The sequence below is a fragment of the Mercenaria mercenaria genome, chromosome 1, assembly GCF_021730395.1.
Source record: "Mercenaria mercenaria strain notata chromosome 1, MADL_Memer_1, whole genome shotgun sequence".
NCBI classification, from domain to species: domain Eukaryota; kingdom Metazoa; phylum Mollusca; class Bivalvia; order Venerida; family Veneridae; genus Mercenaria; species Mercenaria mercenaria.
The window spans coordinates 79,738,742-79,810,830 of record NC_069361.1 but is presented as its reverse complement, the minus strand read 5'-3'; the positions used below and the strand labels follow the sequence as shown (position 1 = coordinate 79,810,830).

The window sequence follows — 72,089 nt, the reverse complement described above, 5'->3', positions numbered from 1 at the left end:
TCAAATTCTATAGTAATGACTCACGGACTTTTTTCCAACGAATTCCTTTTTGCTCTTATAGGAATCTTTTGCTGTTTATCCATGTTTTCGGTTTGATAAAATATACGTGTTAATTGTTGATTTTTTTCAACGCAAAGAAAGCATCAGCTGTTTTATGTGAAAACGTTTTCTTAAAGTACTCTATAACCCCTTTTTATTTACAATTAAAAAAACAAAACATCCCTACTTGCAGTAATTTTCATTTTTATTTATCCGCAACATTGTTCAATATATACATTATCTCACATGCTTTCTTAACAAATATGACGCAAAATAAGTATTTGAATTACCCTTCTTATCAATATATTATTATTATCGTCATTTGTTATTATCGTTTATAATAATGATAATTATAATAATAATATTATTATTATTATTAATTATTGTTATTATTATTAATATTATTATTGTGGTTGTTGTTGATGTTGTTGTGATCATCATCATTATCATTTTATCACTCTTCTTATGAACAAAACTCGTTCAAAAGAGTGTTACATATACCAACGATTATGCATAGATGGCATATGGATATAGATGTAAAAAGTAATAAAATACAACTAAAATGCATAGATGCAATTTCTTTATATAAACAGCAAAATAAACGGTTGTAAAATGTTTTAACAGACTTTTGAAAGCAGCTAGAGTATCAGCATAGAGCGGCAAATTCCTATTTGAATATAAATGAGTTGAATTTTACTACGAGTTAAATATACAGGTCCAGCAACGGAGTAATATATAAGACTTGTGTTGCAGTTTCGTGTGTTTCTATTTTCTAGCTATATTTGTTTTTTTTTATTTTGTGTGTTTTCTGTTTGTTTGTTTTTTCTTTGTCCGCTTACTAATACGGACCAACCGTTCTAAAATACTCACGGACGGTTTGAATTCGCACATGCGCAACAGATAGGCTGAGTTCATTCAGGTATACACAACCACGTGTTAGAACATAATATAAGGTCAGTAACTTTTTTTGCAAATTGATTTACTTATTTATTTGTACACCTTTGTGTGTCCGGAAGAGTAAGGCTGGTACCATATTTTCAACAGTTTCACCTGAAATCTGCTAATCTATACGCCACCAGGATAAATATAGTTCACCAGGGGAAGGGAAACAACTCGTTTTATTTGTTTCATGCTAATACCCACTGGATAGCATTTTTAATAATATGTGTAGTGTGAATCAAAAGAGATTGTGATATTACACATATGTGTACGTATAGGATCTATTTCTTTATGAGGTGTCAAAGTTCAGGAAATTGCACTTTCAATTTATCAACAATTTGCATATTATAGGCTGCCTGGGACGGATCCAGGATTTGAGTGAGAGGGGGTTTAGGGAGAAGATGTCTTTTCGCAAGTATACCTCATAATGGTGCAATCTGGCGTGTATTTGATAACGTACGACACAATATCATTTTAGTGAAAATTGTATAAGTTTGTAAAAAACGTAAATTGCCAAAATTAATACCTGACTGTCGGCCGGCCTCGCCCCTTCAGTAGTTATACGCATTGCTGACAAAAAGTTTTGCGAGCGCAGCGAGGGGAAAATTTGCCTAAATTGACTGATGTGACTGTCTCAGTTTTTGGCCATGTCTCTTCAGCAATTATTAGTATTGCTGACATTAATAATAAAATCTATATGAAGATCCTTTAGAATATCAGCAGACTCGGTTTGATTGAGTCTGTACATGGGAAGTAGCGGAAAGTGCAGCAAGTGTTGCGAGCGAAGCGAGGCGAAAAATTGACTAAAATGACTGATGTCTCAATTTTAGGCTGTCGAAAAATGTTTGCTCACCAGAATATTAAAGAGGGAGGGGCGCGCCGGTTATGCTCATCCATCCGTGGCTGCTTTCTTTGAATAGTTTTTTTTGACAGACGCTTATTATTTTGTAATGTGATTTGCTACATGATTTAAAACAGAAACGGATATGTGTAGCTCTGTCAAATGTCCTGTCTGTTAAGTTACCTAATATCTTTATATATTACTAACTCGGTTCCATTAAAAGGACGCGTTTTTAGCCTAAATAAGGTAAAATCATAGATATTTATTTACTATCATATTTCGTAATGCATCAATTTTATAAAAAAAAAACTTGAGTGCTCAATACATGTTGTCAAAATATCTTTGAAAGAGTTTTTGATAAATGTTATTATATATATGAAGAAAAACAGTAAAACTTTAAAATGCAGCGTAACAAAATAACTACAATTGCAGGGCACTCCAGACGACTGCTTATGAAAAGAATGGGTGATATTTTAATGCCTCGAGATGCCGGAAAGTTCATCTCGGGGGAAAGTAAAGACGTGAAAATAAATGACAGTGGTGTGCTTAAAGTGGCAAAATTCATGGCGGACTGTGTAAAATCTGGCACATATAGTATCAAAAGCTGGAAGCAGCATGACCTGAACCCCAAAACTATGGACGAAAATGCACTTAACTGGATTTTTGTTGCTGACACACTTAATTTTTCGTTCTGGTCAGATGACGAGACCAAAAAGTATATGGTGAGATATAAAGGAAAAGAATATACGGGTTACTGGTCACTTTGTGCTGCAATGAATAGAGCCCTAGATGAAGGTAAACTTTTCATTTTGAAACTTAATTCAGTTAATATTCAGTAGGAGTTTTTCGCAAAACGTGTACAAGCAACCGTTTTAGAATTACCAAAAATACACGATGGCCTCAAAACTGATACGATGGTACGTTTTTAATTAACAGTTTGGATCAAATGTTTGAATACCGGCCTGGTACAACTAGCTTATGAGTCCAACTGAACACTTTAGCCAATATTGTATTCAACCTTTAGTCAGGATGGAAATTGTCCATAAAATTGGGACATTGAAAATATGTTGAGCAACTTTTAAAATATTCCAGTTTGGAGTTAACGTTAATTACTGCAGTATACAGCAAGAATAAAGCTTTTTTTGTTGCAAGATGAAATAACTGAAATTCACTTTTTACGATTATCACCTTTGATTTTTTTTCAGGCATAAAACTGACCGAACCAAAGTACTTTGCAAACATAACCAAGAAAAAGTTGTCTGAAATTTTACGTTCTGACTCCGATTACGACATTCCATTGATTGAAGAACGATTTACGGTGCTAAGGGAGGCTGGTCAAGTGTTGATGGAAAAGTACGATGGAAGTGTTGTCGAACTGGTGCAACAATGTAACAAGAGCGCTCAGACTATGATGAAGCAAGTGGTCAAAGATTTCACTTCCTACAGGTTTGATCATTATCATGTTACAAAATCACGATACATAGAAACAACAGCTCGTCCGACTCAGCATATGCAATCCAAGTATACAGATAGTTTCAAATTGATTTCAAATTTCTTCAACGTTTCAGTACATTAATACAAATGTAGTTTTATCATCAAACTTGCAGAACAAACAAAATGTGAAGGCAATAGTGTTGACCATTCTCGTAAGCAAGTCTCAAGTCCAAGGCAAGGACAAAGAATATGAATGTTTGCGAATTTGGTTTCAGAGACGAAACTGAGTTTGCAGGAAAGCATGTAGCCATCTACAAGAGAGTCCAGATTCTAATAGCCGATATCTGGGCGTGTTTTGAAGGTCAAGGTTATGGAGAATTTAACGATATAGACACGATCACAATGTTCGCCGACTACAGAATCCCCCAGGCTTTGCTATACTTTGGGGCCTTGCAGTATTCTGATGAGCTGTCAGAATTCCTGAGAAAAGAACACCGTTTGAACTCTGGTATGTTCAACTACATATTGCTCTTTATAGTTTGTAGAGCCTAACCAAACAAAATGTCGCCGTTTTAGGGCGGTAACCGTATTTTCAATATGTACGTTTCGAGAACCAGTTTTAAAGTAGTCCGGGTTTTCGGTCTGCGTTACTACGTGGAATTTTAAAGCTTGCATCTCTTCTTTATTCATTTTGGGTAGAGCCTTGTTTGTCCTTTGATTGTATTAAATAAAAGAAATAATTATATAAACACTGTTTTACTTCTGTGACACATGCCAGTACCTGAACATAACAAGTTGGATGTATGGACTGAAAAGAAATTCATACTAGAATTATTAATGGTTACACAAGTTATTTTTTTCCCAGGTGAAAGATACGAGGTAGAAATCCGTGGCTGCAGTGTATGGGCGACTGAACTGATCAACCAAGAGACCAGAAAAATTATGGATGCCGACGCTGACGGGAAGAAGCTGTTAGTCAACTCGATTCTAATTGACCATTATTTATGGGATTACAGGCGAGACAATGCTGACAAAATGACAGACCTGCCATTCCATAAAATTAGATGTATTTATTATTAAATCCTTGCAAGCTGGCACTTGTAACCCTGGTCTTTCACTACCTATTGTAGTATATCCAATAGATAAGAAAGGACTAGTTTGTGCCGATTGTTTAACTGCATAGTTCATTTTTCATACGCATTTGTAACTTACTTCCGAAAGAAGTAGTCAGAAATAAAACTTACAAACCTTGTCAAAGTCTTTATTTTTAATAATAAATGCACAGCAAGTAAGAGTTCCCAACAGCATGTTTGCCATTTACTTGTTACCAGAAAAATTTGGTATTCACAAAAATAAAAAGCAAACAGTTATAGACAAGACCAACTACATAAAGATTAAACAAGAGCACCGCAATGTGGAGCAGTATACGCCCGAAGGTATGACCTTTGACCCCCTAAATGTGACCTTGACCTTGAAGCGAGCCATCCAAAACATGCGCTCTGCACGTCGTCTCTATGTGGTGAACATTTGTGCCAAGTTTCTTTAAAATCCTTCAAGCAGTTCAAAGTAACAGAGCTGACACAAAACAAACCCTCAGTGTGACCTTGACCTTGAAGTCAGCCATCCAAAACGTGCCCTGCAAGTCGTCTCGATGTGGTGAACATTTGTGTCAAGTTTCTTCGAAATCCTTCCAGGGGTTTAAGAGTTACAGAGCGGACGCGAAATTGCTAATGGACGGACAGACAGACATGGACACCACGTCATAACATAATATGTCTCTTCGGGCATATAAAAATAAAACCAGCATTTTAGCAACAAATTCCATTCCAAGTGCTCTGGCATATAAAAATAAAACCAGCATTTTAGCAACAAATTCCATTCGAAGTATTCTATCGTACCCAAATACCTCTCATTTTTAAAAGCCTTTCAGTAACAAGAGCTGTCTGATGACAGCGCGCTCGACTATTCGAAGAATTGATTTAAGAATGGGGTCAAAATATTTCCAAGGATATTCAGACAAAAGAAATAAATAGATTAGACAAACAATGTTCTTGTATTACTATGATTTCGACAAGTCTTGCACTAAATGGCAATATATGAGCCAATTTCAAAGTCCAAAAACGGCCATAATTCAGTCAAAATAGTTATGTACTCTTGCCTACAGATGGAAATCATAATGATAAACAAGTGTTCAAAGTTTAAAAGCCATATGTCAAATAGTTTTGACAAAACATGGACTTGTATGAAAACAGAACTAATTTCAAAGTCCAAAAAGGGCCATAATTCAGCCAAAATAGATTACAGAGTTATTTTCTCTTTCCTACAGATTGAGACTATTATACTAAACAAGTGATAAAAGTTTCAAAGCCATATGTCAAACACTTTACAAAAAATATAAACTGGTACGAAAAACTTAACCAAGATTTCTAAGTCAAAAGGGGCCATAATTCAGCCAAAATCCTTGATGGAGTTATGTACTCCTGCCTATAACTGGACATGGTGATGGTAAACAGGTGTTGAAAGTTTCAAAGCTTTATCTCAAAAGACTTTGTCAAAATATGAACTGGTACGAAATATTAACCAAGATTTCTAAGTCGAAAGGGGTCATAATTCAGCCAAAATCCCTGATGGAGTTATGTACTCTTGCCTATAACTGGACATGGTGATGGTAAACAGGTGGTGAAAGTTTCAAAGCTTTATCTCAAAAGACTTTGTCAAAATATGAACTGGTACGAAATATTAACCAAGATTTCTAAGTCGAAAGGGGCCATAATTCAGCCAAAATCCCTTATGGAGTTATGTGCTCTTGCCTATAACTGGCCATGATGATGGTAAACAAGTGTTGAAAGTTTCAAAGCTTTATCTCAAAAGACTTTGTCAAAATATGAACTGGTACGAAAAACTTAACCATGATTTCTAAGTCAAAAGGGGCCATAATTCAGCCAAAATCCCTTATGGAGTTATGTGCTCTTGCCTATAACTGGCCATGATGATGGTAAACAAGAGTTGAAAGTTTCAAAGCTTTATCTTAAAAGACTTTGTCAAAATATGAACTGGTACGAAAAACTTAACCATGATTTCTAAGTCAAAAGGGGCCATAATTCAGCCAAAATCCTTGATGGAGTTACGTGCTCTTGCCTATAACTGGCCATGATGATGGTAAACAAGTGTTGAAAGGTTCAAAGCTTTATCTCAAAAGACTTTGTCAAAATATGAACTGGTACGAAAAACTTAACCATGATTTCTAAGTCAAAAGGGACCATAATTCAGCCAAAATCCCTTATGGAGTTATGTGCTCTTGCCTATAACTGGCCATGATGATGGTAAACAAGTGTTGAAAGTTTCAAAGCTTTATCTTAAAAGACTTTGTCAAAATATGAACTGGTACGAAAAACTTAACCATGATTTCTAAGTCAAAAGGGGCCATAATTCAGCCAAAATCCTTGATGGAGTTACGTGCTCTTGCCTATAACTGGCCATGATGATGGTAAACAAGTGTTGAAAGTTTCAAAGCTTTATCTCAAAAGACTTTGTCAAAATGTGGACTGGTACGAAAAACTTAACCAAGGTGTGACGCCGACACCGACGCCGTGGTGAGTAGGATAGCTCTACTTATTCTTCGAATAGTCGAGCTAAAAATAAAACATGGTTATGATATAGGTATACTGCATAGAATGTTCTACACCTTTTGTTTATCCTTGTGCGCCAAGTGGGTTTATATGTTACTGAAAATTTCAATAACAAGAGCTGTCCGTAAGAAAGCCAAAGCTCGACTATTCAAATTGTTGTCCCAGAAGCAGGAATATTACCCTAAATAGTTTCAGTCCAGTATCTACATTAGTTTGGGAGATAGTAAATTGTATGCAACACTTTTTAACCAGAAGTTTTAAATTCAAAAGGGGACAGTATTTTGTAAAGTACATGTCAGAGTTATATGACTTGATGCTAAGACAAAGTTTTATAAATCCGAAGACACACGAAGTTTCTATTCAATATCTGCATTAGTTTTGGAGACAGTAACTTGCATGCATTTTCTAAGTCCAAAAGGGGCCATATTTGGCCAGATTGCATGTCAGTTTTATGGGACTTGAGGCTATCACCTAGTTTTATAACCCCGAAGACACCTGTGAAGTTTCAATTCAATATCTGCATTAGTTTTGGAGATAGTAACTTGCATGTAAAACTTTAACCAGGATTTTCTAAGTCCAAAAAGGGGGCATAGTTTGGCCAAAATACATGTCAGAGATTGAGACTTGACCCAGTGAGGTTGGTAGTTGACCTACTAAAAGAAAAAGTAAGTTTCAAAGCTTTATGCCTTTAAATGAAAGCCGTATGTCCTGGCATGCAAAACTTTAACCAAGGTGCGACACTGACTCCGATGCCAGGGTGAGTAGAATAGCTAGTCTATCCTTTGAATAGTCCAGCTAAAAATGTGACAAGAAGAGATTTAGGACCAAAATAGCTCAATGGCCATAATTGAAAGTCTAGGTTTATGCACTGACAGGAAATTTTCAGGAATCTATATGTTGGAATATGTACATGATCTGTACTGGAAGCCTTAAATTCCTATCAAAATATCTTGGATATAAGACAACACAATGTTTAGTTCTATCATTTTTCTTCACTGATAAACACAGTTAATACACATAAATAATAACATAACATATCTTAAACTTTGACAAGCAAGAATAAGAATCTTTCATTGATTGAAGGTACAGATTGAAATATCTGACTTGAGGGTAACAGTTTAGGCAGTAACGAGGCTAAGCCGAGTTGCCACAAAAATAATTACCTAAGCCCGATTTTTCCATCCACACCTTCTACAAGGTGACAGACTTTTTTTCTTGCACACCATATTCTTCAAATCACTCGAGAAATAAAATAAACTTAATGCTGTTCTTTTAAGCACTTTTTTTTTTATTTTAACAGCATGTGAATCAGTGCATTTGTTCTTAAATTACAGCATGGGAGTCATCTTAAAGCCGGTGTGAAAGACGAGTTTTTTTCCAATACCGGAGATAACACAGGGAAATCTTGTCTGGTATGAAAAAATCATATCCACACCAGACAGCTGCTGCATTCAAAACATAAATACAAATACAATTAGAGACAAAAATATGAAACAGTAAATGCATTGCTATATAACTAAAGTAGAAGTGAAAGAAAAAAATATGAGCCGCGCCATGAGAAAACCAACATAGTGGCTTTGCGACCAGCATGGATCCAGACCAGCCTGCGCATCCGCGCAGTCTGGTCAGGACCCATGCTGTTCGCTAACAGCTTCTCTAATTGCAATAGACTTTGAAAGCGAACAGCATGGATCCTGACCAGACTGCACAGATGCGCAGGCTGGTCTGGATCCATGCTGGTCGCAAACCCACTATGTTGGTTTTCTCATGGCACGGCTCATAATTTATTATGTTTAGTACAATAGAAGTTATCCCATATCATTGATTCTTGGTATTTTGACTTGATACTTATCTACACAATTCAAAAACATCTGAATAATTCTTAACATTTTTCCAATTATTGTATGTCTAAGTTAATAGAAGTCACAAAATATACAAAACCATGTTAAGTAGAAATATTGCACTTTAATCAGTCCCACTCCACCAACTCTGTTGTACCAGCTTCACAAGAAACTTTATTATCATTATAGTGACATTAATGCACAATTATTATGGTGACAACAATGCACAATCAACTTAATAATCACAGATACTTTCGGAAACCTGCACACCAGTCTGTCAAGTCCTTTGTAACTGTATTTGGAATTTACCTGTAATTTAACATGAAAACAAACTATATTTCTTGTACATTTCAATGATAAATCTGGAGCTAAATACAGACACAGTTTAACTATTTTGTGTGAAATTTTCATCCTCTGACCAAAACTAGAAAATGCTTTTGTAAAAAAGCGCATGTCTCCCCCAATGCAAAGTCCTATAGGCACGAAGTCAATAGGGGTCAGGAGCGAAAGTCAAAGAGACACTGATGGTTGGCTGCAATAGGGATCATCTACTTGGCATGTCCAGTCATCCTGCTAAATTTCAACACTAGTGGCCTAGTGGATTCTACAAGTCACATGTCAGGCTCCTGTGACCTGACCTTTGATCAAGTGACTCAAATAAATAGGTCACAACTACCAGCATGCCAACAAATCACTTTTAAGTTTCATACATCCGTAGGTCAAGTGGTTCTCAAGTTATTTCCAAAAATAATTTACATGAACAGGCCACCTGTGCCTTGACCTTTATGGATGACCCCAAAATCAATAGGGTCATTACTCGCATGTTCAATCATCCTATGAAGTTTCAACATTCTGGGTCAAGTGTTCTCAAGTTATTGATCGAACTGGTTATCCAATGTTCAGGCCCCTGTGAGCTTGACCTTTTAACGGGTGACCCAAAACAATAGGGTCATTTACTCTCATGAACAATCATCCTATGAAGTTTCAACATTCTGGTCGAGAGGTTCTCAAGTTATTGATTGAAATGGTTTTTCCCATGTTTCAGGCCCTGTGGCTTGACCTTTAACAGAGTGACCCCTAAAAAATCGTTAGGGTTCATCTACTCTGCGGACCAATCATCCTTGAAGTTTCATCCATTCGGGTCAATGGTTCTCAAGTTACTGCTCGGAATGGTTTTCAATGTTCAGGCCTTTGACCTTACCTTTGACGGAGTGACCCCAAAACATAGGGGTGTCACTCTTTATGACCAATCATCCTATCAAGTTTCAACATTCTAGGGTCAGGTGTTCTTAGTTATTGATTGGAAATGGTTTCAATGTTCAGGGCCCCTGTGACCTTGACCTTTGCGACTGAGAGTCACCCAAAATCAATAGGGGTCATCTACTCTTCATGACCAATCATCCTATGAAGTTTACAACATTCTGGGTCAAGTGGTTCTCTAGTTATTGATCGGAAGTGGTTTTTCAAATGTCAGGCCCTGTGACCTTGACCTTTGAAGGAGTGACCCCAAAATCAATAGGGGTCATCTACTCTTCATGACCAATCATCCTATGAAGTTTTCAACATATCTGGGTCAAGTGGTTCTCTAGTTACTGATCGGAAATGGTTTTCAATGTTGCAGGCCCCTGTGACCTTGACCTTTGATGGAGTGCCCCAAAAACAATAGGATCGTCTACTCCAGCAGCCCTACAACCCTATGAAGTTTGAAGGTTCTAGGTCAAATGGTTCTCCAGTTATTGCTCGGAAATGAAGTGTGACGTACGGAAGGACGGATGGACGGACAGGGCAAAAACAATATGTCTCCTGGGGGAGACATAATTATTATCAAAGCACTAACTGCATAAAAAAATATTAAAGACAGATGGATTTTCTCACACATGGGTGATCACTGTGAAATTATTTATTTTTGTTTTTCTTTCAGGAGGCAGGGATGGAGCACCATATTTCAACATATTTCATTTACTTAACAGCATGCAGTTAACCTGATAAATGTTCCTGGGCTCAGTACCAGGACTAATGTGTTCTCCACTAGTAACTGACAACTTGTCTACATGGCTCAGAAGTGGAGGATAATTTGTTTTAGACACGTTGACCAAATAATCACTGAGACAATACGCCTCACCAGGGATAAAACTCTAGACCCAGCATACTCTCCCTACTGAGATAAGAGGGTGGGAACGAAATATCTTGGTTTTTGGCGAAACGTCTGCTTCACGGTTATATTAATTTGTGGTTTCAGCTATACAAAATGAAATGAATCTAAGACGTGAAAATAAGTATGCTATCAGTATCAATGATTCCACAATATTCAGTTAAAAATTATTTGCAACTCTTAACAGTATCTTGCTGGTCTTCTTGTGAATTATTTTATGGAAAGCAGTAGAATTTTTAACACAAGACTACTTTCCTAACAGTATCAGCAACATTTGTGAGGGAATTACAATCAACTTACAAGCAGGCATAGCACTAACTTCAGCTGTTACCACAGAGTTTATACCAATGTTAGCCAGGGATCCTCGTATTATACCGCATGCCATTGCTAAATACTGAAAAACATACAAACAAGAAAGATGAAGTATTTGATTCCTTTTCACTCACATCTACACATTTAAAGTTGAATGATAAAGAAAGACCCAACATGTCCCAAGACATTAACTGCAGATTTATAATCAGCAGTTAGCATAATATTCATACTAACACTTTAAATTAATCTTGAAAACAAAACAATAAGATCCCAGACGTACACTGACGAGATATGAAAACGCAACAAACAAATGCATGAATATATTTTTCACTACAAAAAGCACCACCTTGAAATGTTCAACACATACACATCTCGATACTTTATACCCATTGTGTTCAAATTTAATAATCACAACAGACCATAAAATTAACACAATGGGTATAAAGTATCGAGATATGTATGTGTTGAACATTTCAAGGTGATGCCTTTTGTAGTAACAAGTGGGCCATGAAGGCCCTGTAACGCTCACCTGACATACTGACCTAAAGATCATCAAGATTAACTACCTTTTCCTTTGATTTGACCCAGTGACCTAGTTTTTGGGCCCACATGACCTAGATTCGAACTTCACCTAAAGATCATCAAGTTTAACATTCTGACTAAGTTTCATGAAGATACAGTCATAAATGTGGCCTCTAGAGTGTTAACAAGCTTTTCCTTTGATTTGACCCAGTGACCTACCGGTAGTTTTTGACCCCACCTGACCCAGATTTGAACATGACCTACAGATCATCAAGATCAACATTCTGACCAAGGTTCATATAGATATGGTCATAAATGTGGCCTCTACAGTGTTAACTAGCTTTTCCTTTGATTTGACCTGGTGATCTAGTTTTTGATCCTACATGACCAAGATTCAAATTGGACCATGAAACTATCAATATTAACATTCTGACCAAGATTCATGAAGATACAGTCATAAATGTGGCCTCTACAGTGTTAACAAGCTTTTCCTTCGATTAGACCTGGTGACCTAGTTTTTGATCCCGGATGACCCAATAGCAAATTCGTTCAAGATTTTATTGAGGGTAACATTCTGACCAAGTTTCATTAAGACTGGGCCAAAATTGTGACCTCTAGAGTGTTAACAAGCTTTTCCTTTGATCTGACCTGGTGACCTAGTTTTTGACCCAAGATTACCTAATATTGAACTCGTCCAAGATTTTATTGAGGGTAACTTTCTGACCAAGTTTCATTAAGATTGGGCCAGAATTGTGACCTCTAGAGTGTTAACAAGCTTTTCCTTTGATTTGACCTGGTGACCTAGTTTTTGACCCTAGATGACCCAATATCGAAATCGTCCAAGATTTTATTGAGAGTAACATTCTGATTAAGATTCATTAAGATTGGGCCAAAATTGTGATCTCTAGAGTGTTAACAAGCTTTTCCTTTGATTTGACCTGGTGACCGAGTTTCTGACCCCAGTTGACCCAATATCAAACTCGTCCAAGATTTTATTGAGGGTAACATTCTGACCAAATTTCATTAAGATAAGGTCAAAACCGTGACCTCTAGAGTGTTAACAGTCAAGTTGTTGACGACGGACGGACGACGGACACAGGGTGATCACAAAAGCTCACCTTGCATTTCGTGCTCAGGTGAGCTAAAAAGTCATGCGTCACAAAGAAAGACCAATTTTTATCTGTCCCATAGCCTGTAAACTAACCAGAGTAAAGATGTAATTACATGACTTTTTAACCTTTACCATGCTGGACACGACTGATTCTGCCTTTGCGACCAGAGTAAATCATGATCTGCACTGTTCGCTATTCAGTCAGTATCTTTTTGGTAAGCACCCCTTTTAACAGCTAATGGTACTGTCCAAATTGGAAGATGGACCAGTCCATTACAGAAATTTAGCAGGGTAAGGGTTAAAACTAGTCTAAGAATGCAACAATGCCATTTGGTTAATTTCTAGTATGTGCCCAGATTATAATCTGCTTGAGTTTTGAGACTTGTCCACAAGCTAAGTTTTATAAACATCAACCCTTTTTTCAGACAGTCCTACTAAAGAGCTGACTAGATTATATACATTTAACCTTTACGACTAGTGCAGACCACGATCAGCCTGCATGAACATGCAGGATGATCATGGTCTGCACTGTTCACTGATCAGTCAATAAATTTTCAGTGAACATCCCTTTGAATAATAAGTGGTACTGCCCAATCTGAATGATTGACCAGTCCATTTTAGAAATTTAGCAGCGTAAGGTTAAGTACCAGTACTCGGTTTTCATCTTACTTCAACAATTTTACCTTTGGAGCAGCATCCATAAACTGTTTACCATTTGAAATTTGTGTAAGGAATCTAAACCTGTTGTCTTGTAGCACATACACACCCTGAGTAAAGGAAGAATTAAATATGTGCAAATGAACTGATTAAACATCAAACTATAAAAGTGCAATCAGGAGTCAAGATAAACTGAGACATTTATGTAAGGCACTGTGAAACAATTCATTTTTAAATAATTACACGATGACGAAAATACAAGTATACTTCATAATGCATTTGACCATTCAATGAATGAATAGTGGGTGTTTTCATAAAAGCTACTGGAGAATGAAATGAATGAAGTAAATATGAAATAACCTTAAATCTGTACATAATTAAAGGTATAATAGATTTAGTTTTCGTATCTGAAAACTTGAACATTTTCTACATAATAGTTTATGTAAATTTAAAACTAGAAAATGCTTTTGTAAAAAAGCGCATGTCTCCCCCAATGCAAAGTCCTATAGGCAAGAAGTCAGTTGGGGTCAGGAGCGAAAGTCAAAGAGACACTGATGGTTGGCTGCAATAGGGATCATCTACTTGGCATGTCCAGTCATCCCGCTAAATTTCAACACTCTTGGCCTAGTGGTTCTCAAGTCACTGTTCAGGCTCCTGTGACCTTGACCTTTGATCAAGTGACCTCAAAATAAAAAGGGGTCATCTACTCTGCATGTCCAATCATCCTATTAAGTTTCAACATTGTAGGTCAAGTGGTTCTCAAGTTATTTCCAAAAAATGATTTTACATGAACAGGCCACTGTGACCTTGACCTTTAATAGACTGACCCCAAAATCAATAGGGGTCATCTAATTTGCATGACCAATCATCCTATGAAGTTTCAACATTCTGGGTCATGTGGTTCTCTAGTTATTGATCGGAAATGGTTTTCCATGTTCAGGCCCCTGTGACCTTGACCTTTGATGGAGTGACCCCAAAATCAATAGGGTCATCTACTCTTCATGACCAATCATCCTATGAAGTTTCAACTCTGGGTCAAGTGTTCTCTAGTTATTGATCGGAAATGGTTTTCAATGTTCAGGCCCCTGTGACCTTGACCTTTGACGGAGTGACCCCAAAATCAATAGGGTCATCTACTCTGCATGACCAATCATCCTATGAAGTTTCAACATTCTGGGTCAAGTGGTTCTCTAGTTATTGATCGGAAAGGTTTTCAATGTTCAGGCCCCTGTGACCTTGACCTTTGATGGAGTGACCCCAAAAACAATAGGGTCGTCTACTCCAGCAGCCTACAAAACCCTATGAATTTGAAGGTTCTAGTCAAATGGTTCTCCAGTTATTGCTCGGAAATGAAGTGTGACGTACGGACGGACAGGGCAAAAACAATATGTCTCCTGGGGGAGACATAATTAACAAGTTGATATGTGCTATCATTACTATTCATTAATTTAAAATAGTATCTGTATGCACTGTATACATGTATACAAACATAGCTAAACACAGTATGGGTACAGCCACTAAAAACTGGAAGTTTCTAACAATCAACTGATATGGCATGACATTTAATCAAAACTGTAGCTCTGAACAAACAATTAATTCATAGTTTTGTTAAGTTTAATACATTTGATGAAGACTTTCTACATTTGAAGTAAATACCCAAAATAAAATATTTCAATGAACATTAGTCACTGGATATCTTTAATTACTATTATGAGCCGCGCCATGGGAAAACGAACATAGTGGCTTTGCGACCAGCATGGATCCAGACCAGCTTGTGCATCCATGCAGTCTGGTCAGGATCCATGCTGTTCGCCAACAGTTTCTCTGATTGCAATAGGCTTTGAAAGCGAACAGCATGGATCCTGACCAGACTGCGTGGATGTGCAGGCTGGTCTGGATCCATGCTGGTCACAAAGCCACTATGTTGGTTTTCTCATGGCACCGCTCATTATTAAATCTAAAGTACAATATATATAATCACCTGGTGATTAGTCCTCAGGTTATCCACTTGTTTCTTGAAGACAGAGTTCCAGAAATCTTTGCAAATAAATTTCATTATATCAAGGTCATCTTTAAACCTGGAACAGTCTTTTGTAAATCTGTAAAACAAAGTAACATTCCCAATAAGTTTATTTTCTTTCAGTAAAGTTTATGTAAACTCTTTGAGAAAAAGATCTAGGACTGAATAAATTGTGTTTTTGTTCTTTTATCAATAGTTATTTTTCAAGTGTCTACAGTCAGTGTCATTTGAAAACAAGAGGACCATGATGGTCCTGAATCGCTCACCTCTTCCCACATGACCCAGTTTTGAGTATGACGTCGTTTTTTCTATTATTTGACATAGTGACCTAGTTTTTGAGCTCATGTGACTCAGTTTTGAACTTGACCTAGATATTATCAAGATATAAATTCTGACCAATTTTCAAGAAGATCCATTGAAAAATATGGTCTCTAGAGAGGTCACAAGGTTTTTCTATTATTTGACCTATTGACCTAGTTTTCGAAGGTACGTGACCCTGTTTTGAATTTTACCTAGATATCATCAAGGTGAACATTCTCACTAATCTTCATGAAGATCTCATGAAAAATATGGCCTCTAGAGAGGTCACAAGGTTTTTCTATTTTCATACCTACTGGCCTAGTTTTTGACCGCACGTGACCCAGTTTCGAAACTGACCTAGATATCATCAAGGTGAACATTCAGATCAATTATTTATGAAGATCCATTGAAAAATATGGCCTCTAGAGAGGTCAAAAGATTTTAATAATTTTAGACCTACTGACCTAGTTTTTGACCGCAGTTGACCCAGTTTCAAACTTGACCTAGATATCATCAAGATGAACATTCAGACCAACTTTCATACAGATCCCATGAAAAGTATGGCCCCTAGACAGTGACTGGGAAAGAAATTTTGTCCATGGGACAATGGCTCATCATAGACAATAAATTATGTGACATTTAAAAATTTTATGTGACATTCAGAAATTTCTATGGGACAATTGGGACTTGTAAACTAGGAACTGGCATTGTAGTATGTACACATTTCAGATTAAAGAAGCTCTCAGTAAAAAACAAATATAGTAACTAAAACTGTAACAGCTTCACAACTTGTCAATAAAGAAAATTATTGAAAACAGACAAAAAATGAAAGTCTAGAATAAAATACAATGTTAAAACATGTTTTTAAACACTGGAAGCACTTTGAATCTGCACACTGAATACATTCCTTTGTGTAAGATTTGCACTATTAAATAGTTTCATCCTTTTGCATTCAATACATTTTAGCCATGTGACACAGGGCTCATCAGCACTTAAAACTTATGAGACATTTTTCATTTTTATGTGACTATGGCTCATGTCTCATGGGTTTCCCAGTCACTGCCTAGAGAGGTCACAAGGTTTTTTTATCATTTGACCTACTGACCTAGTTTTTTAAGGCACGTGACCCAGTTTCAAACTTGACCTAGATATCATCAACGTGAACATTCTGACCAATTTATGGAGATCCATTCACAAGTATGGCCTCTAGAGAGGTCACAAGGTTTTTCTATTTTTAGACCTACTGACCTAGTTTTTGACCGTACATGACCCTGTTCCAAACTTGACCTAGATATAATCAAGATGAACATTCAGACCAACTTTCATACAGATCCCATGAAAAATATGGCCTTTAGAGAAGTCACAAGGTTTTTCTATTATTTGACCTACTGACCTAGTTTTTGAAGGCACGTGACCCACTTTCGAAACTGACCTAGATATCATCAAGATGAACATTCAGACCAACTTTCATACATATCCCATAAAAAATATGGCCTCTAGAGAGGTCACAAGGTTTTTTCTATTATTTGACCTACTGACCTAGTTTTTGAAGGCACGTGACCCACTTTCGAACTTGACCTAGATATCATCAAGGTGAACATTCTGACCAATTTTCATGTAGATCTCATGAAATATATGGCCTCTAGAGAGGTCACAAAGTTTTTCTATTTTAAGATCCTACTGACCTAGTTTTTGACCGCATGTGACCCAGTTTCGAACTTGACCTAGATATCATCAAGATGAACATTCAGACCAACCTTCATACAGATCCCATGAAAAATGTGGCCTTTAGAGAGGTCACAAGGTTTTTCTATTATTTGACCTACTGACCTAGTTTTTGATGTCACGTGACCCAGTTTCGAACTTGACCTAAATATCATCAAGGTGAACGTTCTGACCAATTTTCATGAAGAGCTTGTGAAATATATGGCCTCTAGAGAGGTCACAAGGTTTTTCTAATATTCGACCTTCTAACCTAGTTTTTGATGTCACGTGACCCAGTTTCAAACTTGACCTAGATATCATCAAGGTGAACATTCTGACCAATTTTTATGGAGATCCATTCACAAGTATGGCCACTAGAGAGGTCACAAGGTTTATCTATTTTTAGACCTACTGACCTAGTTTTTGACCGTACATGACCCTGTTTCAAACTTGACCTAGATATCATCAAGATGAACATTCAGACCAACTTTCATACAGATCCCATGAAAAATATGGCCTTTAGAGAGGTCACAAGGTTTTTCTGTTATTTGACCTACTGACCTAGTTTTTGAAGGCACGTGACCCACTTTCGAAACTGATCTAGATATCATCAAGATGAACATTCAGACCAACTTTCATACAGATCCCATGAAAAATATGGCCTTTAGAGAGGTCACAAGGTTTTTCTATTATTTGACCTACTGACCTAGTTTTTGAAGGCACGTGACCCACTTTCAAACTTGACCTAAGTATCATCAAGGTGAACATTCTGACCAATTTTCATGAAGATCTCATGAAATATATGGCCTCTAGAGAGGTCACAAAGTTTTTCTATTTTTAGACCTACTGACCTAGTTTTTGACCGCATGTGACCCAGTTTCGAACTTGGCCTAGATATCATCAAGATGAACATTCAGACCAACTTTCATACAGATCCCATGAAAAATGTGGCCTTTAGAGAGGTCACAAGGTTTTTCTAATTATTTGACCTACTGACCTAGTTTTTGATGTCACGTGACCCAGTTTGAACTTGACCTAGATATCATCAAGATGAACATTCAGACCAACTTTCATGAAGATCTCATGAAATATATGGCCTCTAGAGAGGTCACAAGGTTTTTCTATTTTTAGACCTACTGACCTAGTTTTTGACCGCATGTGACCCAGCTTCGAACTTGACCTAGATATCATCAAGGTGAAAATTCTGACCAATTTTCATGAAGATCTTGTGAAATATATGGCCTCTAGAGAGGTCACAAGGTTTTTCTATTTTTAGACCTACTTACCTAGTTTTTGAAGGCACGTACCCCAGTTTCGAACTTGACCTAGATATCATCAAGATGAACATTCTGACCAACTTTCATAAAGATCCCATGAAAAATGTGACCTCTAGAGTGGTCACAAGCCAAAGTTTACGGACGCACGCACGCACGGACGACGGACAGCGCGCAATCACAAAAGCTCACCTTGTCACTTTGTGACAGGTGAGCTAAAAACTGAATCAAGGATCTATACTAGAGCAACATTGATAAATCACCATATTGATTCTTATCAGTGTGTGTGTGTGTGTTCGGTTTAACGTATTTTTCAACAATTTTTCAGTCATATAAACAATGGGGATTCTTATCAGTACCCACTTTACTTTTCTTTACTTTCTAAAATAAGTAATATATATATAAATGTCTGCCATTTAATAATAAAAAAAAGCGTTTTGAAAATCATATTTAAATTAAACATATCAATACTGAAAGAATAAATCTGTTTACCTTGTTCACATTTAAATTGCCATAATTTTATGTCTGGAAGTTCAAGTAAACTTTTCTCAGCAATGTAAATATTAGCTGAGACAGAGTACTGTAAAATCCTTTAATTTTGTAGGCAAAAAAATTGTGTGGTTTCAGAAAACAGGACCATTTTGTGGGGACATGAATTTGTGTATTTCAAATTTAAAAAAAAAAATGAGTGGAAAATTTGCTCATTTGTCAGGATTTAATTTCATTGTCAGACTGACATACCAATGAAATCCAAAAAGTTAGTGTTTTCACAGAATTTTCCATGTGGATTCAACAGGTGCCACCTTTCGAATTTTGCAACTCTACTGGAGGCAATCAACACTGTGCATTAATAGAATATACATAACAAAGTCTGAACCATTCAGACACATACCTTTCTACTAAACTTTGACCAACTCGAAACCCTAGTGACTCAAGTTTTGCTATACACTGATCCTGTAAATAGAAAAAAAGTAGCATATAATATACTACTGAAGACTTCTAAAGTCTTTCAACTTTGAAACTAACTCTAAACAAGAGCTGTCACTATAAATGGTGACAAATGCCCCCACATCACCCTGACCTTTGACCTGGTGACCCCAAAGTCAGTAGGGAAGGTGTACTCAATAAGTACTATCAGCATGTGAAGTTTGAAGGTGCTGGGTGAAGTGGTTCGCGAGTAAAGTGCCTTCGTGCAAAAAGTTAATGTTTGCCCCTGTGACTGTGACCTTTGACCTGGTGACCCCATTGTCAGTAGGGGTGGTGTACTCAGTAAGTACGATCAGCATGTGAAGTTTGAAAGTCCTGGGTGAAGTGATTCGCGAGTAAAGTGCCTTCATGCAAAAAGTTAACGTTGGCCCCAGTGACCTTGACCTTTGACCTGGTGACCCCAAAGTCAGTAGGGGTGGTGTACTCATTAAGTACTATCAGCAAGTGAAGTTTGAATGTCCTGGGTGAAGTGGTTCGCGAGTAAAATGTCTTCATGCAAATAGTTAACGTTGGCCCCTGTGACCGTGACCTTTGACCTGGTGATCGCAAAGTCAGTAGGGGTGGTGTTTTCGATAAGTACTATCAGCACATGAAGTTTGAATGTCCTGGGTACAGTGGTTTGCGAGTAAAGTGCCTTCATGCAAAAAGTTAACGTTGACCCCTGTGACCTTGACCTTTGACCTGGTGACCCCAAAGTCAGTAGGAATGGTGTACAAATGTACTCAATAAGTACTATCAGCATGTGAAGTTTGAAGGTCCTGGGTGCAGTGGTTCGCGCGTAAAGTGCCTTCATGCAAAAAGTTAACATTGACCCCTGTGACCTTGACCTTTGACCTGGTGATCCTAAAGCAAGTAGGGGTGGTGTACTCAATAAGTACTATCAGCATGTGAAGTTTGAAGGTCCTGGGTGCAGTGGTTCGCGAGTAAAGTGCCTTCATGCAAAAAGTTAACTTTGTGACGAACGAACGAACTAACGGACAGTTGGAAACTAATATGCCTCCCTTTGGGGTCATAAAAACAACCAAACAACATCTGTCCACGCGTTTTTAACAGTCCCCCCCCCCCCCAAGTTGCAGCACTCAATTTTCTTAACGAAAGGCCCAAACTTGCATAATTTTTCAAATTTAAAACAAGACATTTTCAACAATAAAATATCAAGTGATTACTTAATACAATAAATACTAGGAGAAATAAGTCCCCTTTACTCTTGTAAGATAGTGTGATTTTTACCTTCCTCAATAAATTCTACCTTCTAAATGTAACAGAGCTAAATTAATGGTTTTGCCGATGAACAAAAATCTCTGAAAACTGCAGAAAAGGTCTGATCACTCTCGCAAACTGTCATCAAATTCAAAGACAGTCGAGTGTAGTACTAAAGTGTACTTTGACGTTCTTTTTTATTGCAATCATGTGGTGTCTCTTTGTATTTTCAGGTGTCCCTGGGTTTTTGACATTTCGTTTCTGGTCTTTCAGCATTTAAACGCAAACTGGCAACAATGACGATTTCATCAGAAATAATGTCTCACTAAATGGGTTGAATAGACAAAATTATTCAAGGAATGGAAACAGTTGCCTGAATATGTATTTATTTAGATAAGAATCTGTAACTCTCCATGTTATAATCATAAACACCAATAATAATTTGTGCTCAGATATAAACAAGCTAAAAATGTGTGGGTAGGGTACACTACAGTGTATAAAAAACGTTGGAACTATATAAATAATGAAAGTGTCATGTGCTGATTGCTATACTCAATAATAGTATGCTGCCTTATAAATCAATTTATAACATTATTTTCAATAAAAAATAATTTTAATATATTATATCCTCGCTTGAAATTCTTTTTTTTCTGTCAAAACATTGTCGGCCATTTTACAGGTGAGCTTCACAGGGACGTAAATTATTGACGGAAATCACCGAAATTTTACGACATATGCCTCGTGAGCATTCGTTCATTTCCGGTTTAGCAGCGGAAAATGGCAGAAATTTGACGAGGAAATCTTTCACATCCCCAGTCACTTCAATCCTACTGCCCCACTTTGTGCTGCAATGAAATCAATATTTTATGGCTTTTTATGAGTTCATATTGTTTGTAGAAGATTGTCTTGAGTATATTTTAACATAACTTTGCCTAATAATATATCTAAATTTAAGAATTTTTTGTTGAAAATTGGCAAACTACTCGCGCTTAGAAAATACTACTGTATCATTTTCCTGGAAATATTTTTACAGGACGTTAATCTGCTCACAAAACGCTTTCATTTGGTAGTAAAACCAGTTGTGTCATGCATATAGTTTTTGTGTAATGATGATTTACATGTTATGTCCAAATGGGGTGGTCCAAATGCCAGTTATGAAAGACAAGCGCGTCAGTGACGGTATAAAATGTTGAAAGGTGGAAGTTTATCGATCAAATTTGGAACTTACAAATGTATTCTTCCTAATGATTTATGGATATTGAGTGAGATTGTTATACATTTTATCAGTTTTTATAACTTGTCAATTTATCTGTAAGTTTATATTTTGGATTTTTGTGTATCAGTTATACATTGACTGTGACAGATCTCTACTGCGCTATCGGAAATTTCATTGATATCGTTAACAAATTTATACAAAACAATCTGAACTTCGGATTATTTTGACTATTAGCGCGCCTAGAATAGGAGAAGTGCAAGATATATGGAAATAAAATCTCTAGCTTTTAATGTTAAACCACCTGGTCTTCCTTGTCTGTTGTCCTGTAAAGAAATGCGACAATTTCCGAGTGAAATAATTCGAACAAAACTTCGTCCGCCATTTTGGTGAAACGTAATAAGTTAATACCGTATCTATTGGTTCTTTCCGGTATGTCTAAACAGGTTATAACACACTAAATTATGGAATGCCGGTCACGACATGCTACTTGCCACTTGCTAGTTGCTATTTGCTAATTGCCACTTGCCATTTGCCACTTACGGCAGGCAAAATTTTACATGCACACCGTTCAGAGTCAATCATAACGCGTGATTATTTCAAATTGCTAGTTGCCACTTGCCAGTTGCTAGTTGCTACATACCATTTGCTACTTGCTAATTGCCAGGCAATGTACTTTCATATAACAGTAGCTTTATCGCACTTAGTTAAAATATATTCTGATTATAATTGCACTCTATTGTACAATGATAATGAGAGATGAGAACGTATTCGTTGTTAGGGGTAGGGGGGAGTATAATGGTTTCAGGTTTTCTGTCTGTCCGTCCGTCCGTCAGTCTGTCTGTCCGTAGACACAGTCTTGTGCGCACCAACTTTCCTCATTCACACAAGTGATCAGTTACAACAGTCATTGTGCATGGTGCATGTTAGGTTCTTTCAGAAAAAAAATCATTTACGGGACTTTGTTTTTTGTTACTATTTTTTATACATAGTGTCTGCATATGCAATCTTGTACGCGCCTAATCACCTGAACCCATCCACACAATTTAATGAAACTTAACACAAGACATCGTTAGTAATCCTATTTGTGCATGGTGCATGTTAGGTTCTTTCAGGAAAAAAATCCGCACAGTTATGGGACTTTGTTTCTTTATGGAATGCGGGTAGGGGCATGCCAGTTGCTAGTTGCTACTTGCCAGTTGCTAGTTGCCACTTGCTAATTGCTACTTGCTAGTTGCCACTTGCCAGTTGCCACTTGCTTATTGCTACTTGCCAGTTGCCACTTGCTAATTACCACGCATCGTGCCAAATGCAATCATACGGGGTACATATAAATTTTACCCAACTTCCAAGTAGCAACTGGCAAGTAGCAACTAGCAACTAGCAACTGGCAAGTAGCAACTGGCAACTAGCATGTCGTGACTGGCATTCCATACTAAATAGTTGTTGTTCTTATTCTATGAAATTGACTAATTACACATCAGGACCCATTTTAAATGTCTGTAACCTACATTTTCTTGAAGAATATTGGCAGTACTAATTAAAAATCAAAAGAAAAGTGAGGGTCATGTTTGATGCACGAAAAAATAATTTCAGTCAAACACACAAACTGCAAAATCAGCTAAAAAATGAGACCCCAAATGCGCAGGCGCGGAATTATTATCCATTGGAGCGCACGGCAAAATTACTCATTTTTTTTGCATGTCCGCACGCATTTAGTGTATCAAATGCATAATATACTGACTAGAGGTTAGGGTTAGTATCACCATGGTTACAAAATAGATACATTTAAGATGTTTTTCTTTCAAATTTAGTTAATCCGGTATATACCGGAGTCTGTAATATATCACAGGTGCACCAACTCTGTATTTAGTCACAGCCAAATTATACTGATGTTGTATGATCTAAGTTTCCATGAAAAATTTTGTAATGTTGTTATTTCATTATGAAAATGCTACCTACATGTCAAGCATAGATCTGTCATGCGATTTTAGCAAAAAAAATATGGAAAATAGAGCGGTTAATATTTTATTAGAGCAATATACTATGTTTTTGTGATTTGAATTGATTGTTTATGCTAGAAAACTAGTGCATACCAAAAATATTTAAAATTCAAGCATAAATAATGCTTTTAATTTATTTGAAATAGATGACTGGCGATCTGATTCATATCCGTGAACAGACTGATTAATACCAAGCATGAGTGATTATTATTCTATTAAAGCAATATATTATGTGTTTTTGGTTTAAAATGATTATAAATATTAAAATACATGTACATACCAAAAATGTACTTGCAAATTATACGTGTTGCCAGGGACAACAGTGGGGCCTATATTTTTACTTCCGCATGATGATGCATCCTGAGGACGGCCGTCCAGCAAAGAAACAGAATAGATGAGAATAAACACATCATGAAATATTCCTCAGTGACTTATATTCTAATTGCGCTGGTGTAATCGATTGTGACTCTAGTGAGCTTGCACTCATGTGTGAAAACTCGTGATTTTTATAAGTACTTTGGTAATAAACAGTTGAAATTAGGTCTTGAATTTCTGAACTAGCTGAACTTTTTTCCTGAACTGGCAAAATGCCTTTTATAGAAGTACAAGAATGTGTGTTCAAATCTGTTTTTATATGTTTTAAAATTGACAAGATGGCAATGATATGGCTTGAGTACGAAGATTGGCTGATGTGGAATGTAACATACTACAACATTCACAGAAAACTGATACTTCGTATTTAGTTTTCAACCTCGACGTCGCTCGAACCGTTTTGTACATATAGAAGACAGTATTTGTAATGCTCACGCAGTTCCTACATTACAAAATTACTAAAAGTGTATGCATTACCAGTTGAACAGAGTTGTCATAAATAGCATACGTGGGAGATTTTAGTAATGAATATTTGAGAGTCGGTAATCTATCATAAAATAAGTTTTTTTTTTTAAATGAAAAATGTGCATACATAAGTTTCCATTCTTAGATGTAGGAATAACTATAGCTTTTCAGTTTATACAAAATTATTTTTAGCTCGATTGTGATGAAAGCATGAAGCTTATCTGAACCACTCTCGAGTCAACTTCCTGGAAAATCCAGTAATGGTGTCATAGCTAGGAGAAGGCTTGGTCGTGATCCTTGTGGTGCTCGAACCCTCGACCTCCGGGTTGAACGGCCGACACCTTAACCGCAAGACAACCGCTCCATTTACCTATAGTTTCTTGACGAGTAACTTATCACAACAAAAATGCTCTAACACTAGAAGGCTCTTGCTTGATATGTGAACAGGATAAACATAAAAGTATCGCAGCAGAAGACTTTGGTTTGATGATTTGACCAGGAAATATGTCCTATGTGGTCAAAGCTTTTAGTTGCAACTGTAGTAAAAATTGTTTAGAGGTAACTACATGTAATTGTTCATGCAGCCTGAAACATGAAACAAACATTTGTACCAAGTAACGAGTGGGCATGAAATGTTGCCTTTATATCATTTGATCTGAAGATAATGTACAACTATAAATGTGAACCGAAATGACTGAATGTTGTGTTCCACATGTGGTCTCATTATGACTAAACATTTGTGGCCAGTTATATTTTATAATCCTTCTAGGGGATAAAACTATACAGAGCGGACATGATTTTGCGACAGACGGACGGACGACAGGAACCAAAAAAAACGCGTATCACCCATTAAAATTTAGTCGGACATACTCATCACCTCTAGGGCAATCATTGAAAGAATGAAGATCAAGCAGAACATAACATGGTTTATAACGTATGTGCGCAAAAGTGTACTTCAAAATTATTAAAAAATCCCATATGAAGAAAAGAAAGATGTCCGCGTCGGAGATCGGACCCGGACCGCCGCGGCAATAAAAATGTCACCAGCGGCAAAAAATAATATAGGTATCTGGAAATTAATCATCGCTGTATTTCTTAAAAATGCTCAATTACTGACAGACTATATTTTACGGAAACACATGAGAATTAATTGCTTTAAGTATTTTTTTTTTGCGATGAAAACTAAAAGCATTTGTATATTTTATAAATGCGAATTGAACACTAAATCCTCCGTAGCGTTATTTTAAACGACAGCAGATCTAGGTTTCGGCGTTTCTGAGTTCAACAATTAATTTGTTTTATTTTATGTTTTTCGGTGGTTTATCGAAATATAACGGTGAATTATATCCTGATAAACTCACTGGCCACTCAGTGAAAATTATCAAATCTGATACCCGGATTAACGTCAAAAAGTTTACCGAGCGTACTGAAAGCCGGAAACAATATGACGATGACGTCGTTAAAATGACGTCATCTTTGCGATGCTTCCTGATAAAATTTCCCGCAAATTTCGACATTTTATTGAAATAAACACAACAAAAGTAGAGTTTTAGACATAAAATAAACAGAAAAATTGTTGGTATCGATGTAATATCACGGTAATTTCACTCGTGAACACCAAAAGTTGTTATTTTCACTCGTGGCTGCGCCACTCGTGAAAATATCACTTTTGGTGCCCACTCGGTGAAATTATAACGTGATATTACACCGAAACCAACAATTATCCTCTATTTAATCTGTCTAATTACAATATCAGTTTTTTTTTTATTTTTTGTTGTTTTTTTTTTTGTTGTTTTTATATATATATATATATATATATATATATATATATATATATATATATATATATATATATATATATATATTTTTTTTTTTTTTTTTTTTTTTTTTTTTGTAAATGTGAAGTTGCCTACAATTCATAGCTTTGAGCTATAACAATTTGTACCGTCAGTCAGGCTAGCAGACGACAATATTTTCCGTAACAGCTTCCGAGTACTTACGGATAACGGCGGAAAAAGCCGGAATTTTTAAGAAATGTTCACTGCACACACTAAAATGCAAAAAGGACCAAACAAACCATTATTAAATTTAAAACAAATTACACAATACGAAAATTGAATAATTTTTCTACATTTTTAGGGGTATCGATTTTTTGATTATTTGCGGAAAATATCTTATTTTATCTGTTATATTTGAAAAAGTCAGATTTTTTTACCCATTTCATACAGAGTCTATGTCTATTTAAAGTCAAAAAGGACCAACCAAATATTAAAATATTTTTTTTAAAAAATATTCATAACATCCGGAATAAATTAAACTTTATTTTGTGGGGTATCGAATTTTTGATTTCCAAATAGAACTTTTTCTATTGAAGTTTAAGTACTTTTTTCCTTCTTTGTTTATGTAGGCAAATTTATCGATTTTCCGATAGATCGATGTTACTAAAAGTTGGTAATGAAAGAATGAAGATCAAGCAGAACATAACATGGTTTATAATGTATGTGCGCAAAAGTGTACTGTTTAAAAAAGAAGACATTTTTGACATAAGTACGGACGGATGTACAGACAGACTGATATGTAACGTTACATAACTTAATGCAAATGCATCACTTGACCCTGTGAGTAAGTATGAATCGGTTTACACATAAACATGTATCTCGAATGAAATAAAGACTATGTTTTAACTAAAATAGCTATTTGTCTTAATGGCGGCCAGTTTAACTGCCCTAAAAATGAATTCCAAATAGCTGTGACCTTGGCCTTTACAGCCAAAAGTCTTATATTGTCCCAAGCTATTCTTGTACAAAATTAGATACTTTGGTCCAGCCTGTCTAGATCATTCGAATTTGGTACTCTGCTAAATCGGTTTTATGAGCATTTACTCGACACAAATACCAACATTTTAAAATTTATGCCACAGCTTCTTTCTATTTTATAGTGTCGTACGCGTTTCTAAAGTCAATGAATCCTGTATAGGCAGACAGCTTGCATTTTTTGCGTGTTTCTATAATATTTGTTAAAGATGATATTCGATAAAGATGATATATGATCTGTAGTTCTTAAATTCTTTTCTCATTCATCTGCTAACATGTTGTTACTCTCAACGTGAGAATTCAAACTACCATTCAAAACTCTACAGTAAACCTTATAGATCGCCGAAGCAAGGGTAATACTTCAATAAGAAAGTGCATCTCTTAGATCTAATGTAGAAGATTTAGGGATAGGGTTGAAAATACATTTACTACATATAGACGGTAAAATACCATTATTAAAACAGATTTAACACATGTAAAGGATATACAGCCGTATCATTATACAACACTTCTGCTGGATTTTCATCTACACCATGTGCCTTGCCAGGCTTTGCCTTCCATATAGCCTCCTGAACTTAAAAATAACAGTAATAAATCCATCAAAAGACCTTTGGGTTCTATCATTAGCATTTACATCATCCATTACAATTTCCATTTACAAAAAGAGAGCTAAAATCAGTTCGCCATTTATTCAAGATATCGTTAGTAGATGAGGTCACAGTTCTATTATCTAAAACAACTTGCTCTGGAATAAGCTTTTTCTTAGTTTGTCTGACCCCAACTTTACCAATGGACTTCCAGAAATAATTTTGACCCACTTCACATTCATGTAACAACTTTACCTACATGTTGTACCAGTATTTCCTATTAGCCGTCCGCACTTCACAGTTCGCGTATTTTAACAAAGTCGCTTTTGAAAAACATTCTTCAAAAAGCTAACCACTTTTTCTCTGCAACACATCGCTTTCACTACAGGTCAATGAGTGACTCATTCCACCATTGTTTACCAGGTATATGTTTTCTATAGTGAATGGAAATATTATTAGTAACAACTTCTCAGCTTTTATGTTGGATGAAGACCTCAGGTGCCTAAACCATGTTTATGTCTGGATGGTTTCCGACCTAGTTTGAGCCCATAAGTCAATGAAATATAGACATACCTAAATGAAAGTGTAATTATGAGTCCAACCAAGATTGGGTACCTTGGCAGACCTTAATTTTGAGGAGAGGTCATAGAAAGTGACCGGGAAGTATTTAAACTTAAATTTTTCATTATTTTGACCATGTCTGGAAGGTTTTCGACCTAAGACGAGCCCCTAACACATAACTATATTATACATGTAAATGAGGGTACATATCCTGGGTACAGTTTGAAATCTGGAGTAGCTTTAGATGCTATAGTAGGTCATACATTGATGTATTGTAGTATATGTTCAAGTCCCTACATGTTCGGTACAATATATGGATGTGTATATAGATGATTCCACTTTGAAGAGTCAAAAGTCGCCCATTACATTATGTTTGGCCTTTGACTGACGAACGGACGTTTTGCTGATAAAAGAGTAAGATAGTAACTTGAAATTTCGAGTTAATAAATAAAAACGCACCTGGCACTAATACTCTTCCGTAGATATCTTAGTGATACACAAATACCTTGTAAACGCGAATTTGTATAATTTGATTTGATACAAAGAGGGGCCATTCATGCATAGCTAGTCTGAAAAGGTTCAGCGACACATCTGTACTTATCATAACAAACCCCCGTCCGCCCGGGCACACAAGTCCGAAAACATCGGGCGATATATGACCATTTTGTGTCGCTTCGCCGTAAAACCCAACTCACTCACTCACATACATTGACGCCTGGCTTTCATTTCGGATGCGTGGCATTAACTTTTTTTATTTAGTTCAGTATTGTCAATCTTATTCAGACTATTGAAAAAAAAATATAGTGCAGTTACATTACATTGTATGCGTATGTAGTAAAAAGGTTATCATCTTTGCATCGGTAAATAATGCACTCGATCGTTCTTTAGCGGAAGAATATTGCTCTCCTATAGTCGTACTATCTATTTCCGCTGCAAAACTTGTGCATAGCTAATAACCTATAATTATTGTTTTGCTTTTAAATACGAACACCATTTCATAACTCTAACATTGAAGGTAAATTGAGAAGGCACCTGTGCCGATAGAAAAATAATTGTGTCCGAGAGGGTTCCCGTGCCGTGTGTAGAGTCAAGAGGGATCCTGTGAGGCAAAACTGAGCCGACTGAGAGGGATCCCGTGCATTAACGAACTCAAAAGTAGAGCGTTTTTAAGGAAATATGATGAAAATATCCACATATTGTGTATTTACAAATAAGATAGGATCAACGGCTTCTCATCTAAGGTACTAGATATTTGCTATATTCAACGAAAGTCGTATATAAGTTTCATAAACATCACTATGTTCATCCAAGCCAGTACCTCCGGCTATATTCCATCTTCGTTTGGACTTGTGTCAACTGATAAAACAAATGTAACAATAAAAAAGCAATGGTATATAGCTACGCCATTCCGTGGGCCATATGTTTTTATGCACAAAAATGTGTTTAGGACGAAAAATTTGATTTTCCGAGCTGACTGACGTTGGAGTTCATTGTTTAGCACAGAGAGTGTCCTGTGCGCGCACAGAGAGGGATCCGTTTTCTCATTTTCTACAGAGAGGGATCCGTTATGGGTATACACCATGATATAATTATAACAGCATAATTATGATCTCAGAGAAACATGTGATCTGAGTTAAGAACTAGGTTCTGCGTCTGAACCCGGGTTTCTCCGTTGAGAACATAGGTTTTAGTAATTAGTGTGCAAACGGCTTGTCATAGGTGTTGTAAATACATTTCACTTTGATTTGCTCAAGAAGCGTTGCAAAATGCTTTGTAGAGCGTGGCCACTGTGGTAAACAAGTTCACTTTTCATTAAAGGACATAATTATACTTTATGACAATCGATCCGACAAAATACATTATGATGACTGAAGGAGATAACTGGTGAAAAAGGATATAATGTGAAATACGACAGGATATAAAGAAAATTAGAAACTGAAATAGAAATCGAACGCTCAAAAATCCGGAATAAGTTGATGTAACAATTTATCGTGTTTGTCGCCTTATGCCTGGTTCTCATGTGTCTGTATATGATAAGGGAAAACTACCATATGATAAAATAAATATTTCTCTATATATAATAGTCTCTATTAAATTTATAGAAACTACATTATGAAACTGAAACATGTTTTAGGTACTTTGATATGCCGGGCTTATCATGCATCTAAACACAAGGTTCGAATCCCGGACAGTTCAGTGACAGAATATATCTTCAGAGGATTGGGAAAACACGGGGAAAAGACGGCGCTTGTAAGTTTTGGTATTTTTAATACAAGGGTTGTATACTTATAAATGAAGAACATACAAAATTCATTGAATGTATCTTAAAGGGACTGGACTCTAGATATTGGCTAAAATGAGGTTTCGATAACTAATTCTCATGTGTTTCTATAACATATAATCTGTCAGTAACTTAGTTTCAACGCCTTCTTAAGAAATATAGCAATAATTTCCTGATATCTAAAATGTTTTCTTTATTTATTTTTTGTTGTTGTTGTCATAAGATCTGGAGGCCAGCACACCATCGCATACAAATTAAATTCTCACGCATTCGTTTTGCCACTCGATTCCTATTTTTCTCGATGAAGTGTTGTTGATTTTTTTGTTCTGTTTCATTAACTAATACAGTTTATGATATTTCTTGCGTTGTACGAGAATAGGTCGTGGTGGATCTTTAGACTATGTGTTAATTATAAACTTGAGTGTCACGAACGTCAAACTTTGTCCTAAATATATTTTTTTTCTACGTAAGTAGATAATGCCTTGTTAGAGACGTGTTTATTATTGAACAAATCTCTTCATTTTTTTAATTAACCCCCAATCAACTATAATTGTCTACAGCTTAAACACAATTGTATTATTCCAGATAGATGGAACTAGCAACAGGACTGTATCATTTAATCAACTTTATGAAGAAGTAAATCACGTGACTAACAATCTTGGTTCCCTGGGCTTGAAGCACGGGGATGTGGCGTGTTTATGCGGGACTAACGCCCCGGAGTTTGCGCATGTTTTCTGTAGCGTGACGGCATTAGGAGCAGCTTTAACCATTGCCAACTCTCAGCTTACATCAGGTATTGTGGCGCAAAAAAAAATTAAAAGCCGAGCAAACCGCGTATTAAAATACTTCTTCTTTAAAGTATTAATTTCTGTAAAAAAAATTCTGCTACAAGCTTCAACAATTTTTTAAAAAAATATTTACATAATTCTGGTTTCCCTATACTTCCTTTACCTATGCTTGATGAATGTTTCAGTGCTTGCGACTTATAGGGGATCGCGGAGACCGCAGTAGATCCGGTTTCGTAAAAACTCAAACCCACAACCACAGGAGAAGAGCCAAACGCCCTGTCCCAACACCAACGGGAAATTCTATAATTCAAGCGCGTCGATTTTTGTTTTCAGGTGAATTATTACTGCAAGTCAAGGATACACAGTCTCGTCTGCTATTTACAACGGAGGAATGTGCGGACAAGGCACTACAAGTCCAGAATTCAAGTCCTAACTTGATACAAGTACGTCTATGTGTGCGAACGTTTCTAAACTAATACGATTTTACACACGGGTTGTTTTTCTCTCTCTAACTACATACCATATTGATCTTTGTTTAAAGGGTACTGTAGCTAGGATATCTAGAGAAGTCAAAAGTATCCAAGTTCGAGTTTCATCACTTACATGTCATGCGTGTATCAAATACATGTTTGGCGCAAAAAAAATCCCGTTTCCGCAAATATCATGCCGAAGATTCATACATAAATGTAAAGTTTGAGTATCACTTCATTCAACACGTTTGGTCTGCTAGCGTAAATTTTACTAAATGATATCGCGATAAATTGCCACTTACATCTCCATTTTCAGCAAGTGATTGTGTTTGGCAACCACAACAATTGTTTGTCATTTGATGATCTAAAGAGAGTAGCACCGGACGTCGATCTACCGAAGATCGAACCTGAATCTGATGTGGCACTTATACCATTCAGCAGCGGGACCACTGGGCTACCGAAAGGTGTTCAACTCACACATAGAAATATTGTAGCAGAATTAGCCGCATTAAGGTTGTACACAAAATATATACGTCTTTTTTAAAAAAAAAAATAGCGAGACTATGTAACAAAATGAAAACATTCTGTTGAAAATTCTAAACATATTTTCATCACTAGTGCATGTATAAAATTCGTTCGTCATTTGTCATCTCAGAAAACAGTAAAACTTCAACTAAACTTTGCAGGTCTTTTTAAGCAAGGAGCAGCAAAGTAAAATATATTTTATGTTCTACTTCAGGTGTAATGTGCTGGTTTCACTCAAACCAAATAGTTGTAGTGCCTCCCTGCATATTGATAGACATTTCCCTATTTGAGCACACTTTTTGAAGAATATAAAACAAATAATACTTACTTCTTGCAGCCATCCATTGTTTTTGCCATTCGAGGATGGTAATAGCTCCCTGTCCGCCCTTCCTATGGTACATATCGCTGGTCTGGTTATCGGGATGCTGAACCCATTAAGCCAAGGTGCAACAGTGGTGACTTTGCCTCGATTTCAACCAGAGGCTTTTCTTTCTGCATTACAGAAATACAAGGTACTCCTAATGTCTTTGTTTTTGTTTTCTGATAAACAAACAACTTAATTTCACTGCATCACTTAAAAAGTTACATGTAAAGGGAAATAAATAGACTCTTGGAAAACACTATGTAATGTATGTGCGCCGTTCTGTCAGCAAGTACTTTACAACCGAGTAAACATGTGCAAAATATAAAAGAAAATTAACGGTGTGGTATAATTTATGCAAATAATAATTCGTCAACTCAGCCCCAAAATTAGTTGATAGTTTCTAAATGTTAACGCAGTTATCCACTTTTTGCGCCGTTCATTTCATATTTTACCCGATTTTGCAACTCGAAGTACATTAGTAGATTTTGTAACATTTTACATGGCTTGACGGTCATATACTATATATTATATCGCTGTCAATATTTAAAGTATGGCTTCAGTATTTCTTGAATTATTTACTTCCACCGCAAAGAACACTTTACCGGTAACGGTTGTGCTTTATACTTTTCAGATTACATTTTCGCTAATAGCTCCGCCAGTTGTGAATTTCCTTGCTAACGACCCTTTAGTGAACAACTTCGACCTCTCACACTGGACAACACCGTATTCTGGGGCGGCACCTCTGGGAGCTGACCTCACCATGCAAATGGTGACAAGACTTAATCTAAAAGGCATCAGACAAGGTATAAAAGACATATGTGGTATAAAAGACATGTGCAGTATAGAAGACATGTACATTCTCTATAAATAGTCTGTATTTTTGGTATATGAACACAAATTTGCTCAAAATAGACATCTACGATTTTGACGAAGTAGATCAACTCACAAACGTGGAACATTTAAAAACAAATACAGACAAATCATTGGACATAAAAATTTAGGATCAATACAAATTGGCAGTTCATTGTTTCTGGTAGCCAAGAGAATCTCAACCGTTTGTTTACACCAGTTAATTTTAACTTGACTGTGCTTAAAGGCTCTTTTGATCACTCTTGAGTTTCTTAGTAAAAAAAGCACTGGAGTCATCAAAGTATGGTCTTGACCAAAGTGTGGGACTCGAACCCACGACCTCCGGGTTGAGTGGCCAACACTTTAATCACAACCACTCTGGAAAAGGTTTCATGGATATTGTTGCTGTAGGTTATGGTATGTCAGAAGCAAGTCCTGCCACACACACAACACCATCGGATGGTTGGAAATATGGTTCCATTGGTATACCAATACCCAACACAGAGAGCAAGGTAGATATCTAACACAGAATGCTACATAGTAAAACAGACTTTAAAATTTAACCGTCAGATCTGAGGAATTACACTGAAAATGGCATTACACAAAAAAACGTTTAATGCTATACTCACAGCATTTCATATTGGTTTGCATTAGATCTTAAGAATTTAGAACTAAACTTGCATAAACTCGAGTAGATGTACTAGTATATAAGCACAAATCATGTACTGCTACAAAGCACAACACACTGCTTAGCCTGCAAGAGTTTTGTAAACTGGGGAAAAGGGACGTCTTTCTTATTTCATAATGATATCTATACACTTAGATAGTTGACATAGAGACAGGGTGTGACCTCGACGTGGACCAGCATGGGGAGATATGGGTTCGAGGCCCACAGATAATGAAAGGCTACTTGAACAATACAGAAGCAACTGGAGAAACCATCAATGAAGATGGATGGATGAGAACAGGTAGACCTTTTATGTAAGGTGAGGCATTAGACCTGTAATAATTTAACCAAAGTTTTTAAATATATGAAAGCATATGTTGAAACAAATAACAAGAGGGCCATGATGGCCCTATATCGCTCACCTGAGTAGAGTTGCTTGCTTGAACAAATTTCTTAGCTAAAGCTTAAAGATCTAGGCCTTCTGGTTTATTTTTAGCAAATTTATGAAGATTTCCCTATGCACAATCAAGTAACCCTGGGGCTGGGTCAATTTGACCCTGGGAGGGGGGGGGTCAAGATTTGAACAAATTTTGTAGAGGTCCACTAGGCAATGCTACATGTCAAATATCCAAGCTCTAGGCCTTCTGGTTTTTTTTTTTAGAAAATTTTGAAGATTTTTCTATGTACAATCAAGTAACCCCATGGGGCGGAGCCAATTTGACCCCGGGTGTCATGATTTGAACAAATTTTGTAGAAGTCTACAAGGCAATGTTACAAGTCAAATATCTAAGATCTAGGCATCCTGGTTTATTTTTAGAAAATTTTTGAAGACTTTCATATGTAAAATCAAGTGACCCCTGGGATGGGGTCAATTTTGACCCCGGGGGTTATGATTTGAAAAATGTTGTAGAGGTCCACTAGGCCATGCTACATGTGAAATATCTAAGCTCTAGGCCTTTTGGTTTATTTTTAGAAATTTTTTGAAGATTTTCTATGTAAAATCAAGTGACCCCTGGGGCAGGGTCAATTTTGACCCCGGGGTCATGATTTGAACAACTTTAGTAGAGGTCCACTAGGCAATGCTACAAGTCAAATATCTAAGCTCCAGGGCTTATGCTTTTTGAGAAGAAGATTTTTTAAGATTTTCCTATGTACAATCAAGTAACCACTGGGGCGGGTCAATTTTGACCTCGGGGTCATGATTTGAACAAACTTGGTAGAGGTCCACTATGCAATGCTTCACACCATATATCTAAACTTGGGGCTTCTGGTTTTTGAGAAGATTTTTTAAGATTTTCCTATGTAAAATCAAGTGACCCCTGGGGTGGGGTCAATTTTGACCCGGAGGTCATGATTTGAACAACTTTAGTAGAGGTCCACTAGGCAATGCTACATGTCAAATATCTAAGCTCTAGGTCTTCTGCTTTTTGAGAATAAGATTTTTTAAGATTTTCCTATGTAAAATCAAGTGACCCCTGGGGAGGGGTCAATTTTGACCCCGGGGTCATGGTTTGAACAAATTTGGTAGAGGTACACTAGGCAATGCTTCACACCTAATATCTAAGCTCTAGGCTTCTGGTTTTTGAGAAGAAGATTTTTAAAGTTTTTCCTTTCGGTTGCCAGAGTTCTCCATGGAATTCAATTCTTTGAACAATTTTGAAAGGGGGCCACCCAAGGATCATTCCTGTGAATTTTGGTGTAATTCTGCCCAGTGGTTTTCAAGAAGATTTTTTTACAAATTGTTGACGCACAACGGACATCAAGCGGTCACAATAGCTCACCTTGTCACTTCGCGACAGGTGAGCTAAAAATCCTTTGTATCATAGTCAGGTTTCTCCAAATCTCAAGTTTGGTTCTTTTGCAAAACTAGTAATATATACATATTGCATAGCTCTTTGGTTCAATTCAAAAGGTAAGTTTGTTTATGAAACTGGAATCAGATGAGGAACTAGTTAATGCTCAGTCAAAATCTCAAGAAATGTCTTTATACTTGTTGAGCTTTTCTGCCTACAGCAGCGTTAAAGCTCATACCTGTCGAATGTAAAGGGCAAATTGCATTAAAAGCTAGAAATTACAAAAAAAATCCAGAGAAATAACCCAATGTAATTTTAGTCTTTTAAAACAAAATTCACTGTTAAAATTTATGAAAATTTCTCCCAAATTATTAGGTGACATTGGTTATTTTGACAAAGATGGACACTATTTTGTTGTGGACCGACTTAAAGAAATCATAAAATACAAGGGATATCAGGTAGGCGAACAAAATTCCAAGATCAAGGTAACACACCAGAAGTTTTCAACTGATGCTCAATATACATGTACCATGCTTAAAAATACAACACATAATTTTATATTGATCTGCAAAACTGTTATTTCAAAATAAATATTACAAGTGTATGTAAGATAATAGAAAGACATACGGGCAGCGTGACCCAATTTGAAAGTGAGAAAGATATGCTTTGAAGCCTGACCTCCACCACCTGCCCTACCTTCAAATACACAATCTGTGGCCTCAAAATATATCGATGGCAGGTTGCTAAACCCAACCTCCAACTCCACCAGCTTTCAAAATGCTCCTTTATCAGTGTAAATTGTGTAAACCCGACAGTTTTTAACTGTGAACATTGTGAATCTTTAATTAACCCTTAGCCTGCTAAATTTCTGAAATGGACTTGTCCATCATTCAGTTTGGGTAATACCATTTAATATTCGAAGAGGTGTTCACTGAAAATTTACTGACTGAAAAGCGAACAGATGTGCAGGCTGACCATGGTCTGTACTGGTCGTCAAGGCAGAATCACTTGCCACTAGCAGGCTAAAGGTTAATCTAATCCAAAGTTAATGTAAATACTAAGTTGAACTCTATGACAGGATGTGGAAATTCACTATAAGAGCTAAACATGCTATGTTCTATTCAACATAGAAATAGAATCATGTAAAACTAATTGAAATATTTACAGATTGCTCCAGCCTATCTTGAATCTATCCTGTTATCCCATGACAGTGTGGAGGATGCAGCCGTAGTGGGAGTACCACATGGTGTAGATGGTCACCTACCTACAGCATATGTTGTGTGCAATAAAACTATACAGGAATCTGACCTTGTAAATTTTGTGAATTGTAAGTTCATATTTCTGTACCTACATCATACATCATGCACAAGTTCCTCTCTGAAGATGAGAGTATCTTTTACATCTTATATTATCTATATATTGTCAGATATCTTTTTTAATCTAGGCATGTAGCTGGGCTTGAAACATTCTTGTAGCCAACTGAAGTTACATTATGATTTTCTTTATGTTATTTTCAGCATTTTGCAGACAAACTAAACTAATTTTTAAAGCAAATTGTCAAAATCATGTTAAAGCCCAGACTTCCATGTCACAACGGGCATGCAATAAGTGTTTTACATTTAACAATGATTATTTTATACAATTCAGAGCTGTTAAAAGAGTCTTCATCATCTTAATTTCTCTGTATTACTGAACAGGTTTTATATTGGAAAGGTTTTACTGAAATGTTTTAACTGTATAATTTGCAGCTCAAGTAGCTCCATACAAACAGCTGAGAGGTGGAGTCCATATTGTGAAGGAATTACCCAGATCTCCTAGTGGTAAAATACTGAGAAGAAAACTTCTTTGACACTGGCATTTCTGTATTTTTCAAAATAAATTAATATGATCAATGATATGATGTTTTACAAAGTAAATGAATCCTAATTTAGTTCTTCCAAAGATGCAAAGGTGGCAATAATGCACTTCAGCATAAATAAACAGGTGTATATATAAAACACAAGGGTCAGGGTCAAAGGTTATAAAACAAAGTTTTAGAGACCAGTCACAAAACTCCAGCACCTGACTAGTTGACTGAGCTCAGTCTTGAAATTGACCAATGGCAAGGCTGCATTCTAAGACTGCTCTCCAAACTCACCTTTTATAACCTTGGAACCTGTATAAACACCTTCATTCAATACACCAGTTAAAAAGATAAATTAAATCTTTCTATATATGTATATTATACAGTTCATCAAACTTTGTATAAACGGACTATTTATAAATTTTCCACCAAAATCAGTATTGGTATTTATCAACTTTATACAACACAATCTGTATTTATGTTTCAACAAGTTAATGTTAATTCCTACCCTGATTGTTATCTCACTCTTTTAAGTAATGTCACATTTTTCATCTTTCTTAATGTCAGAAATCAAAACAGAACTTGTATTTAATTCACTTCCTTTCGGCATGCATACTTCCACTGTATCAATATGTTATTAAGTTTTTTAATCAGTTTTCTTTATGTTAAAACATTTCAAGCTATACATTACGTATTCATATCATCCCTGCATACCTAGTATTCATAGCTATATACTTTTACCTAGACAAATCACTTTTAAAAAGAAAATTACCCAGTAATGTATTCATACTTTGACCAAATTCCTTCGTATTTTTGTGTTCATACAAATCTTTCATAACTATTCAGGCTTCCTATTTCTTTGACTTCTGAGGTAAACATCAAGTTAAAAGTAAGCATAAAATCACAGATTTTAATATATATAAATGTTCATCCATTTTCTTCATCTTCTTTTTCCATTTGTTCTATCAATCTTTTTCGTTCTTCTGCTTGCCTCATCTTCATTAATACTACACTCTCAAAGTCTTTACTGTCAGCTGCCCCAAAACCACTGAATTGATAGTTCTACAGGAAAAAATGTATAAATAATAGTGATGGTATAAAGAACATAAACCTTACAATAACACATTTAAACTCAAAACACTGGAAAGCTAGAAGCTAGATAAATTTGCTGAGTTCCAGAAACTATTGATGTTTTTTTTAATCAATAGAAACACCTAGGGGTAAATTTGTTTATCCAAAACGAATCGAAACTATATATCAAGTATAAGTTCTTAAGATATTGCCTTATCTGGTCCTCACTAGACAACATGATAATTGTGTGCTTATATTTGAGATATTTGCCTCTAATACAAGAGAACCCTAAAGCAGGTTTTATGACATCATATAAAATTACTTATCAAGTCTACAATTTTGTTATTACGTTGTACATTTAACTTTTAGAAAGACAATTATGTTGCTAGTTTTATCAGTTAGCATACAGGTTACCGTGTGCCATGACTTCTGCTTTATCAAACAAACAGAACTACTAAAAGACTGAAACCTAGTATCACATTATAACAATTCTAGTTTTAATGGAGGGCGAAAAGCCAAGGTGCATCTCTGGGGTTTATCAGGATTGCAGGTAGCAGGATACAACTGACAACCATCAGCAAACCAACTGGATAGACCTGCTCGTATGAACGAAATCTACTCCTCACATTGGCCAAACCAACAGTAGTGATGAGCAAGTGGTTCTAAGAAAGTGACAAACAATGGGCCATTGAGGCTCGATACAATCTACAATGTGCTCGTTTATGCCTCCAAACCTGTATAAATTTGAGATAAACTCATTGTAACCCCCTCATACACACCTGACTTGGAGCTGAGAAAGAATGAGCACTTGTGTCTGATGCAGCTTTTTGTCTGTCATCTGTTTCCTGATTACCATGGTTACAGAGTCTGTCTTCTGGTGGTTGCCCTGACAACCATGACAAAGTCAGAGGAAAATCTTCCTTTCCTTTAACATTCATTACAGCCATATCCTGTGAAAGAAGACAGAGAATGGGACAAATGAAATACAGATTCATTTGATTAATTCCATAAGCAAATATTTTTGAAAATACCAGAAAGAAGTAGACAGATTTTTGTCACAGATTAGAAATTATATCAAATTAGGTGCTGCCTATCTGATGGTCAAACCTAATTTTAGTTCTTTCAACAGAAAAAGCTTCTTTCAGTTCTTTCTACTGAAAGACACCCTTTGAGTACTTCCCACAGAATTTTCTATTTCTGGTATTTTCAAAATGACAAAAAATGGAACTGTTTGTAAATCTGGGAATTATGGGTAGGGATGTTTCAAACTTGTGCTAATGTAAAAAAACAATTGCAAAACAACATAATTATGTAGCAGTACACATTCACAATAAACATTAACTGTAGTTTAAAAACAAGAAGCTGCATTCAATAAACGTTTGATGCCCCCGGTGGCATCCTTGTCGATACAAAGCAACCTAAGTCCAAAACGGTCAAACTGAGGTCAGGTGATGTCTAAAGATGAGGAATGGTCACAGGTTACATCTGCATTAGTATCAAGTCATTCTAGTAAGGGGTATTGATGCTAGTCGAAATGGTCCCATTTGGTTAACCTTGTATGGAAGGACGAATGGACAGGACAATCACTATATGCCTCCCGCATCAGTAGATGCCGGGGGCATAAAAATCTTTCTAACAGGCCACACGTGTCAACCTTCTGCAAGCCAGATGGTTATGATTCAACATCTACAAACATAACCATTTAGTGCAAAATTTTTATGTTTTTAATATTTTCCACATTTATCTCCTAGGTAAGTTAGTGTTGTTTTTTTTAAAACAGACTACATTGATACTTACAGCAGTGTAAGGTGAAGAATATTCTATTATGGCAGTTCCTGATTTCTTTACCGACACCACAATGTTCAAAACTTCCCCATACTGAAACAACACCAAAATGTTCATTTTCATAATTTCACAGAAGGAAGTTTTATCTATTGTCAGAGGATAAAGATCTCAGCCTGACATGAACAAGTTTCACAAGATAGACTGTTCTACTTTTTAGATTCTTACAGTATGAAATATCAAGGGGGAACAACCCAACAACTGACTGTTGCTTTGTATTGCAATTTGATCTTGTTTATATAATTCAATTAACCGACACAAACACAAATGGTAAGACTAATTTTCTGATTAAAAAGTTCATAATTTATACGATTAAGGTAAATCAAGACTTCTTGAGAAAAAGTACAGCAAATAAATATTTGTGCGCTTTTTTTTAATTAATGTAATCATATACCTTAGAAAAGATGTCTTCTAACTCCTGTTTTGTGTAACCTTCATCCCTGTTCTCACCTTTCTTGATTTTCCATTTAGCCTGAAATGCAAATATTCAGTATCAAAAACTTTTGAGTATTACAATTTAGCTTATCACACAGGCATACTTTACAATCTGATTTTATAGCTGACAGCCTGCATACAGCTATCCCAATCATTTCCAAGTCCTATTATTTGGGCTACTTAAATACAGCTCAAGAACCTGTAAAATTTCAAAAGCTGGTTATTACATTTCCAGGCACTAAGTTTTACTATATCAAACTTAACATGTAAGATGATAACCAGTCAAATCAGCATAAATTAATCCTAAACTTGACAAAAGTCGACAGTCTTTCATCCTTAACCAGTGTGTTATGTACAGAAGCTGCCTGTTACCTGTGAAAACTGGGTTACTAATTGTATGGACATTTACATTGGAGGTTAAGAGTGACCACTGTACATACATGTAACTGAAGTAACACAACAACAGGTGTTCTACCTAAAACAGACTTGTTAATTTACTTGCAAATCCTGGACATGATATATAACTATATTATAAGGCAAATATTCTGCAAACTTTTCCTTTAAAAATAATGTAATTAAGAAATAAATCACAGTTTAATAGTTTCTATAAGTGTATGAAATACACCGGTGTGTTTGAAGTGAGAAAAGGTAAAGGCCACCACACATACTTTAAATGCTGGAGTGTGAGATACATGGGTGTGTTTGAAGTGTGCAGATGAAAAGGCCTCCAAACACTTTTAATACTGGGGTATGTAATATATCAGTGTATTTGAAGTCTTTAAAGTGTGTAGAGGAAAAGGCCTCTACACATATTTTCAACACTTGAGTATGCTATATATTGTTGTTTTTGAAGTGAGCAGCGGAAAAGACTTTAAGACATATTTAAAACACTGAAGTATGTAATACACTGGTGTGTTTGAAGTGAATAGCAGAAAAGGCCTCCACACATACTTTAAAGCCTGAAGTATGAAATACATAATGTGTTTAAAGTGAGTATTAGAAAAGGACTCCACAAATACTTACATAGTGTTACAGATCCCTGAAAGGACCAAAGCATCCACTTGGGGTGGTTGTTGAAAAAGGAAACATTTTAACCTCATATCACAAAGCATGCTTGCCCATGGATACTATCAGGTAAAATGCATGTATCTCATATAATGATATAACGTATGTAAACAGATGTAACCAATTTAGTGTTGTGATCTTTAGACTGGTCCACCTTTAGGGCCAATAGATTTTACTGAAATCGGAATGTAACAGCCCTAAGGAAATCCTTTGAACTATATATGAGCCACGCCATGAGAAAACCAACATAGTGGGTTTGCAACCAGCATGGATTCAGGATCCATGCTGTTTGCTAACGGTTTCTCTAATTGCAGTAGGCTTTAAAAGCGAACAGCATGGATCCTGATCAGACTGTGCGGATGCGCAGGCTGGTCTGGATCCATGCTGATCGCAAACCCACTATGTTGGTTTTCTCATGGCACGGCTCAATTATATCATATCATAGTGATAATAACATCCCTGGACAACAAGCATGTTATGCTAATCAACCTCTTTGTTAAACCCTACCTTGATTTTGACTGTATTTGATTCTGCATCATCACTGTCCACTCCATCATCTGAAGGTTTATTAACTTTTTCCTCTAAATCTTTACGCAACTGTTCTTGAGTCTCCTGTAATATTCTGTTTCCCTCTTTTCGTAATCTCTCAATCTATAAATGCAAGGAAATTACTAAATCGTTTCTTTGCTGTGTTTGAAAACTTTCTTCATCTTGGTTAGAAGAGGTCTTCAAAAAATTTCAGATATGTTCTTATCATAAAATAATAATTTCAAAAGCTTAATAACAAGATCAATATTAACCTTTAGCCTGCTGGCGGCAAGTGATTCTGCCTTTGCGACCAGTACAGACCAAGATCAGCCTGCACATCCATGCAGGCTGATCATGATCTGCACTGTTCGCTATTCAGTCAGTAAATTTTCAGTACACACCCCTTTCAATAATAAGTGGTACTACCCAGATTAAATGACGGTTCAGTCCATTTTAGAAATATAGCAGGGTAAAGGTTAAGAGAATAAAACAGAAACAGTGTAGTGCCCAAGTGTGTGACTGCTACCATGAGAACACAGGTAGCATACCAGTGAGAGTAGACTCTGACAGCTGTCTCAACTATTCCAGACTTCTGTAGAATTACAAAACAAAAGTCCAAGAAACATCGAGAGTGGTTATCCACAGCTGTAAGCCAATCCGATCAGAATCTAAGATCAGTGCTAAAAAACTGCTGTCTGAAACTCAATGCCTCATATTTCCTCCAACAAAAATGAGAAGTACTCGGACACAGTAACAAAAGGGTCATGATGACCCTGAATCGCTCACCTGAGTAATATGAGCCACATGTTTAAAATGGCAAACTGATGCTAAAATATTAGAAAGTAGGTCAGTAGGTCAAATTCATGGTCACTAAAAGTCAGTTTTAAGATCAGTGTGCAAAACTGTACTTGTCATCCAAATTTCAAGGCTGTATCTTAAAAAACAAGAAAGTGGGTCAAGGTCACAGTCAAGTGACCCCTAATCGCCCGGGGTCATCCGGTAATTATAATTAAACCGTCTAGGAGATATGATCTGATAATTTTTGAAGTATTTATTCCTATATAACCCATATAACAAGTGACCCCAGGGCGGGGCCTCTTTTCACCCCAGGGGCACAATTTGAACAGTCTTGTTAGAGATTCACTAGGCAATGCTACATACCAAATATCAAAGGCCTAGGCCTTGAACTTTCAGACAAGAAGATTTTTTTCCCTATATAAGTCTATGTTAAATTTGGAACCCCCAGGGCAGGGCCTCTTTTCACCCCAGGGGCATAATTTGAACAATTTTGGTAGAGGACCACAAGGCAATGCAACATACCAAATATCAAAAGCCTAAGCCTTGCAGTTTCAGGCAAGAAAATTTTAAATTTGAAGATTTTTCCTATATAAGTCTATGTGAAACTTGAGACCCCCCGGGGCAGGGTCTCTTTTCACCCCAGGGTTATAATTTGAACAATTTTGGTAGAGGACCATAAGGCAATGCTACATACCAATTATCGAAGGCCTCGGTCCTGTGGTTTTAGACAAGAAAACTTTTAACGTTTTTTTCCTATATAAGTCTATGTAAAACTTGTGACTCCCGGGGCGGGTCCTCTTTTCACCCCAGGGGCACAATTTGAACAATCTTCAAAGAGGACCATTAGATGATGTCACATGCCAAATAGTAAGGCTCTTAGCCATGCGGTTTTGGACAAGAAGATTTTTAAAGTTTTTCGTTTTGGTTGCCATGGCAACCAGAGTTCTGCATGGAATTCAATTCTTCGAACAATTGTGAAAGGGGCCACACAAGGAAGTTTGGTGTAGTTCTGCCCAGTGGTTTTCAAGAAGAAGATTTTTTCAGAAAATGTTGACAGACGGACGACTGACGCCGGACATTGAGCGGTCACAAAAGCTCACCATGAGCCTTTGGCTCAGGTGAGCTAAAAAGGAAGAGTTATTTTAGAGATTCATACCTCAGCTTGTAGTTTTCTAGCATCAGCAGCAGTATCTTCCTTCTGTTCTCCAGCTGCTCTCTCACGTGCTTCCAGATCTGTCAAAAATAAACACCATATAATGCATTATTTTATCATGCAAAGAGCCAATAATTTGATACATAAAACATGCTACAAGTTATTTTAAAGTTAATGTCACATGTCACAGTCGGTAAATAGCTATACATAGCTAATGTTTTCCTGTTTACATACATGTATATGAACCGACTTTAAATAAAATTTGTATTGCATTGTATTGTACATGTTAACTATGAAATTCATTTTTCTTTTGTGTCTATATTGCAAAGCGATACCCTGCTAACTGGTTACAACATTGAGTAAAAATCTTATTGTTAAAGGTCCATAATGCTTTAAATTTTTATCTGAAAAACAGATGAAACAGCTTTCCAAAGAGATGTTATGTGTAGTTACATGATTAGAAAAGCACTACTTTTAATATTGCACATGAACTGTTAGAGTTAGAACATTAAAGGAAGGTAATAAAAACAATAGATTCAATAAAACATTCTAGTATAATATTCAGCAATATTGAGACCTTTGACAAATATTAAAGAAAGTAATTATCAGAAATAGGATTTAACAAGAAATTAATGTAGTTCATGTTCATAATGGAAAATGTGGCAGCCATATTTTAAACAAAGGCATTATGAGCCTTTAAAGAATGTTTACTGATATACATGTACACTGGATACTTTCTAGAACACAAATTTGCCTCCCATTTTATAATATGTATACTATTATGAATCATGTTTATATTTAATAATACATGCTAAGAGTGACGCCATGCTGATCTATTTATAAGGGCCATGAAATGGCACTGTGCTTTACATATAAAACATATTAGAATCAAAATAGGATATAGTGGAAACATTTTTATTAGTTTAAACATAAGCCAAACATAAAAATTCACTTGGGATTCACCTTCGTGAAATTATTCCGTGGCATGTATACTTCGTACATTAATTAATCTCACTTCTGCTGCACATTTTTTCTTAAATAAGCAATTCCACAACAGTTTTGATTTCAACAACAGGATGTAAAACACAATACATGTATTATATAGTAGTTACTTATTGCAGAAAATAGTGTTTCCAAAGAAACAGCAGAAATATTCTTTAAAACAGTAGAGCATTACAAAAAGGGATCAAAATTTGTTCAGTCTCATTTTAGTTTTCCTGGAAGAATTAACCTTTAGCCTGCTGGCGGCAAGTGATTCTGCCTTTGCAACCAGTGCAGACCAAGATCAGCCTGCACATCCATGCAGTCTGATCATGGTCTGCACTGTTTGCTATTCAGTCAGTAAATTTTCAGTGAACACCCCTTTAAATAATAAATGGCACTGCCCAAATTGAATGATGGACCATTTTAGAAATTTAGCAGGGTAAGGGTTAAAGAAGCATTATGTATTTCATAACTGTTATTTCCATTTGATTTCTTAGAACTCACTTACCTTCTTTAAATTTCTTTCTTTTAGAATCATACTGTTTCTGTCGAAGCAATGCAGCTTTTTGGGCTTTCAGTATCTTGTCATAGGCAGCCTGCAAGCACAAAAGAATAAATTAATCATCATCACTTTAAACTTCTCAAAGTCAGATATTTTAAACTTTACCAAGATAAAACATTGAAAAACTAGAGCTGCTTTTGAGAAAAGCGCATGTCTCCCACAACTGCCTAATCATCTGAATAGTAAATCTGTCTTTATATACTGTTTACTCACAGAAAATATACCTTTGATAGTTTTGGAGTAAGTTTTGGACTAAATGGCCTTTCATTATGTATCTGAGTCAACCATGCACCAAGACCTGTATCACTGGCATTAGTATTTTCGGTAATTCAAGAGCCATAATTATGAAGTGCCTGGGCCGATTTGGCTAGTTATCGAACCTGGCCGAGGACTTATTGTCAAACATATTTTGTTCAAGTTTGGTGAAGATCGGATGAGAACTGTTCGACTTAGAGTGCGGACAAGATTTGTGACAGACTGACAGACACACACACAGACAGGAATAAATCAATATGTCTCCCACATCACTGTGTGGTGGAAGACATAATAACACTGATCAACTGGATTTTGAAATATCTTCAAAATCCTTTTGAAGAAACAGTAATTTAAAAGGGAAATTTACATTTTTATGTCAAAGTAAGTCATTTTTCTATACAAATCTTTCTTTACTATCACACTACCATGTACATTTGGTGACATTTACTTGTATATCTGTGTTCTTGGTAGATTAAGATACTGACTGCCGTTACCCGAGTGAAATACTTTTGAAAAAAGGCTTATAGATGAAGCAAAGAAATTGATAAAAACGCTACTACAAATCTGTATCAGTGGTACTAGGACTTATTTAACAAATAATCAAGGCCTTCGAGTGGTTTATCGTCTGATTTACCTTGGTTCAGAGTTCAGATGCGTAGGAATTGAACCACGAGGGCGTTAGCCCGAGTGGTTAAATACTGAAGCATCTGAACTCTGAACCGTGGTAAATTAGACGATAAATCACAAGAAGGCCTCGATTGTTTTCATTCTGACATGCTCATTAATATATTTTAATAAATATTATACTGGGCTTCATTTACGCGAGGAGTAATGTATCGGACGTCATGCGGCAATTTGACGTCATAATTGACGTCATAATGCTCTCGCGCGTCAACCGTTGTTTATCGCAGAATAAACAGAGCTTGATTTTCTTCTTTGTTTAACTGGAAATCAATTCGAGTCATGTTAGAATAATCTTTTTATAATATAAATACACAGAAATATATACCTTTGCAGCAGCATCTGTGAGTATTTCAAGGGCCTGTGTCAATCTGTGAAACTGCTCCGCTGAAAATTTGAAATTAAGTATATGAACACAAAAAAAACAAGAGGACCATGATGGTCCTGAATCGCTCACCTCTTCCCACATGACCCAGTTTTGAGTATGACGTCGTTTTTTCTATTATCTGACATAGTGACCTAGATTTTGAGCTCATGTGACCCAGTTTTGAACTTGACCTAGATATTATCAAGATAAAAATTCTGACTAATTTTCATGAAGATCCGTTGAAAAATATGGTCTCTAGAGAGGTCAAAAGATTTTAATAATTTTAGACCTACTGACCTAGTTTTTGACGGCATTTGACCCAAATTCAAATTTGACCTAGATATCATCAAGATGAAGATTCAGACCAACTTTCATACAGATCCCATGAAAAGTATGGCCTCTAGAGAGGCCACAAGGTTTTTTTTATTATTTGACCTACTGACCTAGTTTTTTACGGCACGTGACCCAGTTTCAAACTTGACCTAGATATCATCAAGGTGAACATTCTGACCAATTTTTATGGAGATCCATTCACAAGTATGGTCTCTAGAGAGGTCACAAGGTTTTTCTATTTTTAGACCTAATGACCTAGTTTTTGACCGCACATGACCCTGTTTCGAACTTGAACTAGATATCATCAAGATGCACATTCAGACCAATTTTCATACAGATCCCATGAAAAATATGGCCTTTAGAGAGGTCACAAGGTTTTTCTATTATTTGACCTACTGACCTAGTTTTTGATGGCACGTGACCCACTTTCAAACTTGACCTAGATATCATCAAGATGAACATTCAGACCAATTTTCATACAGATCCCATCAGGGCCTCCTCTGGGTTTTTCATACTTGTCGCCAACCTTTTCGCCAATTTGAAAAAGTTGGAGCCACTTTAGAGCCATTTTTGAGCCAAAGTTCTAAGCCACTTTTATTTCTTTTAGTTGGCTGTCATAGTGTGCATAGAGAAATAAAATATTGTAAATAATTTCATTAGGAATAATAACAACTTTTGAAGGTGCATTAGTTTATTGTAGAAGTAAATTCAATTTGTAGTTGGATAAAAAATGACACAAATCATTCTCTAATTTAAGAATCATATCTATCCATGTCAGAATTACCAATATTTCAGGACTCATTTATTTTCGGAAAGGAAAATTCGGATTTTTTTCTATTCTAAAAGGTCGAGTTGAACACTCTTCTAATGATTTTTAAGAAGCCACGGTAGCAAGTGATATCTTCCAGTTTCTGAACATTTCAATTTCAAAGAAATTAACCAGGTCCAGGATGCAAATTGAGGCCGATGTGTTTTAATTTTCGGATCCATCGTTAAAATCTTTTATGAAAACTAAGGAATCAAAAATTATCTTGCAAAAAGTAACAAATTAAATGTATCTTTCGCACTTATTTAAAATTCGTCAGTCATACAACTGCATGCCACAAACATGACAATCTTTTTTTTGTAAAAAATCGCAACACATAAAGTACACCGTAATCGGCGTTAATTTTGGTGAATTCTCGGCAGAGGTCAAACATACAAGCTGGCAGATGTTTTGATTACTGATTAATCTTCAATTCACACATTATTACGCAATTATCTTCTCAAAGTGTCAACCAACTTCAATAGTCGAATTGTCAAATACACCGCCTAGACTGGTTATCGATCTTATTCACTACCAGCGCCTAGGTAAACACGTGTATCGGGAACCAATTCTTGGGCCGCTTATATCACTACGGAAAAAACAAATGCCGAGGAAAAAAACTATGCGCCACTTATTTTCGCCAGTTCGCAAAATTTAGCGCCAAATTGTTAAAATTATCGCAAATGGCGACATTTGCGATCGGCAGCGGAGGCCCTGTCCCATGAAAAGTATGGCCTCTAGAGAGGTCACAATGTTTTTCTATTATTTGACCTACTGACCTAGTTTTTGACCGCACATGACCCACTTTCGAACTTGACCTAGATATCATCAAGGTGAACATTCTGACCAATTTTCATGAAGATCTCATGAAATATATGGCCTCTAGAGAGGTCACAAGGTTTTTCTATTTTTAGACCTACTGACCTAGTTTTTGACCGCACATGACCCAGTTTCGAACTTGACCTAGATATCATCAAGATGAACATTCAGACCAACTTTCATACAGATCCCATGAAAAATATGGCCTCTAGAGAGGTCACAAGGTTTTTCTATTATTTGACCTACTGACCTAGTTTTTGATGGCACGTGACCCAGTTTCGAACTTGACCTAAATATTATCAAGGTGAACGTTCTGACCAACTTTCATGAAGATCTTGTGAAATATATGGCCTCTAGAGAGGTCACAAGGTTTTTCTATTTTTAGACCTACTGACCTAGTTTTTGACGGCACGTGACCCAGTTTCAAACTTGACCTAGATATCATCAAGGTGAACATTCTGACCAAGTTTCATGAAGATCTTGTGAAATATATGGCCTCTAGAGAGGTCACAAGGTTTTTCTATTTTTAGACCTACTGACCTAGTTTTTGATGGCACATGACCCAGTTTCGAACTTGACCTAGATATCATCAAGATGAACATTCTGACCAACTTTCATAAAGATCCCATGAAAAATGTGACCTCAAGAGTGGTCACAAGCAAAAGTTTACGGACGGACGGACGCACGCACGGACGACGGACACTGCGCGATCACAAAAGCTCACCTTGTCACTTTGTGACAGGTGAGCTAAAAATCAATACTTTAACAAAATGCATTGTCAGAGTAACTGTTAAACCATTAAAACTTCATACCAAAACCTTGACCATCTTCCCTATCCAGAATCAGTATTTACAAGCAGACTTTAAAATGTTATTTTTTCGACTGGCTCTTCGGTTAAATATCATGCAAATTATATATGTATGAATACAGCATCTATACTTTCAAGACAGCCGAGCTGAGCAAAATTTCAGTAGTAATGAAGCATATAAACAATTAAACAGAAAAATGACTGACAATTCTGAGAACTTAAGGATAAGATTATTGATAACAACAGCTGTCAGTGGACAGCCCGCTTGACTATTCTCAGTGCTTGATAGTATAATATAAGCAATGAGTAAAACTTTTACATCACAATAAGCATATTCTAAGTCAAAAAGGGGCCATAATTCAGTCAAAATGCTTGACAGAGTTGCCTCCTCCTTTTTACAGACTGGGGCCATTATAGTAAACAAGTATGCAAAATATGAAAGCAATATCTCAATGGACTTTGAAAATATTTGGCGTGGTACGCAAACTTAATCATTTATTCTAAATCGAAAAGGGGCCATAATTCAGTCAAAATGCTTGATAGATACGCCTCCTTCTTTTTACAGACTGGGGTCATGATGGTAAACAAGTATGCAAAATATGAAAGCAATATCTCAATGGACTTTGAAAATATTTGGGGTGGTACGCAAACTTTAACATTTATTCTAAGTCGAAAAGGGGCCATAATGCAGTCAAAATGCTTGATAGAGTTGCCTCCTTCTTTTTACAGACCGGGGTCATGATGGTAAACAAGTATGCAAAATATGAAAGCAATATCACAATGGACTTTGAAAATATTCGGGGTGGTACGCAAACTTTAACATTTGTGTGATGTTCACGCTAACGCTCACGCCGACGCCAGGGGCGAGTAGGATAGCTCACCTATTCTTTGAATAGTTGAGCTAAAAATGCCTTTTTTTAAATGGGCAATATCCTTACCTGCTTTTGGATTATCAGGGTTCTTATCAGGATGGCATTTCAAGGCTTGTTTCCTGTATGACTTTGTTATCTGAAAAGAAAAGCAAACAGTAAAGCTGTTTTCTACCACAATTTTTAAAATAATAATTATGCAGCCGCATCATTTTTCACATAAATATAGATCAAATATTATGTAACAGTCTCAGGAAAAATGTGCAGCCTCGACCGGGACTTGAACCTTGGACCTTCGGCTTACCGTGCCAATGCTCTACCAATTGAGCTACCGAGGCCCCCAATACGAGAACCGCTACAACTGTAATCAAGCAACTATTATTATACTTTAAATAATTCAAAATTTTCTTTGAAATATACTTTTAAAGCTATAAACAATTTAATAACTGGAAGTCTAGAAAACCCCAAGAATTTCAACTAAGTGTCTGGCTACCAGATGGCTTGACACTTTCTAAAATTATCAACAGTATACTGGAAAACCAAAAGCGTTTTGTTTATAGTTAATATATATCAAAGTAAATTTATTAACAGCTTCAATTTGTGAATAATTTCTACTTATGTCCATCTTTCAGAACTGCTTCTTTGCAGTCAGCCTACTCTTAGATTATTAATTAGAGACCATAAAAGGCTCACCTAAATAAATTACCACTGGAGAAAAAAAAACGTCTAGAAAAAAAGAATGCTAGACATTTCGACCTCAAGACATTTTGACCCCAAAATTGAATTTCCTTGGACATTCCGACCCCAAAGACATTTCAACCCCAAGACATTTCGACCTATCAGAAATATTTTTATGTTTTGATCAAATATTACTTTGACTTATTTTCTGAGAACAATAATATTATTATGACTTTAAAAACAGAATTTTGGGAATCTTTTTTATCAGGTATCTTTTTTTTAGGAAATTCTTTTGCTGAGTTAGATCATTTACTATGATTTAGTATTAATATTTTAATACCTGTATGTATATAAAATGATGTAAGAATATACTGTTTGTTTGTGTGCGTAGTTTTTTAGTATTGTATTGTACACAATTAAATACTCGTAACTATGGATTTAATTTAAAATATGGTTTATTCAATTTAACAATCAACAGAAATGTTTACACCTGGTTGATTTGGTGTTAGTGGTTTGAAACATAGCATAGTAAATCCTTTAACATCTCATCAATTAACCAATGGGAAGTGTTAACTCTTGTTAACATTGTCTTTTGTGTGCCGTTAAAGACTTGATCTTTGGACGTCAAAGTGGTTTCATTAGGACAGTCCGGAAAAGGCAGGTATATGAATAACGTTACTATTTCATATTTAACAATCTTCATACCACAGTATTAATAAAAACACATAATTCTTCAAAATATGAATTTAATGGCATAATGACATTAAATAAAAAAAATAAAAAACTGATCCACTGATATCTACATCAGTTCACGAACTCTACTCTCAACATGTTAAATATATAGTTTCAAGTTTATTGGCAAAAATAATTTGCCTTCGGCCATTTACAAATAATATTAAGCAAGAAATATAGCACAGCAATATATTACACATAAAAAATATACATGAATAGTTCAAGAGTATTTTTTACGAATTCCAAAAGATATTATAATATAATATACTGGTTGGGAACCATCATACATGTGATAAGTTCAGAATCCCAAAACTGGAGGTTTGCCATTTTTCAGCTGGAGTTGGGGTCTCAAAACTGGAGGTTTTTTATCGACATAAATAAAGCGCGCGGACACATAACTAAGAGGCAAAATCAAACATTTTTGGCTACACAATAATGTATATAAGTCTACACCAGAAGAAACAATCCTCATAACTCTTGATTTGAATTTTGACAGTTATGCCACTTTTTAACTTCATTTTTTTGTTAAAGTTTTGTTTTATATAATGTCTAATATCTCTGTTACATTCAAAGCTATTGACTATTATGCCCCTTTTACTGGCAAAGCTTTAATTCAGAGTCAGTCACTGAGAAAAGTCAAGCATGCCATTTTACAGAAGCTCCCTCTTGTTCTAACTTTAAACTTTCTAAACAGATTAAATTTGTAGAAACAAAGTCTCAATTTAGGTCTGAAATGAAGGTGAACATGCATTTACATTATTCTACTCGAGGACTTAAAAAAAAAAAACGAAGCTCTAAATTGGTCTGAACAATTATGTAAATTCCTTACCCCACCCACTTTCGTATTAAAATACTGATGATTTTGACATGAAAAATAGGAAACAGAAATGCATCAACATGTATTTACCCTTACCGAAATAATGTAGATTGATGTTATCAAATAAATGAGTGTGTGTTTTCATCCAATTTTCAATGAAATATGTCCGATTTAGTAGAAAATGGCGTAACTCCATAAGGGGAAATAACACTCCTGTTCTAAAAATAGTAATGGGTTGGTTTTTCTAACAATTATTTATTGATTTTATTACTGTAGTAAAGTCAAGTTTCACTTTATTTAAACTGATAAATGGATTCACAGTCATTTATTTATAGTCAGGTCGTATATCGATGATCAGTACTCCGTATTCCGTTGTATCATGTTTGTACTCTGTGTTTCGTTGTATCATATTGTATCGTACTCCGTGTTTGTATTATCATGTTCAGTCATGTGTCCACTCGTGCATTTGAACTTGTTTTGTAGATAGAAGACGTTTTCATTGGTCAGTTATCTTCATGCACAAATAACAACTTTTAGCGCGAACTAACAATTGCACGGCCCTCTATTCTTCATTCTTGAGAATCATTGTCCGAGTGAATGCAAGTTACTCTAGAACTATTGTTATACTGTAGTAATTTAATGTCCTACCTTTGGACAATTTACTATGTCATAAGTGTACCTTTGCTAGTCGATTCTGATAAGATATTTTCTTTAGTATTTGTTCTTTTTAAATGCAATGATAACTTATTTACCGCGAGAGATCTATTTTTTTGAAATCTGTATTTTTCACATTCTGCTATTGTTGTATTGTAATTCATATTTTCTATGTTCATGAATTTACTGTTTTATGTTGTAGGTTTTTCTCTACACGTACTATACTGGTACTGTCCAATAAATTGAAGAAACCTCAGAATAGTTGTGTTATACAAACTACCTATACTACATTACCCAGCAAAATTTTTCTTTGAATAATCAAAATTCATTCCAGTTGGGAATTATTTCTTATGACTGGGAGTTTTTTTGCTTCAAATTGGTAAAAAATGGAGCTTAATTGGCATTCAGAATGGGCAGATATTCGGCCCCGTGAGACAGGTGGAAAAGTCCCTGCTTGTCTAATCCCTTATCAAACCCATGGAGGTAATATAGATCGAGACTACCTCCATGTCAAAACAAATAATAAATAATTCACCTGTGAAAAACAACTCTTTCCTCCAGCTACATGTGTGTCAAACATGTATAATACACAACAGTCGGTGACACTTTGATTTACTGTGTAAACATGTTCGGCACTCCTCGGTAATTATCAACCCAGTCATAATTGATTTTTTTTTTTTTGAAAAGCGGGAGAAATATGGTTTTGGTCAGGAGACGGGAGGCAAGGTGCAAAAACCAGGATTTTGACCCTCACGCGCGGGAGATCACATGTATGGAACAATTTTCCAGACAGGAACAGTTTCCAGTTTCCGGACACATGTAATATCCGCTTTATTTCTTTGTTATTCATGTAATTGTTTTACCTAGACCATTAAGATGTTTGTTCTTCATGTCTACAACAAACCACTATTTTATTAGGCTGTATAATGTTTGGGTTTTTGATGATAACTCACCTGCGTTTACAAAACAACATTTCTGTCTTAACGGGGCATGAAGATAGCCTTGCGCATGCGCAGTAGTTCACACATGCCGAGGTATCAAGTGGGGAAGAAATAATCAAGCTACATAATGATTGTTTGCTGATAACATGTTCTACTTTTAATTTCTAAAGGTTACGTAAGATGCAGGGCTGTCGATTTTTGCACTAATTTTATTCTATATCTATTGGAATTATTGAGAATTCGTATAAGACGAAATCTGAGTTTTTATAGTCAACCTCGGTTTGCTTTCGTAGCTGCTATTGAACGTCGGGTTATGTTTCATTTGCAACTTTGAAGAGATGAGTGATAAAGAAATGTGTAAAAATAGTTTAATTACTTATTTTGATATCAAATTAAAAACAAAACACCCTCAAAATATTTTTCCAGATACTGGTTTTCCTGACGGGAAAAATAACTTATTTTAGTGACCCCATGGAACCCATATTTTACGTCACAACACGATGCTGATTACAACATCGGATGTGGAAGGAGCTGAAGTTTGTGCAGTGTGGGCTTCATTTATCTAAAATATTTTTTTAGGGAATAAACGAACGCCTAGGCGGTCGTACGCAGCGAAACGGCGTACGCGGCAAAAGTGAAATACTGATATCACTCGCGAAAACGAGTAACAATTATCTTTTGTCAATTTACCTCTTTTTCTGTTGCAGTTTCTTCCACACCAAGAATGCCATACAAATCTTCCTTTGTAATGTCAAGTTTTTTCGCCATTTTATGCTTTTGAAGTAATTTATTTTTGACAAAAATATACAAAAAACGACACAAACGACGGTCTTGTCGTAATTCTCCTTTGTGAAGAGTTGAGTTCGCCAACACGGTGTTGACGTAAACATTACCAAACAAGAAGTTTAATTACTTCTAGGGACCAAATAAAGCATGTAGCTTCATAACTTTTGATTCAGGTTGAAAATTAAAATATTTCTGCACCAATTATCCATGTTAACGTTTTAAAATCTCTTATAATTTTGAAAACAATTGCTTGTAACTATCCATCGGTGACGATATAAACATTGCCACTTTTATTTAATCCCAAGGAAAGAAACTGTTACATATTCGTTTTACATTGGTTTTTTATTTAATTATGTCTTCCACCACACAGTGGTGTGAGAGATATATTGATTTACTCCTGTCTGTCTATCTGTATGTCACAAATCTTGTCCTTACCTTAAGTCAAACATTTCTCATCCGATCTACACCATACTTGAACAATATTATGTGTTTGATCATAAGTCCTCGGCCAAGTTCGATAACTAGCCAAATCGGCCTAGACACTTCGGAATTATGGCCTTTAAATTACCAAACTTCAGGGTTTTTACTCTTGTCCGCACTCTAAGTCAAACATTTCTCATCCAACTTTACAAAGTTAAACAAAATGTGTTTGGCAATAAGTCCTCAGCCAAATATGATAACTAGCCAAATCGGCCCAGGCACTTTGGAATTATGGCCCTTGAATTACCAAAAATCAGCCTTTTTACTCTTGTCCGCGCTCTTAGTCGAACAGTTCTCATCCGATCTTCACCAAACTTGAACAAAATGTGTTTGCCAATTAGTCCTTGGCCAGGTTCGATAACTAGCCAACTAGTAATGATTTACTAAATTAGATTTTTTTACTTCTCAGATTCCATCTTATTCTTTTTTGGTAAACTGGAACCCATTGGAAATAAGCTTTTGAGCTTAATGGGTTATCCATGCAACCATAGATCATATCTGTTTATCACACAATACGAAAATATGCTCTTAACCTATTTTAGTATTTACTGGTCTTAGTAGTTATTCTTTTATTTATTACTCCTATTTTTAAGAATGCTGAACTTGCAATTATCAAATTTAATCCGTGCAATAGAAATGATGTTATTTTATTTAAATGTCTATCTAATCTATTTTAGTTGTTAATAATATTTTATTTTGTTATACTGTATAATATGTGCTAATGTTTGTGATCTATGTAATTTCAAAATAAATATAATAATAATAATAGCCAAATCGGCCCAAGCACTTCGGAATTATAGCCCTTGAATTACCGAAGATCAGCCTTTTTTACTCCTGTTCACGCTCTAAGTCAAACATTTCTCATCAGATCTTCACCAAACTTGAAAAAAAAGTGATTGACCATAAGAATTCGGCCAACTTTAATATCTAGCCTCGACGCTTCAGAATTATGGCCCTTGAATTACCAAAAACTGGCCTTTTTACTCTTGTCTGCGCTCTAAGTCGAACAGTTCTCATTTGATCTTCACCAAACTTGAACAGAATTTGCCAAAAAGTCCTCAGCCAAGATTGATTACTCGCCAAATCACCCCAGGCACTTCAGAACTATGGCCGTTGAATTACCCCAAATCAGCCTTTTTACTCTTCAAAGGTATATTTGTAGTGAGTAAACAGTATATAAAGACTGACTTACTATTTAGATGATTAGACAGTTGTGGGAGACATGCGCTTTTCTCAAAAGCAGCTCTAGTTTCATTTTAAGTTTCCACTGATGACTGCTTTCTTGACCAAATTTTTTCAGCCTTTTTGAGAATGGAATGCGTAATAGTCAGGTAATTTTTGAGATGCATAAACAATTTGTAAAGTATACTGAATCCGGTTTAATAGTTCTACATTGAATGTGGTGACGGGTAACTGTCGATGTTGTAGCACGACACTTGATGTGACACATGACAATACAACACTACAGTTGATATTGTGACGCTATGCATGACAATGTGATGCAACATGCGATAACTGAACACATGAAGTTGCGTTGTTGCACTGTCGTGTGTCTCATGTGTCCTGCGTGTAACATGAAATGTTGCAGTAAACTTTTTTGTCATGTGTGACATCAGATTGTCATGTGTAGCAACCAGTGGTGTTCTGAATTTCATATGTCTTGTTGAAAGTGGCGACACATGACTCAACACGACACACGACAATGGGTGACGACAGATAACATGCAAAGCAATATGTAGTGTGCACATTACACCACAGATGTTGAGCTTGTATGTTTTGTTACTTCGTAGTGTGATTTTAATAATTAACAAGGACACCAGTAGACACAATACTACTCTGCAACATTTACTTGACATAATATCATGTGTCACTTTGCATATTGTGCGTACATGTACCATCGCATGTCATGTGTCACGTTTAGATAACTGAACAGTGTGATAAGACAGTCCACAATTCTGTAACACTGAACAGTAAAGTATCATGTATCACTTCAAGTCATGTCTCATGATACATTGATGTATTGAGTGTTGTGTTGAGTGTCGTGCATTTTCCTTGGAATGCGACACAAAACATTTTAGGTGATACTCTATTACACACATGACATTGCGACACAACACTTAATATTTACCAAAGCATTTCGTGCTACAGGTGTGTCACACGACAGTACCACAACTCAACATTCATAAGTCATGTCGCATGTCGCGCTCTGAGTACAACACAAACATTCATTGTGGCACAAACAGGATTCCCTAGAAGTACGTGAAGTTAATTCCTAAGTACATGCAGTATGGGAAATGACAAGTCACAAAAGCATGAAAATGGGGAATATTGTTTGATTTTGACAAAAGAAGGAGGAAACAAATGGTAACATGGTTACCAAAGTCCCCGGTCCTAGAGACATCTTTCACAAAATATATGGCCAGCTAGTACTAAGTCCTTTTCAAAGTAGTCGCTCAAAGGAGGGGAGCAACACTTAAGTTATTTGTCAGTTATGATTATATATACAGTACAACCTCTCCAGAGCGGCCCTCTCTTAAGAAATAACCTCTCTATAACAACATCATCAAAATTTCCCTAAGCTGAAATATACTATCAAATTTACCTTTCCAGAACAACAGTCAATATATGTATCTCCGCAAGGGTGTTGCTCTACAGAGGTTGCACTGTATATTATTATGTAATTAGATACCCAACAGCAAAACCCATTCATGGACACATACGTTATCCTTTCCACATGAATTGTTCTTTCCAATATTTTTCACTATGCATGATGTCTTTTGTTCTTGTTATGAAATTCAGTCCTGTCCAGGACCCTGGGAACATTTATTATCCACTGGACAGCAAATATTTATCTCTTTTTTTTTTCTCAATTCAAAGTTAAAAATATTATTTTGTAAATGTTCACAGGAGAATTTTTAACAAGTGAGTGGTGGGGGTTGTTGCAAAATTTCAGCCATAAAAACATGAAATCAGAGCCCAGCTGGGATTTGAACCCATGACAGTCACCTTCAGGTAAGGAGTCACATGCTTTATCCTCATCCATTTTGCCACCTTTAACATGCTGGCGGCAAGTGATTTTGCCTTTGCGACCAGTGCAGACCAAGATCAGCCTGCACATACGTGCCCTATGAATAATAAATCATAAATGGTATTGCCCAAAATGAATGATGGACCAGTTCATTTTAGAAATTTAGCAGGGTAAAGGTTAAACAGTTAGGATATTGAACAGTTTTTTACAGAATTACTAAGTCTTAACTTTGATACACTACAGGAATGTCCAGTGGCAGAAGAAATCTGCACTGTTAATCTATTTCTTTGACAGTTGTGATTGTCAGATGGTTTTCTAACTACGAAACAGTTGCATGTTCTATATATTTAGCAGTTTATTCCTTCCAAAACCATGGAACAGTATGGCTTTGTGAGAAGAGATGTTAACAGTTCTGTATATAGGGCAGTGACCAAATTTCTGCTTGAAGAGAGAGGAAATGACTGGAAAAAGCTGCCGTCCAATTCTGTTTCATTCCATTTGATGTTTGGAGAAAGGAATAAATTGCCTTTTGGAAGATTAGGTAAGTAATATAAAGCCCTGTTAAGCAGAACTTATTCATGGAGTCACCCTAGATGATCAAGTGCTGTGTTATTTTTGAGTATTCATAATAAATATATGTACACAGTACACAGTGTCAACTGTTTCATTGAATATGACAGTTTAATCATTTTGGACATAACATCTTTATATCCTGAAATGTTTGTTTCCATAATACTTTACCTGTTTAGACTTTTCCTTATGGGTACCAGGTAAGCAAACAATAAGAATAAAAAAAAATCACAATATGGAAACAGTCTCAGAGCAAGTACAAGAATTGATATACCAGTACAGTTAACAACTTATCAAAATGGCAAACAATTAAAAGAACTAAACATTTTCAAAAATATCTATGAGTAAACTTTCAATATTCCAGGCCATGATCCTGGGAGGGTACAGCTGGTAAATTATTACAGAGGTTCGGATGTTCTATGCAGGAAAACAGCTCTTGTCAAGTAAGATGTCATAACAAAAATATGTTTTGCAAATTGTGTTTATTTCAGACCAAACCTGCCAGGAGAATTCAAGTTTGGTTCTCTTTCAAGGCAAGTTTAGCCATGACTGTTTGACCATGATTACTATGTATAAAGTTACCTGTCCTCAGTCAACATCTCTATAAGTAATATAAAAACATGAAAATTAGATAAAACATAGCAACATTTTACAGTGCTGAAACATTACAAGGTACAGTTGTACCTGCCTATAAACAGCACCTTTGAGGGAGCAAAAAAATGTGGTCTTTATTTTGCAAATGGTCTTTATTCAGAAGTTATAATTGTTGTTACTGTTTAAAAGGGATGTGAAAGTAGGTGCCTTTAACGCTTATTATGCTGAACATGATTGATTCTGCCTTTGCGACCAATGTAGATCATGATCAGCCTGCACATCCATGCAGTCTGATCAAGATCTGCACTGTTTGGCATTCAGTCAGTATCTTTTTGGTAAGCACCCCTTTTAACAGTTAATGGTACTGTCCAAATTGAAAGATGGACAAGTTCATTTTAGAAATTTAGCAGGGTAAGGGTTAGGTAGTCTATGTTTACAGTTGATCTTTAGCACATGTTTGACTGTATTCTGGAAAAGTTGTATCTGCTTACTGAGAAAGTGTCCAAATTTTCATTATATTGAAAATTGCATTCCATGTGATATGTATGACGTTTTTGTACTTTTAGAGTATTTAAAGAATACTGTAGTGTAGTGAAATACAGTTACCCAAAATGGTTGCCACAGTCTTTCCGTATTGTTCCAAAAAATGTTGTCCAGACAAGTGTACGTAACTCTACGGTACTGGTACGGCCGGAGAAACCAGATGACCGGGATCAGCTGCTGGAGACGCATGCACAGATGGTGGCGGAGGAAGGCAAAGATGTGATCTGGATTGCTAAACATACATCTGGGGCTAAAGGTATACATTGTGTTTATTTGTCATCATGGATGTGCATTGCTGAATGCTCTATGACATATGTGCTGTACACAGTAACATATCTTGGACATAAGATAAAGTTTCTGAAAGAAATAACTGAGTAAAAAGGATTCCTAACAAAATATGATTGATCCATATGATTGTTAATATAACTGTTTTCATTTAGAGACTAAACTTATTTCAGACTCGGGGTACTTACCAGGATCAGTAGTATGAGGGACTACAGGTGAAACTTACTGTCTTATTACTTAAGATTCAGCAACATTTGTTGACACAGATCTGGCAAATAATTGCTGAGAAATAGCGCGAACAAATTCCGTCTAAAGACGCATGGACCGACGTACGGACCAGAATCCAGTGTAGCCCCCAGATACTAGTATCTTGGGGAATAATTACCCAGTATTGTCTAGTATTTCCCAGTAAAACCCACAGGGCTGGGTTTAACAAGTAAAACCTGGGTTTTTGCCCACGATGACACAGAATGTACCATCATTCATAATGAGTTAGTGAAATGAAAAATTGAGTAACATCAGAATGAACTATTTTTAGCTCATCTGATTTTTTGAAAAAAAATGATGAGTTATTGTCATCACTTGAGCGGTTGTCGGCGTCGGCGTCGGCGTCTGCGTCGGCGTTGCCTGGTTAAGTTTTATGTTTAGGTCAGCTTTTCTCCTAAACTATCAAAGCTATTGCTTTGAAACTTGGAATACTTGTTCACCATCATAAGCTGACCCTGTATAGCAAGAAACGTAACTCCATCTTGCTTTTTGCAAGATTTATGGCCCCTTTTGTACTTAGAAAATATCAGATTTCTTGGTTAAGTTTTATGTTTAGGTCAACTTTTCTCCTAAACTATCAAAGCTATTGCTTTGAAACTTGGAATACTTGTTCACCATCATAAGCAGACCCTGTACATCAAGACACATAACTCCATCTTGCTTTTTGCAAGATTTATGGCCCCTTTTGTACTTAGAAAATATCAGATTTCTTGGTTAAGTTTTATGTTTAGGTCAACTTTTCTCCTAAACTATCAAAGCTATTGCTTTGAAACTTGGAATTCTTGTTCACCATCATAAGCAGACCCTGTACATCAAGAAACATAACTCCATCTTGCTTTTTGCAAGATTTATTGCCCCTTTTGGACTTAGAAAATCAGTTTTCTTGGTTAAGTTTTATGTTTAGGTCAGCTTTTATCCTAAACTATCAAAGCTATTGCTTTAAAACTTGCAACACTTGTTCACCATCATAAGTTGACCCTGTACAGCAAGAAACATAACTCCATCCTGCTTTTTGCAAGATTTATGGCCCCTTTTGGACTTAGAAAATATCAGATTTCTTGGTTAAGTTTTATGTTTAGGTCAACTTTTTCTCTTAAACTATCAAAGCTATTGCTTTGAAACTTGCAACACTTGTTGACCATCATAAGCTAACCCTGTACAGCAAGCAACATAACTCCATCCGGCTTTTTGCAATAATTATTGCCCCTTTTGGACTTAGAAAATCATTTTCTTGGTTGAGTATTATGTTTAAGTCAACTTTTCTCATAAACTATCAAAGCTATTGGTTTAAAACTTGCAACAGTTTTTCACCATCATAAGTGGACACTGAACATCAAGAAACATAACTCTATCCTGCTTTTTGCAAGAATGATGGCCCTTTTTAGACTTAGAAAATCATGGGTAGGACAATATTTCTATTACACAAAAAAAATCAGATGAGCGTCAGCACCCGCAAGGCGGTGCTCTTGTTCCTGTAAACCTGGACACAATGTCATAAAACCAGGTTTGAAAACCAGTCTCAAATCTGAAGCATCTGATTGGTTTATGTTGAGATCAAACTTAAAATTGACCAATGGCAGGGCCGATATATGAGACTGGTCTAAAACCCAGTTTTATATCCTTGGATCCACACACATGAAAAATTATTTGTAGTCTTTAAATAAACATATTTTACATGTATACAAACATTTCATACTTAGGTTTTTATGAAGCAACCGTTATAACTTGACAGACTGGATATAATTGTTGTTGTCTTCTACCCATTTCAGGTGATGGCATTCAGATATCAGACAACATAGATTCCTTACTGGAGTATGTAGATGATCAGAGTAAAGCCTTTGTTATACAGAGATATATTAACAATCCATTCCTCTTGGAGGGAGGCAGGAAATTTGATATCAGGTATGGTATACCAAAACACGGATTCTGTAGGCAAATGGAATTCTTGTACAAATAAATGTCATCCTTTCACTGGAACATTGCCTGTTTATCTGCATCAAGAGATATCTGAAATGTTCACCAACAGTACTCTTGAATATTGAAGTAACTGAGTGTGGAAAAGACATAATGTGTTAAACAAAAATGTTTATTACTGCAAAACAATGTGAAATCTTAGAATATAAGCAGCACATATTTATGGGAATCACCCTGTGTTTAGGAAACACCAAACCAGTTAATCTTCTTTGTGTCCAAAGAAATACAGGTGACTTGTATTATATCTGCATCACTGGTTGATTTCATCTTCTTCAAAATATGTGCACAGTTGGCATTAACAGTTGAGAAAGTTTTTTGACATTAATTCTGTCTTAAGGTACATTTGGTGTTAACAGTTTTATTTAGTACAACTCCCACTTTCCCCAGTCTTTGTCTTTGTCTTTCTTTTTACGTTAGTAAAGTAAAACACTGATAGCTCTAGATCTTAAGGGTCAAGAGGTTTAGAGAGCTCCAAACATACACAATGTAAAATTGTAAAATACTATTGGGGGGACTATATGAATTGCTTGTGAGCCCTGTAGCTGGAGCCATTAATGCTGAAGTGAGTTGTGTTTCACTGCATTTTAGTCTCTTCTTTGTGTAGTATTATATTAAATATTCTAACACTTTTAAGATTTTCTTTTATATAAACAAAGACGGATTTTACTGTGTATTGTCTTGTTGATTAGAACACATTTCGCAAAATGACCTACTTTTGGCTAGTCTGCCTAAAAAAGGATTCCAGATTAATATCCCTTCCTGGTGTAATTTGAACATGTTAGAATGGAAATAGATTTTAGTTTTCAGATGCATCGTAATTTATATATATAATAATCACTCAGCAGATGCCAACAAAAACATGTTTTTTTTGTTCAGATGCGTCGTAATTAATTGCTCAGGCCTTCTGCCTTTGTGATTAGATTACTACACATCTGAACACAAAACCATGTTTTATTTGCCTCCAAAGCACGCAAAACTAAAATCTGTTTCATAAATTTTGTAATATTTGCTTAAAACTATTTTATAGGAGCTGGGTGTTGTTAGATTCCAGCTATAATGTGTACCTGTTCAAGGAAGGTGTGTTGCGTACATCATCTGAACCTTATGACCCTGATGACCTGTCAAAGATCACTAGTCACCTGACCAATCACTGCCTTCAGAAGGAAAGGTCAACCAACTATGGTAGATATGAAGATGGAAATGAAATGTTCTTTGATGAGTTTAACAGGTAACACCAACGTATGAAGGAAGAAGATGTGTTTGTCAGCAATCCGTTTGTTGTTTCAGATGTAGGTTTTCAAATTATTTAAGTCAGAATTGAAAATTTACCTATCCAAGGACATACAAGTACAATGAAATTAAACTAACAACGTTGTCATATAATTTCATAGTTTTGCAGCTAAAATGGTGATATTAATTCACTGATTTCAGAATTTAAGTAAAATAGAATTTATTTGTTCATTGTGTTCTTAACTTTTTTTCAATTGATTCATTCACGATATATATGAAATAAGTCTGCCGCGAATAATTATGATTTTGCAGAACAGTACGTATTAGTTCTCAATTGCATTGTTCCCATTTTCAGGTTACTTTTAATTTGAAATGGTTAAATGTTATTTAAAGTATTTCTTTTTACCTATACAGATATTTGATGGACAAACACGGTACTACAATGGAAGCTTCTATCTTGCCTCAAATCAAAGACATCATCAAACGTTGTTTCTTCCTTGTTAAAGAGGTTTAGCCATTTTACATTAATTTCTTCCAAGCAAAATTAAAACTACAGTTTAGGATTTTATCTGCAGTGTTCAAAATATGGATTTTCCCACACCTTTTACCATTGTAAAAGCTGTCAGAATGACCACATTTTCAAAGTCTTGCTTAGAACAAAAACTTACTTTTAGTCATTTTCTCTGTAGCCAAAACAGTTTTGAAAAAGGAATGTTTAATTAAATTCTACATTTTTGAGCCAATTTTGACCTAATTGCACCTTGAGATGATGAAATTGAGGTTCAAATACAAGACCATTTCTACCATTACACAGGAGGTACAGTGGTGAAGGGTTAAAGCTGCTAACCTGAAGGATGTTGGCTTGAATCCTGGCAGTTGCAGATATTGACCACAGCCTTCATTATCCCAAATGTAGACACAAATACTGGTTAGAAATCCAGGAAGTGCTAGTGCTTAGTTGTAGCAACTGTCTGTACAGTCGTTTATCACTCAGTGGAGATTTGATCTTTCCTCAGTGATATGAAAAATGTGGTTATTACTGTATTGCAGAAAATTAACACAAATGGTTTAGGGTATGTGTGTTTTCAACTGTTTGGCTTTGATTTCTTGCTGGATGAGAAGATGAAAGTCTGGCTGATAGAAGTAAATGGAGCTCCAGCATGTGCACAGTATGTATTCTTATTTGATAGTCCAGTAGTCCAGTTTGTTAAGTTGTTTTTAATGATGGTTAATTTAACATTAATTATAATTCTTTCACATGTAGAGAATAATCCCAAGCAAGAAAAAAGTGTAAACTGATGATGGCTGTAACTTCTACAGAAAAAGACTTTTGTACACCCCCCCCCCCTCCCGCCACACCCACACACACACACACACACACACTAAACGTCCTGGTGTCGAAGACCCGTGATGCATGTAGTGATTGATCTGTCTAGCTATCATTTTCCATCCATCACACATTCTTGTGTACTTAACTCCTGCAATTTTTATCCAGTGCAAATGAAACTTGGTATACTTTATCAACATGAAACGGACATGTACATATTACCGGGCTTTCATTTCTGTTATTATTCTTCCTTATAGATACAAATACTGTGTAAGATCATTGAACAAAACAGTTAATTTGTTTTGGAGGTTTTTAAACTGTTTTCAGTTGAATACTGCAGTAAGCTAACCAGTGGTATTTGATTCCTCATTAGTAATAATCTGTTTTCCACAAGTAATTGAAAACTTTCTCCCATGTATGAGTGGTGTGTGTCAAATGACTTAAACATATTGTGCTCAGACAATAATAACGGAAAACATACCTTGTCCAAGATTTGAATCTACAACCTTCTGATTTGAAGGATTGTGTGCTACCTACTTAGTCAGCCAATTGGCCCAGTATTTGACTTATGTGCTGATAAATATGAGTATATGGTCCTGAAGTTTTCATTGACTGGTTCAGACTTAGATCAAGTCATTATGTATTTTCTACAATTGTTATATTATAGGTACCTGTTACCAGACATGGCCAGAAGTATTGTTCATACTGCAATAGATCCAGTGTTTCCACCATCGAAACCTAGACAAGGTGACACAGGGTTCACCAAAATCTCCTGATTGAATGTCAGGTTGCCATAGAAACAGTAACTTTATTGTACAATTCTGTTATTTTGACTTTGGGGAATCTTGATAGTTATGTGCAATGTTAATAAGTCCACTACTGGTTGAAAGTCAGTTTTGGAGACATTAATTAGGTTTGCTCCTTGTCTGTCCATCTTTCGCATGGTACATTTAGACCACTAATCAAACAGTCAAGGTCATACTTAATTAAGAGGTCAGAAATGTTTGGTTATGTTTCTTGTCTAGTCTGTAACTTTTTTATGTATTTATTAAGCTCCCTGAAGGATGAGCATATAGTTGCCGCTTTGTCCGACCTTCCATCTGTCTGTAACACTTTTGTCTGGAGTATAACTTGAAAAGAATTAATGGCATTTGATTGGAACTTCACATAATCATAGAGCCTCAGGCCATTGAGACAAAGTGCAGTGTCAAAGAATCATAACTCTACCTTAACTAGTTTTTTAATTATCTCCCTTTTTTATACAAAATAAGGCTTGTCCGGAGCATAACTTGAAAAGTATTAATGGCATTTCATTGAAACTTCACAAAATGATAGAGGCCATTGACGGGAAGTGCAGTGTCAAAGAATCATAACTCTACTTTACATATTTTTTTAACTATCTCCCTTTATTATACAAAATAAGGCTTGTCCAGAGCATTACTTGAAAAGTATTAATGGCATTTCATTGAAACTTCACAAAATGATAGAGGCCAATGACAGGAAGTACAATGTCAAAGAACCATAACTCTACCTTACCTAGTTTTTGAATATCTCCCTTTATTAAATTTTCTCCATTTTTTTTTTTTTTGGTTTCTAATACATTATTCCCCATATTAGGACAAGCGCATGCATCAGGGAGCATCATTCGGTTTTACCGATTCATTGTATTCAAATAACTTGGTACTAAACTACACAAATATTCACCACACTAAGACAATGTGTTGCATGCAAGACTCTGACCTCTAGTAGGACAATGTCACACTTTGAGTTTGTGGTCATACTTAGAGGACAAAGATGACCATTTTTTGTATCTTGTCTATAAATCTTTTATGCATTGATGGATTTTGAAATTAATTGTCACATGCAAGACTGTACCCCAAGCTCATAGAGGCTAATAATTTTATGTCATTTTTTTGCGTTTGATCTTTAACTCTTTTATTGAATTATGGATAGTAAAATAACTTTGCACCATAACAGATAAACTTCTCATACGTGTCCTTTTTAAAGGATGGTAATTAGATATTCATTACATTGGAGAGGGCTTTGTATTGGTTGGCAATACATGTACATCCTTTCACTTGTTCATTGTTACTGTTTGTTGTTTTGCTGATATTTGTAAATGTAAGTGTTTTTAGGGAAAGCATACTAATAATTATTATTATTAACATAATAATAATATCAAATAATTAAGCTGAAAAGGATTATGACAGCTTTTTTTTTCTTTGGTTGAATTTAAAGGTCTTGCCAACGCTTGTTTTACTTAAATGCAATTTGCTTAAATAGCATTATTGTGTTATAGCCTTTGGGTTAAGATCAGCTGTCACAACTAGTCCTTGTTCTTTATCATTGTTGCATCAAGAAGTGTTTCATACAACTTCTCCTTCAAAAGTAGTGGGCAAGTTTTGTTTAACTTCACAGGCATGATCCTTACATTACTTTTTAATGAAGAGTCTGGCAACCTCCAGTACTGGATCAAGTACCAATATTGCATCAATAATATATAGAGAATTAAACTGCTTAATTGTGCACAATAAGCGTTTTTGCTTGGAAAAATGTTTATACAGTTATGTGGATTTTTTTTGCAGGCTGTTGATCTGTGTTTGAACGTCCTCAAAAGTTACCATTTTGTAATTTTTATATATCATGTACAGTTTTTAGATACAGCCAAATCCTTCATTTCATTATCAGAAACATCATTGTGTTATTTAGAATGATATTACATGAGAATGCCAGATAGTGTTTTTGCAATATCTGCAATGAGAAAATGCAATTTTATGATATGAGTCATTTATTCTTATTTATATTTCTTTATAAAGTTTATATATTTGTAATGTTTTGTTACAGTTGACATGTCTGTGATACCTTGTTTATTACATGATGCCATGTGAATTTTATGTCCATTTTTTACGTCCCGTATGTCAAAGACTCTGGAGGTTTATAGTTTTTGAACTGTCTATCATAACATCTATCTTTTCATCTGTCTGTCTGTCCATTACACTTTCTTGCATACTTAACTTCTTGTAAAGTTTTTACCTAATTCAAATGGAAGTTTATTAACCTTTAGCCTGCTGGTGGCAAGTGATTCAGCCTTTGTGACCAGTGCAGACCAAGATCAGCCTGCACATCCGTGCAGTCTGATCATGGTCTGCACTGTTCGCTATTCAGTCAGTAAATTTTCAGTAAATACCCCTAGTAATTATAAATGGTATTGCCCAAATTGAATGATGGACCAGTCTATTATAGAAATTTAGCAGGCTAACGGTTAACATCGTCAACATGAATTGGACATGCATACATTTTCTTGACTTTCACATCCATTGTTTACGTCGAATATTAAAACGAAACTTGGTATCCATCATCAACATGAAGTAGACATGCATATTTTTTTGGAGATGGTCCTTTTTACTACTTCATATTTTATTCTATTGAGCACTTTCAGGGGGCAGGTGTCATATAATGTTTGTTGTTTACATCATTTTTGTTGAAATAATCTTAGATCATAGTCCCTGCAGTTTTTTTACCTTTTTTACATTTATTTTCTTTTAACATCAACAAAGACATTTATTTTATAGACATAATGTATCAAGCAGACTATTGTTATGTAACAGAAAATACACTTCGTGATAAAAATGTGATAGTTGTTCAGATGTTAATTTTTGTCTTTTACAGATGTATATTCTGGTGTTGGAATGTATAATTATATGCATGGTACTTTGCTTGTTTATATTCAATGCTTACTGGTACCTGTAAATACATTTATTATATACCTATGACTATTCTGTGTCAAATACAGCATGTTTTTCACTAACAAATACAAAACAAAAATAACTTATACCCATCTGATACTGGAAAATGTTTGGTTGGAAATGACGTAATGTTGGCGTCACAACGTATGTTCCATTCGTCAAAAGGTTCACAGTTTCAAACAATTTTTCTGTCTTATTTATCAGTTATAGTCAATCTTGACTGATATGTATTTAATAAAAGGGGTATTAAAATAGTACCTTGAACTGCAAGGATGCATTCGCCTTCGTGGATTTTGCAAGGCAAGATCACAGGTACAAACAGGGCTTTCAGAATCCACTCAAGTCAATTACAACATTGCTGATCAAGGTATATACTGTTGTAATAGCCCTGTTATATTGTTATGTTTATGTGACATTCAAATGGATCACTTTAGTGTACTAATAAAGGTATTTACTTATGTCTTTGGTACTTAATTTATTACATTGTGTCCTGGGAGATGAAATATGTAATCAAGTAAAGATCCTTTTACATTTTTAATGATACTGGTAATCATAAAGTTTTTTTGAAATAGTTGAACCTTTCATCAACAGACATATTTTTAGCCCACCATCATCAGATGGTGGGCTATTCAAATCACTCTGCGTCTATGGTCCGTCGTCCTTCTGTCCATCCGTCTGAGCTCACATTTGCATACTTGGGTGGCTATAGGAACAATAGGTAACTGTACTTTTAAGCTCGACTATTCATAGAATAGTAGAGCTATTGGACTCGCCCATGCGTCCGCGTCCACGTCCGCGTCCTGATTTTGGTTAAGGTTTTGTATGTAAGCTGGTATCTCAGTAACCACTTGTGGGAATGGATTGAAACTTCATACACTTATTCACTGTGACAAACTGACTTACATTGCACAGGTTCCATAACTCTATTTTGCTTTTTTACAAATTTATGCCCCTTTTTCGACTTAGAAATTTTTGGTTAAGGTTTTGTATGTAAGCTGGTAACTCAGTAACCACTTGTGGGAATGGATTGAAACTTCACACACTTATTCACTGTGATGAACTGACCTACATTGCACAGGTTCCATAACTCTATTTTGCTTTTTTACAAAATTATGCCCCTTTTTTGACTTAGAAATTTTTGGTTAAGGTTTTGAATGTAAGCTAGTATCTCAGTACTTACTAATGGGAATGGATTGAAACTTCACATACTTGTTCACTGTCATGATCTGACATGCACTAAGCAAGTCCCATAACTCTACTCTTTTTTTTTTCAAAATTATGCCCCTTTTTCGACTTAGTAGTTTTTGGTTAAATTTTTGTATGTAATCTGATATCTCAGTATCCACTAATTGGAATGGATTGAAACTTCACACACTTGTTCACTGTCATGATCTAACATGCACTGTGAAGGTCCCATAACTCTACTTGGCATTTTTACAAAACTATGCCCCTTTGACTTAGCAATTTTTGGTTAAGTTTTTGTATGTAAGCTGGTATCTCAGTATC

At 35.8% G+C, this 72,089-nt stretch overlaps 5 protein-coding genes across 7 annotated transcripts; 3 read left to right on the top strand and 2 right to left on the bottom strand.

Moving 5' to 3' along the window:
* Nucleotides 1-924: 924 nt before the first annotated feature.
* Nucleotides 925-4,504, top strand: LOC123545447 (queuosine salvage protein-like). Of its 2 annotated transcripts, none has more exons than XM_045331766.2 (5): nt 925-992; nt 2,252-2,614; nt 3,025-3,265; nt 3,529-3,761; nt 4,119-4,504. In XM_045331766.2, the coding sequence occupies exons 2-5, from the start codon at nt 2,272-2,274 to the stop codon at nt 4,331-4,333; spliced, it is 1,032 nt and encodes a 343-aa protein (XP_045187701.1). In that variant the 5' UTR covers nt 925-992; nt 2,252-2,271; the 3' UTR covers nt 4,334-4,504. The 2 variants fall into 2 exon arrangements, with proteins under 2 accessions (XP_045187701.1, XP_045187702.1); XM_045331767.2 differs by lacking the exon at nt 925-992 and adding an exon at nt 1,309-1,434.
* A 3,350-nt stretch (nt 4,505-7,854) lies between these two features.
* LOC123532753 (trafficking protein particle complex subunit 6b-like) lies at nt 7,855-22,593 on the bottom strand. The gene is made up of 6 exons (XM_045314321.2): nt 22,480-22,593; nt 19,668-19,729; nt 15,459-15,576; nt 13,504-13,587; nt 11,176-11,269; nt 7,855-9,032 (listed from the first exon to the last, which is right to left on the bottom strand). Exons 1-6 carry the CDS (start codon nt 22,558-22,560, stop codon nt 9,001-9,003), a joined length of 471 nt encoding a protein of 156 aa, XP_045170256.2. The 5' UTR covers nt 22,561-22,593; the 3' UTR covers nt 7,855-9,000.
* An 8,183-nt stretch (nt 22,594-30,776) lies between these two features.
* Nucleotides 30,777-38,608, top strand: LOC123532762 (uncharacterized). Its single transcript, XM_045314339.2, has 11 exons — nt 30,777-31,226; nt 31,843-32,050; nt 32,379-32,488; nt 32,832-33,028; nt 33,378-33,552; nt 34,036-34,207; nt 34,665-34,765; nt 35,077-35,221; nt 37,089-37,171; nt 37,881-38,040; nt 38,462-38,608. Exons 1-11 carry the CDS (start codon nt 31,089-31,091, stop codon nt 38,560-38,562), a joined length of 1,590 nt encoding a protein of 529 aa, XP_045170274.2. The 5' UTR covers nt 30,777-31,088; the 3' UTR covers nt 38,563-38,608.
* On the bottom strand, nt 38,555-56,621 carry LOC123532772 (dnaJ homolog subfamily C member 17-like). Its single transcript, XM_045314348.2, has 10 exons — nt 56,444-56,621; nt 52,001-52,070; nt 48,259-48,317; nt 46,941-47,028; nt 45,452-45,528; nt 43,477-43,620; nt 41,864-41,941; nt 41,425-41,505; nt 40,407-40,577; nt 38,555-39,618 (listed from the first exon to the last, which is right to left on the bottom strand). The coding sequence occupies exons 1-10, from the start codon at nt 56,519-56,521 to the stop codon at nt 39,484-39,486; spliced, it is 981 nt and encodes a 326-aa protein (XP_045170283.2). The 5' UTR covers nt 56,522-56,621; the 3' UTR covers nt 38,555-39,483.
* LOC123532778 (tubulin--tyrosine ligase-like) lies at nt 56,610-71,042 on the top strand. Of its 2 annotated transcripts, none has more exons than XM_053552079.1 (9): nt 56,610-56,712; nt 60,402-60,588; nt 60,982-61,060; nt 61,778-62,010; nt 64,076-64,208; nt 65,308-65,508; nt 65,925-66,018; nt 66,561-66,679; nt 67,505-71,042. In XM_053552079.1, exons 2-9 carry the CDS (start codon nt 60,420-60,422, stop codon nt 67,611-67,613), a joined length of 1,137 nt encoding a protein of 378 aa, XP_053408054.1. In that variant the 5' UTR covers nt 56,610-56,712; nt 60,402-60,419; the 3' UTR covers nt 67,614-71,042. The 2 variants fall into 2 exon arrangements, with proteins under 2 accessions (XP_053408054.1, XP_053408052.1); XM_053552077.1 differs by having other exon boundaries at nt 56,614-56,712; nt 60,399-60,588.
* The last annotated feature ends 1,047 nt before the right edge of the window (nt 71,043-72,089 follow it).

Bases quoted from the DNA above. Each gene is read 5' to 3' on its own strand.
- LOC123532778 (XM_053552079.1), top strand. From the start codon at position 60,420: ATGGAACAGTATGGCTTTGTGAGAAGAGATGTTAACAGTTCTGTATAT. The intron at 65,509-65,924 runs GTAACACCAACG...TTACCTATACAG, and splicing joins TTCTTTGATGAGTTTAACAG to ATATTTGATGGACAAACACG. The intron at 66,019-66,560 runs GTTTAGCCATTT...ACTGTATTGCAG, and splicing joins GTTTCTTCCTTGTTAAAGAG to AAAATTAACACAAATGGTTT.
- LOC123545447 (XM_045331766.2), top strand. From the start codon at position 2,272: ATGAAAAGAATGGGTGATATTTTAATGCCTCGAGATGCCGGAAAGTTC. The intron at 2,615-3,024 runs GTAAACTTTTCA...ATTTTTTTTCAG, and splicing joins GAATAGAGCCCTAGATGAAG to GCATAAAACTGACCGAACCA. The intron at 3,762-4,118 runs GTATGTTCAACT...TTTTTTTCCCAG, and splicing joins AGAACACCGTTTGAACTCTG to GTGAAAGATACGAGGTAGAA.
- LOC123532753 (XM_045314321.2), bottom strand. From the start codon at position 22,560: ATGGCGGACGAAGTTTTGTTCGAATTATTTCACTCGGAAATTGTCGCA. The intron at 15,577-19,667 runs GTATGTGTCTGA...TTTGTTTTACAG, and splicing joins GGTCAAAGTTTAGTAGAAAG to ATTTACAAAAGACTGTTCCA. The intron at 13,588-15,458 runs GTGATTATATAT...TCCTTTACTCAG, and splicing joins ACCTGAGGACTAATCACCAG to GGTGTGTATGTGCTACAAGA.
- LOC123532772 (XM_045314348.2), bottom strand. From the start codon at position 56,521: ATGGCGAAAAAACTTGACATTACAAAGGAAGATTTGTATGGCATTCTT. The intron at 43,621-45,451 runs GTATGAATCTCT...TTGCATTTATAG, and splicing joins CTAGAAAACTACAAGCTGAG to ATTGAGAGATTACGAAAAGA. The intron at 41,942-43,476 runs GTAGGGTTTAAC...TTTGCATTTCAG, and splicing joins CAAATACAGTCAAAATCAAG to GCTAAATGGAAAATCAAGAA.
- LOC123532762 (XM_045314339.2), top strand. From the start codon at position 31,089: ATGAAACTGAAACATGTTTTAGGTACTTTGATATGCCGGGCTTATCAT. The intron at 32,489-32,831 runs GTACGTCTATGT...CTCCATTTTCAG, and splicing joins CAAGTCCTAACTTGATACAA to CAAGTGATTGTGTTTGGCAA. The intron at 33,029-33,377 runs GTTGTACACAAA...TACTTCTTGCAG, and splicing joins GCAGAATTAGCCGCATTAAG to CCATCCATTGTTTTTGCCAT.